This window comes from Martes martes (genome assembly GCF_963455335.1).
Source record: "Martes martes genome assembly, chromosome: 10".
In the NCBI taxonomy this organism is placed as follows: Eukaryota; Metazoa; Chordata; class Mammalia; order Carnivora; family Mustelidae; genus Martes; species Martes martes.
This window is the reverse complement of record NC_137898.1, coordinates 95,465,178-95,526,649: the sequence shown is the minus strand read 5'-3', so window position 1 is coordinate 95,526,649 and position 61,472 is coordinate 95,465,178. Positions and strand designations below refer to the sequence as shown.

Genomic DNA, 61,472 nt, shown 5'->3' with positions numbered 1-61,472 from the left:
GCTTTTTTGGTAACATGTACATTCATTTTATTCTATTACTAGTATCACAATCAAGAGCTTTATACTCAAGGAAGTGGCCCAATTTTAAGAACTGGAGAGTTTAATGGAGAGGATCTTGCCTGCAACTTGAGTTCCCAGTCTAGTTTACTGTCAAGGGTGGGGGGATACCTAGCTTTTCCACATTGCTTTGTTCTTAGCCAAGTCCCTTTCCCCAGAATTTTCTTTCCCATTTAAACTGGTTACTCTGCGTTTAAAATCTGCATCGTAAAATGAGGCAGCCAGTCCTCTGCCTCCACCTGTCCTTATACTAAGAATGAGGAAAGCAGGTCTGGAGATGCTGTTCCCACAAAAAGCTTGGGATAAGTTATGGTCTTGGAGCCCGGAAACAAGGCAAAACTAGTTATCCTGACACGCCCTCACACTACAAAAAGAGTAGCTTGCTTCAGCTGGATGTCTTCCACCCACACCAGCGCAGCCAGTCTTTTTTGGGTGCTTCTCGCTCCCGCCATAAAGTTATTAACATTTTTCACAGGATCGGTCCGCAACAGCTGGTCTACTTTTCAGCTCTAGCCTGAGCCGTACCGCATTTTAAAGTTTCAGAAGCAGCACGTCTGAGTACGATTCGCACAATGGCGCCGGCCGCTAGGCAAGGGGCTCAGAGGGCTGGGCAAGGGGGTGTGCAGATCCAGAGCGGCGGGGAGGGCACACGAGGACCCCGCAGCCCAGTTTGCCGTTGTCCGAGGGGGCTTCCACTCCGCCCAGGAGCGCAAGGGGCCCTCCCGGCAGCGGCCCACGCACCAGATACCTGCTCGCGTTTGGGCCCGGAGATCCTTCACGCTGATGCGCTCGACGGTTCTTAAACCTCTCTAGCCTGGATCTCCCCTCGATTCCAAACTAAGCCCGGGGTGCCCGGTTCACGCATCGCTGGCAACCTCCCAACGCCGGAAGCCCATTATGGCCACCCTTTAAAGCAGCGGGACGAAGGGACGCGCGTTCTCCTCCTTTACGGCAGGGGTGCGCGCGTTTGCGACAGCGTGACGCCGGCAGAGTTTTGGCGGGAAAAGCGCAGCATTTGGATTCCTGTGGTGGCGGCCAAAGGACGGCCTGGTGAGAAGGGGCGGCCAGTAGGGTGGGAAAGGTGCCTGTAGAAGGAGTTCGGTATCTACATTAGTTGGGAGGGGCATGGCGAGAGAAAGTTATCGGTGACTAGCGAAGGGGATCGGAGAGACTCGCGCTGAGGGGCGGTTTCGGAGGGTGGAAAGGTGTGGGACCAGGGGGGTCCCGTTGTGTGGGGATTGGAGAGACTACCCCTCTGTGGGCTTGAGACCCCGGAGGTTTGGGCGCCGGCAGCCTCGAGTGCCTGCCAGCCCTTCCTTCCGCTTCTTGGGGCAGTTTGGCCCCGCCCCAGGCTCCTCCCGACCTTTGGGACGGCGTGGGGGGTGGGAATTGTAGCTGAGCACGGGGGGAGGAGGGGCTGCAGGCGTCGGAGTTAAACCCTGTCGGTCTCCGCTAACTCGCGGCCCCTCACCCGTCTCACCCCCTGTCCGTCCCCAGTCATTCCCCTCAAAGCATTTGTGTCCCCGGCTCCTCAACAGAGCCGCTGCTTTTTCTCAGAGGTCTGAGGAAGGCAGTTTCTGCTTCGTTCTGCGTGGGAATGGAGATGGTGATTTCCACCACAGAATGCCAGAATTTAGAATACTTGCTCGCGGTTTAAAGCCTTGGATAAAATACGGGCGAGGTGTAAGGGGAAACCAAACTGTTATATTGAGGAGTCATGGCGGGTGGTTGAAGCTTATCCTCATCCCTGTCTTTTCTGGGTTCCTGCCTTTGACAGCCGTGGTCCGTGGTGGAGTCATGGCAGTGCCCTTTGTGGAAGACTGGGACTTGGTGCAAACCCTGGGAGAAGGTGCCTATGGAGAGTGAGTTCGAGTCCTTTCTCCCTGCCTTCACACTTGCTTTAGTTTTCTCCTTGTTGTCTTGAGAACATACTCGTTGTCCTGGAATTGTTTATTCTAACACAGTGGCATCTTAGAGAACAGATCTTGGCGTTTGAAGTCTTAGAGCCGCACAATCTTGTAAGAATTAATCCCCCACACCTTTTTAAAAAACATTTTCTCTGTAAAGAGCTGGAAGAGACCGATGAAGTCACTTTCTCCCCCCACATATTCCTTCCTGGGGTTTAAGCATAGTGGTTAAATGAGCAAATGAACAGACTCTGGAGTCAGACTGCCCAGTTTCAAATCTTCATTCATCATATACTAACGCACAGGTTTGTGTTCTTAGGCAAACTTCTTAAAGGTGTGTCTCTGTTTTCCTCAGCTCTAAGATGAAAATAATAGTACCTACCCCTTAGAACAGTTACCACAGACATATATAGTATGAGGTTAATAAGTATTAGGTAGTGTTATTAAAATTAAATGAATAGAGCATGTGTATATGTGATGTGGCATGGAATTACTGTTACTCCATTTTATTTTATTTTTTCTTTTTAAAAATTATTTATTCTACAGAGAGAGAGAGCGAGCACGCGCACAAGCAGGGGGAGCTGCAGGCAGACAGGCAGGCAGAGGGAGAGGGAGAGGGAGAAGCAGGCTCCCTGCCAAGCAAGGAGCCTGATGTGGGGCTTGATCCCAGGACTCTGGGATCATGACCTGAGTTAAAGGCAGCCACCTAACTGACTGAGCCACCCAGGTGCCCTGTTTTTCAAGTATGTATTAAATAACCTTTGGATGTACAACATAATGACTTCTTTAGAGCATTAGTCATCATACTTCACATTTCAGAAAGCAGTAGTTTCTGTTGAGAACATGGCAGAAACCATTTTCTTGGTTTCTACTGAGTAGAGAAAGTAATGAAGATAAAATTGTTGATTCGTATTTAATCTTTTGAAGTTTTCAAAGAAATAGAATTCAAATGTCTTCCTTTTCCTTTTGAGGGTTCAACTTGCTGTGAATAGAAGAACTGAAGAAGCAGTTGCTGTCAAGATTGTAGACATGAAGCGTGCTGTAGACTGTCCAGAAAATATTAAGAAAGAGATCTGTATCAATAAAATGCTAAATCATGAGAATGTGGTAAAATTCTATGGTCACAGGAGAGAAGGCAATATCCAGTATCTATTTCTGGAGTACTGTAGTGGAGGAGAACTTTTTGACAGAATAGGTAGGGAAATAAGCTTTATAATAACTATTTTACTAAATAAGTTTCTAAGTTTGTTTTTTCATCTTGAGTGCTATTTGGTCATTGTCCATTCAGAACTGCTTATGCAACAACGAAATTGGAGTGTTTTCTTGTTTTTGCAAGTTACATTAACACATTAAAGCATATATGGAATCATCAAGGAAAACTTTTTCTCCAAATTGTGTATGTGATTTTGATTAGAATTGCCATTTTGTAGAGTTTAAGAATGATAAACTAATCTCACGGTGAAGTATCATTAGTGCAACGTATTACTTACCTATACAGCGATTCTTCTTTGTAGACATTCCAGTTACATGAAGTCATATACAGTTACAGAGCCAAAATAATAGCATGTTGTTGTATTCATTTATTTAAGTGAAATTAACTTGAGAATTTTCTAGGATTGCTTTACCTATGTTTAGTAAATTCTGTACTTGCTACTTCAGTGTTCTATGTAAATTTGAAGGCTTGATATTGCAGAACACTGAGAAGTACATAAGATTAATATTATGTGGATCTAAATTTATTATTTAAAGCTATTGTGTTAATATTTAAAAACTGATTATTAGACTCTCCAGTATGTATCTCAGGAGAGAGTTCAGTGTAAAAGAAATCAAGAGGTAAAGAGGGAGATCAAAATATAAAAAGATAACTGACAGTAGAACATTTCTTAATCAAACTGTATTTCCTGAAGGAACTTAGCAGGCATTCGTGGCTTTGTAGTATAAGCGAGTGTATGAAATTTCATTTTGTTGTTAAATATTTGGTGAAATTAGTTTATATTTGCCCAGGCTAACACTTTGGCAATTACATTTCAGGGGTGGGGAAAATGTTTTTATAGCATTTAGAAGAAATTAGGGGAGAATTTGAAAGATACCAAATAAATGATGGTTAGTGTAAGATAAGCAGAGGCTTTCAAGGTATGGCTTCCATTCTTAATTTGGGTAGCAGTTTGTTGTTTTCTTTGTAACTTTCCTGTGATGTTAATTTATTTTTGCCACATAACAGATGGGGAAATGTGAATTACTAAGTATTGTATGAGTCAGTGGACACCAGAATCTTTTAATTGTTACTGTAAGATTCTGTTTGCCAGAGTACCATCACAAAAGTCTAACCTTAGTATTAGGAGACTCTGTGGTTGATGCCTGATTATGTTTACCTTACAAACTAACTTTCATAATTAATTCTGATAGAGCCAGACATAGGCATGCCTGAACAAGATGCTCAGAGGTTCTTCCATCAACTCATGGCGGGGGTGGTAGGTACAGTTGTTTTTTTTCCTTTTACTTAAAATTATTATGAACAAAGTAAGTTACCAAATTTTGGTGTGCTTCTTTCTGTTTCTCTTTTAGGTTTATCTGCATGGTATTGGGATAACTCACAGGGATATTAAGCCAGAAAATCTCCTATTGGATGAAAGGGGTAAGTTCAGCTTTTTGTCACTGCTGCCTAAATTGTTTTATTTTATTTTAAATTTTTTAAAAAAGATTTATTTATCTGCTAGAGAGAGAGAGAGAGAGAATACAAGCAGGGAAAGCAGCAGGCAAAGAGAGAACCAGGCTCCCTGCTGAGCAAGGAGCCCCATGTGGGACTCGATTCCAGGAGCTTGGGATCATGATCTGAGCCGAAGGCAGCTGCTTAACTGACTGAGCCATCCAGACGTCCCTGCCTAAATTATTTTAATCCACATAAGGCAGGTTTGAAGCTTTTGCATTTTTGAAATTTTAGGGCAGAAAATCTGAAAAGTTGAGGAAGTTTGAGAGACTCAGTATATTTCGATTTCACAAGTACATCCTAATATAGTTGTGGATGAGATAGAGAAATCTAACCTAGATGCAAGGGAAGCTCATTAAGTGAATAGCTGTGCAAATAGTCTTAAACAACTTTTCAATGAATTAATAAAGGAAAGTTTCCATTGGAATACCCTGGACTTTTAGCCTTATCCTGTTTGTTCTTTTTATTTATTTAGTTTGTTCGTTTCAAGTTTTTCTTTAAATTCCAGTTAGTTAACATATAGAGTAATAATAGTTTCAGGAATAGAATTTAGTGATTCATCACTTACATATGACACCCAGTGCTCATCACAGGTGCCGTCCTTAATACCCATCCGCCTGCCCACCTCCCCTCCAGCAAATCTCAGTTTGTTCTCTATAGTTAAGATTCTGTTTTAAGTTTTGCCTCTCTCCCCACCCCCATGTTCATCTGTTTCATTTCTTAAATTCCACATATGAGTGAAATCATATGGTATTTGTCTCTGACTGACTTATTTCACTTAGCTAAGTCACTAAGTCACTAAGCAGAGCTAAGTCATTAGCTCTATCCATGTCATTGCAAATGGCAAGATTTCATTCTTTTTTATGGCTGGTAATATTCATATATATATGAATATTTATATATATTTATATTTATGTACAGCTTCTTTATCCATTCATCAGTTGGTGGACACTTGGGCTCTTTACGTGATTTGGCTCTTGCTGATAATGCTGCTGTCAACATCAGGGTGCATGTGTCCTTTCAAATCGGTATTTTTGTATCCTTTGGGTAAATACCTAGTAGTGTAGTTGCTGGGTCGTAGGGTAGTTCTGTTTTTGTTCTTTCTTTAAATTTTTAAATTAAAAAAAAATTTTTTTTTAAGATTTTTTATTCATTTATTTGACAGAGATCACAAGTAGGCAGAGAGGCAGGCAGAGAGAGGAGGAAGCAGGCTCCCTGCTGAGCAGAAAGCCTGATGCAGGACTTGATCCCAGGACCCTGAGATCATGACCTGAGTCGAAGGCAGCAGCTTAACCCACTGAGCTGCCCAGGCGCCCCTGTTCTTTTTTTAAAAGATTTTATTTATTTATGTATTTATTAGAGAGAGAGCGAGAGTGTGTGGGTGTGCGATGGGAGAGAGGCAAGCCAACTCCATGCTGAGTGCAGCGCCCGAGTTGGGGCTTGATCTCACACCCTGAGATCATGACCTGAATGGGCTCTTGATTGAGAGTGGGAGGCTTAAACAACTGTACCACTGAGGCACTGCAGGGCAGTTCTATTTTTAACTTTTTAGGGAACCTTCATATTGTTCTCCAGAGTGGCTGCAATCAGTTTGCATTCCCCTTTCTCTGCATCCTCACCAACATCTGTTGTTTCCTTTGTTGTTGACAGGTGTGAAGTGATATCTCATTGTACTTTTGATTTGCATTTCCCTGATGATGACTGATGTTGAGCATCTTTTTGTATGTCTGTTAGCCATCTGTATGTCTTTGAAAAATGTCTATTCACATCTTCTGCCCATTTCTTAATTGGATTATTTGTTTATTGGGGGATGAGTTTGATAAGTTCTTTATAGATCTTGGATACTAACCCTTTATCAGATATGTCATTTCCAGATATCTTCTCCCATTCCAAAGATGCTATTTGTTTAGTTTTGTTGATCGTTTCCTTTGCTGTAAAGAAGCTTTTTGTCTTGATGAAATCCCAATAGTTCATTTTTGCTTTTGTTTTCCTTGCTTCCAGAGATGTATCTAGTAAGAAGTTGCTACTGCAAATGTCAGAGAGGTTGCTGCACGTGTTCCTCTCTAGGATTTTGATGGTTTCCTGTCTCATGTTTAAATCTTTAATCAAATTTTTTTTTAAGATTTTATTTATTTATTTGACAGAGAGAGAGAGAGAGTGCACGTGAGCACAAGCAGGTGGAGCATCAGGCAGAGGGAGAGGCAGGCTCCCCGTCGAGCAGAGAGCCTGACGTGGGGCCCGATTCCAGGACCCTGGGATCATGACCTAAGCCGAAGGTGGACGCTTAACCGACTGAGCCATCAGGCGTCCCTGTTCTTTCAGCTATTTTGAATTTATTTTTGTGTATAGTGTAAGAGAGTAGTCTATTTTCGTGGTTTGTTTTTTTTTTTAAATTTAAGAGAGGGAGAGAGTGTGAGGTGGGGAGAGGCAGACAGAGAGGAAGAGAGAAACTCATGCAGACTCCATGCTGAGTGCAGTGATCTCATGACCTGAGCCAAAACCAAGAGTTCGATGTTCAATGGACAATGCTACCCAGGCACCCCTAGAGTCATTCTTTTGTATGTTGCTGTCCAGTTTTTGTTGAAGAGACTGTCTTTTTTCCATTGGATTTTATTTCCTGCTTGTTGAAGATTAGTTGACCCAATAGTAGTGGATCCATTTCTAAATTTTCTATTCTGTTCCATTGGTTTTTATGTATCTGATTTTGTGCCGTACCATACTGCCTTAATGATTACAGCTTTGTAATACAGCTTGAAGTCCAGAATTGTGATGCCTCCAGCTTTGCTTTTCTTTTTCAAGATAGCTTTGGCTATTCAGGGGCTTTTGTGGTTCCATACAAATTTTAGGATTATTTATTCTAGCTTTGTGTAAAATTCTAGTGGTATTTTGATAGGGATTGCATTAAATGTGTAGATTGCTTTGGAGAGTGTAGACATTTTAATAATGTTCTTCCAATCCATGAACATGGAATGTTTTTCCATTTCTTCATGTCCTCTTCAATTTCTTTCATAAGTGTTCTGTAATTTTCAGAGTACAGATCTTTTGCCTCTTTGGTTAGTTTTCTTCCTAGGTATCTTAACGGTTTTGGTACAATTGATTCCTTGATTTCTCTTTCTGTTGCTGCTTTATTGGTGTATAGAAATCCAACAGATTTCCATGCATTGATTTTGTATCCTGCAACTTTACTGAATTTGTGTATCAGTTCTAGCAATTTTTTGGTGGAATCTTTTGGGTTTTCTACAGAGTATTATGTCATGTGCAAATAGTGAAAGTTTGACTTCTTCCTTACTAATTTGTATGCCTTTATTTCTTTTTGTTGTCTGATTGCTGAGGCTAGGATTTCCAGTATTATGTTAAATAACAGTGGGAGTGGCCATCCCTGACTGTAGATCTTCATCCGTAGATGTAGATGTAGTTCCTGACTGTAGATGAAAAGCTCTCAGTTTTTCCCCACTGAGGATAATATTAGCTTTTTGAATATGGCCTTTCAAATATGGCTTTAATGATGTTGCAGTATGTTCCCTCTATCCCTACTTTGTTGGGGATTTTTATCAAGAATGGATGCTGAATTTTGTCACATGCTTTTTCTGCGTCTTTTGTGAGGATCATGTGCTGGTTATCCTTTCTTTTATTAGTGTGGTATATTATGTTGATTGATTTGTGAATACTGAACCTTGCAACCCAGGAACAAATTCCACTTCACTGAGGTGAATGATTCTTTTAATATACTGTTGGATTCGATTTGCTAGTATTTTGTTGAGAATTTTTGCATCCATGTTCATCAGGGATATTGACCTGTAGTTCTCTTTTTTAGTGGGTCTTTGTCTGGTTTTAGAATGAAAATAAGGTGGTCTCATAGAATGAGTTTGGGAGTTTTCCTTCCATTTCTATTTTTTGGAACAGTTTGAGCGGAATAAGTATTAACTCTCCTTTAAATATTTGGTAGAATTCCCCTGGGAAGCCATCTGGTCCCAGACTTTTGTTTTTTGGGAGAGTTTTGGTTATTGAGTCAATTTCTTTGCTGGTTATTGGTGTAAGTTTTCTATTTCTTCCAGTTTAGGTTTGGTAGCTTATATGTTTCTAGGAATTTATCAATTTTTTCCAGATTTCCCAATTTGTTGTCATATAATTTTTCATAGTATTCTAATTATTGATATTTCTGTGGTGTTGGTTGTAATCTCTCTTATTCTCATTATTTATTTAGATCCTTTCTCTTTTCTTTTTGGTAAGTCTGGCTAGGGGTTTATTAATTTTATTCTTTCGAAGAACCAGCTTCTGTTTTCATTGATCTGTTCTGCTGGGGTGTTTTTGTTTGTTTCTGTATCATTTATTTCTTCTCTAATCTTTTTTATTTCCTTTCTTTTGCTGCCTTTAGGCTTCATTTGTTCTTTTTCCAGCTCCTTTAGGTGTAAGGTTAGGTTGCTTATTTGAGATTTTTCTTGCTTGTTGAGGTAGGCCTGTATTGCTATGTACTTCCCTCTTAAGTCTGCTCTTGCTGCATCCCAAAGGCTTATTTGTGTTTTCATTATCATTTGTTTCCATGTGTTTTTTTATTCTTTAATCTCCTGGTTGACCCATTCATTCTTTAGTAGGGTGTTTTTTAATCTCCATATATTTGTGGTCTTTCCAAGTTCTTTCTGTGGTTGACTTCAGGTTTCAAAGTGTTGTGGTCAGAAAATACACACGGTGTGATCTCAGTCTCTTTGTATTTGTTGGGCCTGGTTTGTGACTCAGTGTGTGGTATGTTCTGGAGAATGTCCCATGACCTTGAAAGGAATATGTATTCTGCTGTTTTAAGATGAAATGTTCTGAATATATCTGTTAAGTCCATTTGGGCCAGTGTGTCATTCAGAGTCATTGTTTCCTTGTTGATTTTCTGCTTAGATGATCTGACCATTGCGGTAAGTGGAGTGTTAAAGTCCCTTGCTATATTACTGTATTATTATCAATGAGTTCCTTTATGTTTGTTTTTGTTTTACATATTGAGTGCTCTCAAGTTGGGGGCATAAATGTTTATACTTGTTAAGTCCTCTTGTTGGGTAGACCCATTTATAGTGCCCTCTTAACTCTTGTTACAGTCTTTGGCTTAAAATCTCATTTGGCTCAGGGCACCTGGGTGGCTCATTGGTTAAGCATCTGACTCTTGATCTCAGCTCAGGTTTTGATCTCAGGGCTGTGAGTTCAAGCCCCATTTTGGTCTTCAGACTGGGTGTGGAGCCTATTTTCAAAAATGAATAAAACAAAATCTCATTTGTCTGACATGAGTATTGCTATTCCACCTTTCTTTTGACTTCCATTAACATGATAAATGATTTTCTATCCCTTCAATTTTTTTTTTTAATTTCTAAGATTTTATTTATTTATTTGACAGGGAGAGACACAGCCAGAGAGGGAACACAAGCAGGGGGAAAGGGAAAGGGAGAAGCAGGCTTCCGGCTGAACAGGGAACTGATACGGGGCTCAATCCCAGGACTCTGGGATCATAACCTGAGCAGAAGGCAGATGCTTAACCTCTGAGCCATCCAGGTGCCCCTGTCCCTTCAGTTTCAATCTGCAGGTGTCTGTAGGTCTGAAATGAGTCTCTTGTAGGCAGTATATCCATTCTTTCTTTTTTATTCTGACACCCTGTGTTTTTTGATTGGAGCATTTAGTCCATTTATATTCAGGGTAATTATTGATAGATACGAATGTAGTTCCATTGTATTACCTATAAAGTGTTGTTTCTGGAGATTTTCTCTGTTCCTTTCTAGTGTTTATTGTTTTTGGTCTTTCCCACTCAAAGAGTTTCCTTCACTATTTATTGCAGGCCTCATTTATGTGGTCATAAACTTCTTTAGTGGTCATAAACTCCTTTAGTTTTTGTTTTTTGGGAAACTGTATCTCTCCTATTCTGAATGACGGCCTTGCTGGCTAAAGTATTCTTGGCTACATATTTTTCCTATTCAGTATGTTGAATATATCATGTCACTTTCTTCTGGCCTCCTAAGTTTCTGTGGGAGAGTTCTGCTGCTAACCTTATTTGTCTTCCCTTATAAGTTAGGGATTTCTTTTGTCTTTCTGCTTTTAGGATTTATTCCCCTTTCTCTATATTTTGCATTTAACTGTGTTATGTCTTGGTATTGACCTGCTTTTGTTGATTTTGATGAGAGTTCTCTCTGCCTCCTGGATCTGGATGTGTGTTTCCTTCCCCAGATTAGGGAAATTTTTATTTCCCTATTTCCCTATTATTACCTCAAATAAATGTTCTGTCCCCTTTTCACTCTCTTCTTCTGGGACTCTTATGATACAAATGTTATTATGTTTGATGGAGTCACTGAGTTCCCTCCTTCTACTTTGTGATCTAATATTTTTCTTTCCCTCTTCTTTTCAGCTTCATTGTTTTTCATAATTTTATTTTTTGTATCACTTATTCATTCCTCTAATTTTTCCATTCTTGTGGTCATTACATCCAGTTGGTTTCAAATCTCAGTTACTACATTTTTCATGTTGGCCCTGACTAGTTTTTAGATGTTTTATCTCTGAGGTAAGAGACTCCCTTGTGTCTTCTGTGCCTTTCTCAAGTCCAGCTGGTATTCTTATGATTGTTGCTTTAAGTTCTGGATCAGGCATATTATTTATACCTGTTTCAATTAGTTCCGTGCCTGTGACCTTTTCTTATTCTTTCTTTCTGGATGAATTCCTCCATCTTGACATTTTGTCTAGATCTCTCTTTTCTTCTCTATGTTAGGAAAGCCCATTATGTTTCCTGCTCCTGAGATTAATGGCTTTATAAAGAAGAGGTCCTGTACTTTCCAGGGCCTGGTGCTTCAGGAAATATCTCTTGAGGTATGTTGTGTGCACTCTGTGGCTGTATTTTGGCTGCTCTTTCCCTTGGGTCAGTCCTCTGTAGTTTCTCTTGCCTGCGGTGGGGAGTGTTTGGACCTTGGCCGGAGTGTGCTGAGTTTGACCTAGGTGTGTTCTGGTCTGCTTGCTAAAAGGGACCAAATGCTGTTTCCACTAGTGCTGAAGCTCTGCAGAACACTCTAGTCAGTAGACTTGGTGCATGTGGGGGGTTTGTGCTGGTCTTCTGAGGGAGGGGCTTGCTGCACCGTTCTCAGGCACACTTGTCTGAGAAAAGCAGCACCTTCAGGTGGGTGAGGCTTGTTATAAGCAGTTCAGGCCGCCAGTGTTGGTGCTGTGCTGCTTATCAAAGTTAGTTTATGCCGAGGGGCAGGGGAGAGAAATGGCACCAGCCCCCTCCCTCGTTTCTGGAGGGGGGAGGTCGTACCCACCACTGTCCAGGAAGCCCTCCCAGAAGAGCATGTGTCCCAGGCATCCCTCAGATCCATTCCTTCACCTTTTCTATGTCCGGGCTGTCTGCCCGCTGGCATTGCAGTGCACCTGTGTTCTATCCCAGGTAGCCTGGCTGAGTTTTAAAATTCCAAACTTTAGGGACCTGGCATGGCATGGATCTATGCTCGTCCTCTGGGGGAGGGTCTCACTGTGCTGGATTTGATGCAGGTTTGTCCCAGAAGGGCAGTCACACAAAAGCACAGGGCATGGAGTTTGGAATAAAGTGCTGCAAAGAGCCAGTGTCCATGTTAGCTGTCCTCAGCAGGTGTCTCAGCACCTACACTGAGGGGCAGAGGAGGGAAATGATGCCCGCTGGCTCTTTTGTTCCTAGAGAGGCAATGCCAGCTCTCCCTGATGGCGCCAAGAAGGGAACTGTCTCCCAGTGTGTACCAGGAATTCTCAGATCGCAACATCTGCTCCCAGGTTATCTGCCCTCCTTCTCCCTGGGAGCACTGCAGCACCTTCAGGGCTCCACACCAGCCATGCTGCATACCTCTCATACTCCAGTCTTTTGGCCTCACTGGTCATAAAAACTCACAAAAATCAACCCTTCTCATTTTTCCCAGTCATTGGCTTTGGGAAGTGTTTTCCTTGTCTGATCTCCCATGTGCTCTTCTCTCTCTGTCATCTCTCTCTTTGACCAGGGCTGCCTCCTCTCTGCAGCACCTGTAGTCCTCTTCTCCCCCAGATCACATCTCTGTACCTCCTACCCTCCAGAATGTGGCCTCTCTCCTTCTAATTTTTCAGTTTGTTCTGTCAGTCCTCAGATTGATTTCTGGGTATTCAGAATGAATTGATATTTATCTTGCTGTGTTCGAAGGATAAAGCAAGCCTAGGGTCATCTTACTCTGTTGTTCAGCTCCACCCTGTTTGTTCTTTTTAACCTGTGACTTGGATGGAGATGCAGAGAGTTTAGGTATATTACATGGATGTCATAAAAACTGAGAGGGATGGATGGTGAAAGTACTAGCTTATTGAGTCAGGGTCAGAAAAGATGACAGAGGGGTGGTTGTGTGGCTCATTTGGTTGAATATCCCATTCCTGTTTTTGGCTTAGGTCATGATCTCAGGGTCGTGGGATTGAGCCCCACAGAAGGCTCTGTGCTCAGTGGGGAGTCTGCTTGAGATTCTTTTCCTCTCCCTCTCTCCCTCCCCTTCTTGTGCTCTCTCTCTCTCTCTTTAAAAAAAAAAAAAAGATGACAAACAGCAGCATGAGGCAGTGATTTTTGTGTTTTTTTTGTTTAATGCTCCTTTAATGCATTAGAATAGTGACTCGCAAATAGTAGATTTTCAAAAATATTTATGGAATGAATGAATACAGCAGGCCAGAGTGGTGAGTTGGGTTTAACAGGTTGTTTTCCAGTACAGAAATATTTGAAGTCCAGGATAAGTACCTTTGAATGGCATTATCTTTGGTAGCAAAACAGTTTAAAAAAAACTTTTACTAGATAGCAGACATCATATTAGTTACCTTTGCGATGCAGTCATGAGAAAAGTAAGATGGTATTATTGAGAATGAGGAAGATAGCAGTCCAGCACTGCTTTGGTGAGGCCATACTGGAAATAATGGGTGCCCTGGTACACTACCATAAAAGGCATACGGATTTATGAAGTGCTTTTACAGGAGAGTGACCGGACTAGTTGGAAGGGTCACAAACTGTAAAAACAAGGAATAAGTGAAGGAACCCAGGGGAAACTTAATAGCGGTTAAATGCATTTCTTCAGACCATGTGAGTGAAGACTACATGGAAGCACTGGGTTTGTGCAAGTATGGACTCCATTGTTGGATCTATCCAAAAATTGAATAGGTTGCTTTGGAATGTAGGAAGTTTGTAATGTGAAAATCAAATGCTGGATTATTAACTATCAGGGATATTATAAAGGGAACTTAAACATTTTTTTGGTAGTTGGACCAAAGGTTTTTTTGTTTTTTTTTTTTTTTTAGATTTTATTTATTTATTTGGCAGAGAGATCACAAGTAGGCAGAGAGGCAGGCAGAGAGAGAGAGAGGAGGAAGCAGGCTCCCCGCCGAGCAGAGAGCCCGATGTCGGACTCGATCCCAGGACCCTGAGATCATGACCTGAGCCGAAGGCAGAGGCTTAACCCATTGAGCCACCTAGGCGCTCTTGACCAAAGTATTTTTTTTTTTTTTTAAAGATTTATTTATTTATTTATTTGTCAGAGAGAGAGAGAGAGAGAGGAGCGAGAGTGAGCACAAGCAGACAGAGTGGCAGGCAGAAGGAGAAGCAGGCTCCCTGCCGAGCAAGGAGCCCGATGTGGGACTCGATCCCAGGACGCTGGGATCATGACCTGAGCCGAAGGCAGCTGCTTAACCAACTGAGCCACCCAGGCGTCCCTTGACCAAAGTATTTTTAAGATCTTGTCCAACCCTAAGGTTTAGTGTTTCTGGCAATATTTTTCACCACATGTCACTGTACTTTCTTATCAGCCTCCTAGCCTTTTCCTGAACTCTAATTGGCCTTCATACTAGGAGAGGAGTTAAGGAAAGCCAGTTTATTTAATAAGTAATGGAGATGTGAATATGTAATAATACTTGGAATACGAAAACTTTGTTTTCATACTAAAAAATCTGGGTTTTTTTTCTTTATTAAATTCTAGTTAATGAAGTAAGATGGGAAATATAAAGAAGAAAGTAAAAAAAAAAATCACCAGAGACCCATCAGTCATTTATAACCACTATTAATTTTTTTAAAATATTTTTAAAAAATTTTATTTATAAAAAAAAATAAAATTTTATTTATTTATTTGACAGAGAGAGAGATCACAAGTGGGCAGAGAGGCAGGCAGAGAGAGCAGGGAAAGCAGGCTCCCGGCTGAGCAGAGAGCACAAGGCGGGGCTTGATCCCAGGACCCTGAGATCATGACCTGAGCCGAAGGCAGAGGTTTAACCCACTGAGCCACCAAGGTGCCCCAACCACTGTTAATTTTTGATGAATATCTTTTAGGTAAACATTTATTAAGCTGTCGGCCTAGCTGCCTAAGATCCTCCTTTGGTTGTTTAGGCTTCTGCAAGTTGCTTTATAAGGCACATAGCAAAATTTTAGATATTTAGAAAAATCAGTGTATGAGGAAAAGGAACTGAGTAATTGATTGATGAGTCCCAAGAAATGAGAGCACAGTTGGAGAATTCCTTTATTTTCCACTTTTCATTCTATTTCTATTAACTTTTTGAATGCTAATAGACTTTTTAAAAAAAAATTTTTCCTCCTCTGCGTTATTTACAGTTAATCCATTTTTCTGTTCCCTGGGTTGTTTCTGTGTTGTTTTTTTTTTTTATAAAAGATTTTATTTATTTATTTGATGAAGAGCACCAGTTGGGGGAGCAGCAGGCAGAGGGATAGGGAGAAGCAGACTCCCTACTGAGCAGGGAACCCCACATGGGGCTCGATCCCAGGACCCTGGGATCATGACCTGAGCCCAAGGCAGATGCTTAACTGACTGAGCAACCCAGGTGCCCCTGAATGCTAATAGCTATCCCTGATGGTATATTACAGTCAATTCATCCCCTTCTTCATCTACAAATTAAGCCTTTTTTTTTGAGTAAATGTGGGTTTTGGGAAAAAAGGATTGCTTTTTTCTAACTGTGAGAGGCAGTACAGCATAGTGTTAAGAGCTTGGGATTTAGTCATTTGAACCTAGGTTTAATCTAGGCCACCTCATAGTAGGTGTATAGCCATGGGCAAGCTGTCATTACTTATCTTCTCTCTCCTTACTGTCCTTCTTTATAAATGGTGATAGTAAGAGAATCTGTTTGGGTTGAGGATGAGGGAGATATACATATCTTTACCCAAATATGTATAAACATACGTTAGATCATAGAATGTATGGTTTTTTAATATGCATGTGGGTTTTATTTTTCAGGACTTTGTTTTATTTTGTATTTATGTGATATAAAAGCCTTTACAGTTACTTAAAACTTAAACAAAAATTTAGGCATGGGGCTCCTGGCTGGCTCAGTCGGTAGAGCATGCTACTCTTGATCTTGGGGTTGTGAGTTTGAGCTCTATGTTGGGTATAGAGCTTCCTTTTTTTTTTCAATGATTTTATTTATTTATCTGAGAGAGAGCATACATAAGCAGGTGGAGGGGCAGAGGGAGAGGCAAACTCCCTGCTAGGCAGGGAGCCTGATGTGGGCTTCCATCCCAGAACGCTGAGATCATGACCTGAGCTGAGGGTAGACGCTTAACTGACTGAGCCACCTAGGTACCCAGGCTGTAGAGCTTAATTTAAAAAGTTCAGGCATATACAAATTTATATAAAACGTATATGATATAGTAAAATAAAAATAAAATAACTACTTGTTTACCAATCTGGCTTAAAAAATAAAACATTAGCATGCCTGGGTGGCTCAGTGGGTTAAAGCCTCTGCCTTTGGTTCAGGTCATGATCCCATAGTCCTGGGAGCAAGCCCAGCATCAGGCTCCCTGCTCCTCAGGGAGTCTGTTTCTCCCTCTGCCGCAGACCCCCCTGCCTCCGCCCTCCCACTCTCTCTCATGCAAAAATAAATAAATAAAATCTTTAAAAAAATTATACATATGTACATTGCTTAAAGCAGTGGTGTAAATAGCAAAACGCTGGAAACAACGTATATGTCTATCAACAATGGAATAGATAAATTATGAAATGGATGATTTATAGGTACAAGTAATGACATGGGTATGTTTCATAGAAGTATTCATACAAGTATGCTTCTATTTATATGAAGTTCAAAAATATGTAAAATCAAATATATTGTTTAGAAATACAAATATGGGAAAAATCACACAAAAAAAGAGCATATTAAAAATCAGAATGGTAGTCACTTCTGAGAAGGTAGGGAAGGGAATATATTGAGGGAAGTAATTACAGGGGATTTCAAAGGAAATATATATGTGTATTTGTTCTTGCTCAATATTTAACAATAGTCTTTTTAAAAAAGAAAACATTACGAATATAGTCCAAGTCCTCTGTATTCCTCCACAAATGTATTCCCTTTTTCTCAGAGATAACCACACTCCTCAATTTAGAATTTATTATATGCAGGTCTTTAAACTGAGTATTATGTTGCAGACATATGGAAACAACAAAATTCAAGAAATGTTACAGTTATCTATTAGCATTTTCACTGATAATTTGCCACTCTTAATCTCAGTGATTTGTCAAGATTGTGTCATGTATAGCTATTAAAAGGATAATTAGAGTAGCTGCCTCCTAATTCAAATGCAGGTAAACATCATCAATGTCTTACATATTATATTGTGTGGATATACTTGATTTTCAAAGAATCAAATCCCTATTTTAGGACATTAAAATTGTTTCTAGATTTAAAGAGATAGAACAGCAATATCTGTTCTATAGATTTGTGCACAGGTCCAATATAAAAATTGGGTTATGTTACAATGGACATTTGCTATGGCACTTGTCTTTTTTTTTCACTTATACCCTGTTCCATGTCAATACTACAGATAGTTTTGTTTTGTTTTGTTTTTAATGATTGTATTTATTCCAGAGAGAGAAAGCAGGGGGAGGAGCAGAGGGGGAAGGACAAGCAGATTCTGCACTGAGTGGGGAGCTGGGCACAGGGCTTGATCCCAGGACCTCAAGATCATGACCTGAGACACAACCAAGAATTGGACACTCAGCTGACTGAGCTACCCAGGCGCCTTTTTTTAAAAAAGCAACTTATCAATGTAGTTTTCATTGTATACATGTGCAATAAAATTTTACCATTTCTTTATTGATGGATATTTAAGCTATTTACAGATAATATTGCTAGGAATATCCTTATGTTTGTGAATTTTAGGGAATATTTCTGTGTTTGTGGTCCTGGAAATGGGAATTGCTAGTTCAAAGAGTGACGATTTCAAAATTTTATATTGCCACATTGCCAGATTGCCCTCTAAAAAGGCTGTACCATTTGACACCTTGGTAATAGGGGGACTTCCCTCCCTCCTAAGATTAGATTAGAGTCCCTTACTATAAGATCTTATAATGCTTTGTATTTTTATAACTTTTTCAATGGCTGTTTATTTTTAACCTTCAGTAATTTATTTACCTGCATTGGCTAGCACAGTGTCGCTCAGTTATGGCGAATATTCACTAAGAACAGAATGAGTTGAAAGTCCTGCCTGCAGTTTTGCGTGTGTTAAAGATGGGAAGTTAGAAGAAATTTTGCTTTTCTGGTTTATTTTTTTTTGTGCAGTGTTCCTTTTTTTCTAAACTTTGACAGGAAGTTCTAGTGGTTTGTGGATATTAAGCTTTGGTATATCTTTACATATTTTCTTCCTGCCAGCTGGGTTTGTTTGCTGCTGAGAAAGTTGTGCCTGTCATGTTATTGGTGTCTCCTTCCTGCCCTCTGTACAAGTTGATGAAGGTCTTGGCTCTGCTTTCAACCACAACTAGAGTGCCCTTTTTCCAGAAGGGCAATCCCTTTTGACTCGTTTCTTTCTTTAACCTGGTCCAAACTGTTTTGTGTATTGATGACTTTTCTCTTAAGTTAATAGAAGCAATGAGGCCTTATTCTAGTTTTAGTTATGTGATGATATCTTTTATTTTTTCTTTTTTAAAATTTCTTTTTTGGGGTGCCTGAGTGGCTTAGTCAGTTCAGTGTCTGCCTTTCTTCAGGTCATGATCCCTGGGTCCTGGGATAGAGCCCTACATCGGGCTCCCTGCTCAGTGGGGAGCCTGCTTCTTCCTTTCCCTCTACCCCTACCCCTGCTTGTTCTCTCTCGCTTGTGCTCTCTCTAATAACTAAAATCTTTTAAAAAATTTATTTTTTGTCATTTTAAGGTAGAAGAGTGCTATACACTTTGTAAGTAATACCAGTGATTTTCCAATAAAATGTTAATTCCTTTAAGTATATCTATTTATAAAACTTTATCCAGGGGCACCTGTGGGGCTCAGTGGGTTAAAGCCTCTGCCTTCGGCTCAGGTCATGATCCCAGGGTCCTGGGATCGAGCCCCACATTGGGCTCTCTGCTCAGCAGGGAGCCTGCTTCCTCCTCTCTCTCCCTGCCTGCCTCTCTGACTACTTGTAATCTCTATCAAATAAATAAAATCTTTAAAAAAAAAAAACAAACACATTTTTATCCAGTGCCATTCATTTTTCTTTTGGTTTAGATAACCTCAAAATCTCTGACTTTGGCTTGGCAACGGTGTTTCGGCATAATAATCGTGAACGTTTATTGAACAAGATGTGCGGTACTTTACCTTATGTTGCTCCAGAACTTCTAAAGAGAAAAGAATTTCATGCAGAACCAGTTGATGTTTGGTCCTGTGGAATAGTACTTACAGCAATGTTGGCTGGAGGTAAGAACTCTTTAATCGTGATGAAACTCCTGTCCTATGGAAAGCCAGATTTGTTATACCAAAATAAATGAAACAAACCAAGGGAATCCATATTTATATGATAGTATTTTATTTTGTTATTTATTTATTTGACAGAGATCACAAATAGGCAGAGAGGCAGGCAGAGAGAGCGTGGGGGAAGCAGGCTCCCCGCTGAGCAGAGAGCCTGATGTGGGGCTCTGTCTCAGGACCCTGGGATCATGACCTGAGCCGAAGGCAGAGGCTTTAACCCACTGAGCCACCCAGGCGCCCCTTTATTTTATTTTTTAAAAGATTTTCTTTATTTGTCAAAGAGAGCACAAGCAGGGGAGTGGGAGAGGGAGAAGGAGACACCCCGCTGAGCAAGGAGCCCCATGCAGGACTCAATCCTAGGACTCTGGGGTCATGACCTGAGCTGAAGGCAGATGCTTACCCAACTGAGCCATCCAGGCATCCCCTATGTGATAGTATTTTAATAGTGAATTTATTTATAACTAAGTTGGAACTTTGAATCCCAAAGCTTTTTAAAAATGAGGTATATATAGCTATTCAATGAAGTATCACAATAGCAGTCTCTCTAAGATTCATGTGAATAATCTTGTAAACGGTAGAGCAGAATTGGTTTATCTTTGAAGTACCTCTAAAATTTCCATGAGTTGACATTCTTAGTTTGAAAACCATATTGAATTAATTTGGTGGAAACTTTTAATGGGTTTGTATTGTTGACTATTTTCCTTTAAAATCTTTACTATGTAATAATGTGAACACTCAGAAAACTGAGACTTGTTTCTTTTTTAGAATTGCCATGGGACCAGCCCAGTGACAGTTGTCAGGAATATTCTGATTGGAAAGAAAAAAAAACATACCTCAACCCTTGGAAAAAAATTGATTCAGCTCCTCTAGGTAACTGGGTTGTGTTGATTGAAAGTACTGATTTCTCAGATAATGAAGCCTGGTGATTGAATTTTTTCTTTATATTTTTTTCTTTCTAACTTTTAAATAATCATATAAGTAATCTATGATCCTTGCAAGCAGATTAGAAAATAATATTTAAAAAAACAACAACTGTATAATCCCAGCACTCAGAAATAGCTTCTTTTAATATTTTGATATGCAGTTCTACACTTTGTTGTAAAGATGTATAACATATATACATTTGTTATATATGTATATTACTTATAAGTATGCATGTTTTTATAGAAAATGAGATCACAGTATGTATGCTGTCTTATAACCTGTTTTTTTGCCGTAATGCTATAGTATAGTCATGGACATTTTTCCAGTGACTATAATTGTAGGTCTGCATCATTGTTTTTAAAGGCTGTGATGGAATATTACTGTGTGGGTATGTTTACTATATTCAACCAATTCACTTTTTTTTAAAAAGATTTGTAAATTTTTTTAATTTTTCACTTATGAAAGACATAATGATCATCCACATAATGCACATACCTTTAAATTATTTAATTAAAAAACAAATCCAGAAGTGTTAGGGATGTAGGCAGTTTTTAATTACTATGGCTTACATGGCCAAATTGCCTTTTAGAAACTTTGTACCATTTCATCCTAATCTCATTAGTTAATATTTTTAAATTTTTAAAAAGATTTCATTTATTTATTTATTTTGAAAGACTTTATTTTGAAAAACTTTATTTATTTATTTGACAGAAAGATAGAGCACGCATGTACAAGTAGGGAGAGCAGCAGGCAGAGGGAGAAGCAGGGTCACCACTGAGCAGGGAGACTGACTTGGGGCTCATCATGACCTGAGCTGAAGGCAGACACTTAACTGACTAAGCCACCCAGGTGCCCCAAAGATTTATTTATTTTTTTAAGATTTATTTATTTTCAAGAGGGAGAGTGCACATGGTGTATGCGTGCAGTGGGGAAGGGTAGAGAGTGTTTTCCGCAGACTGCACTGAGCGTGGAGCCCAGCATTGGGCGCAATCTCAGGACTTGGAAATCACAAACTTAGTGGAAGCTAGGAGTCTGTTGCTTAACAGATTGAGCCACGTAGGTACCCCTATAGTCACTGATTTTTATCTTTATTTTAAATTCAATATCAGTGAGGTGGTATAGCCATTGCTAGCTTTTTGTCCATTTTTGTGGATGATCTGTTTTACTCACTTCTACCAGGGAGATTTTCTTAATATTTTATATGAGGTTTGTTTTTTTTTTAAACATTAATATCATTAGATCTTTGCATTTGTTACAGATAGTTTTCACAATTTGCCATGCATTTTTATTTTGTTTATGCTATTTTCACATGCAGAAATTCTATATTTTTATTCAAATCTATTATTTTTGTGCTTTGTGGTTTTCTGACTATATTGTTATGTTTGGAAAGGTCTTCCCTACCTCTAACTTAGAAAAAAATTCCCTGTGTTTTTGTGTGTGTGTTTTTTTTTAAAGATTTTATTTATTTATTTGACAGACAGAGATCACAAGTAGGCAGAGAGGCAGGCAGAGAGAGAGGAGGAAGCAGGCTCCCTGCCGAGCAGAGAGCCCAACGCGACGCTGGGCTCCATCGCAGGACCCTGGGACCATGACCTGAGCCGAAGGCAGAGGCTTTAACCCACTGAGCCACCCAGGCGCCCCTGTTTTTGTGTTTTTATAGTTTCAGTTTTTCATTTAAACCTTGCTCCATTAGAAAATAATTTTATGTTTTCGGGACACCTGGGTGGCTCAGTTGGTTAAGCCGCTGCCTTCGGCTCAGGTCATGATCCCAGGGTCCTGGGATCGAGTCCCGCATCGGGTTCCTTGTTCAGCAGGGAGCCTGCTTCTCTTGCTGCCTCTGCCTGCCTCTCTGCCTGCTTGTGTGTACTCTCTCTCTGGCAAATAAATTAAAAAATAATAATAATAATTTTATGTTTTGGAAACGTATGAATTTTTTTATGAAGGTTAGATACTTTAGGATGATAATTGCTTATGTTATTTTCTCTTAAAAAGTTATTGGAAAGTAGATTTTCCTCATAAAACTGGGTGAATGAGAACATAATATGACATATTAGAACAATAATGCTTGGTATTGAAAATTGATGAGGGTTTTTGTATCTTTTTGTTAATGTCGTACACAGGGAGAAACATTTGCACCTGGCTCATGTTCTCCTTGTTTGCAGACAACCAAAAATCAGATCTGAGAATGTAGCGAAGAGCAACTACTTGAAATTAAAGCAATAATGTAGTAGGTTTATTCCTTCTCTTGCCCAGAAATATTTGGATATAAGGAGACTACTAGAGAAAATGTTCCACAGCACAAGTTTCTAATCTGCATGACTCTTTTGTAAATGTTGATTAATATTTTATTTTCAGCTTTGCTGCATAAAATCCTAGTTGAGAATCCATCAGTAAGGATTACCATCCCAGACATCAAAAAAGATAGATGGTACAATAAACCACTCAAGAAAGGTAATATCCTGAAAAATACGAGTATTTTTTTCTGTGAAAGAAAAGACACTTGCAGTCAGTATTACAAGTCAGTAACACAAGATGTCTGTGGTTTCTGTCTTCATGTAGGTTGGTTATAATGTCTAGTGGGGAAAACAGAAATACAAAAAATAATTTTGAACTTTATTAATAGAAGGTCAGAGTACTATAGCTAAGTGTTTGACTAAGTCTTAAGTAACAGAGAAAACTTGTCTTCCAGAGGAAATCACATTAAATCTAAGGTCTAAAGATTAAAGGAGAGCTAGCCTGATGGGTACTAGCAAGATGAGTGGCAGATTCTGAACAGAGGAAGCAACATCTGGAGAGTCTTAGAATTTGGAAGGTGGTACATTTGAGGAACTTAAAAGAAGGCCAGTATGGCATGGACCATGTCTGGCTTGTTCATCATGGTGTCACCAGTGGTTAGCACAGTGTGTTGTACATTGTAGGCTCTAAGTAAATGTTTAATGAGTAAATGAGCAAATAAAAAAGGGAGAGAGGTTTGAGATGAAGCTAGAAAGCTAGGTAGTGACCAAATTGTGGAGGGGGACCTTTTAAGCCACATTAAGGATTTTGAGCTTTAAACTTAAGGCCATTGAGGAAGATTTTGAGAGATTTTTAAGCCAGGAAGTACATGATCATATATTTGGTTTTAAAAGATCTTTCTGGCTACCTTTTTTTTTCATTGTTTTTGACATTTTTTATCCTAGACGTGAGAAGATGGTACCTTGGATAAAATTAGTGGCAATGGGATTGAAAGGAAGAAGTAGATTCCAAAGAAATTTACCAATTAGAATTGATAGGACTAGTGATTGTTTATATGTAGAAAATGAAGGAGGATGAGGAATCCAGGAGGACTCCTTTCTGAGTTGACTAACTCAGAAAATGATGGTACCATTTACTGAGATATAACTCAAGAAAAATAGAATTGGGGGGAAGTTTTATTTAATTTTGGACATGTTGAATTTGAGAAGTAAAACTGTCTAATAAGGGGATGTGTGTATGTGTGTAACTCAGGAGATAGGACCAGACTTGAGATGTTGATATTTGATGTTTTCTGCAAATAGATGGTAATTTAAACTGGTAGATGAAATTGAGTATATGAAACTTTAAGCAATGCCAACATTTAAGTGGTAGGTAGAGGCCAGGGAAACAGAAAAATGGCCAAAGAAATGGGAGGAGCATCAAGAGAACATGGAGGAATTGAAGCTAAGAGAAGAAAATGCATGATAGCAGCAGATACTGTTAAGTGAGTTGATAACATGCAGCCTAAAAGTTTGACCAGTAGTTATTCATGGTTGTGGCAGGAACAGGTTTGGTGGAGAGGTGGGAGTAATTGTCGAGTACAGTGATTATAGTCTAAAAGAGAGGTAATGAAGCAGAGTGTGGACAGCTCATTCAAGCACTCTGGCTGTGAATGGGAGGAGAGAGGACAATGGCTGGAGATGAATGAGTTTTTAACTCTTCTCCGAATGCGTCTTTTACCTTTCATTCTGTTCTAATAATCCAACTCTCCCCTGGGAACACAGGCTTCCTCTCCAGTGGTAGGTGTTTTCTTTCCCACATGCTCCTGCCCTTGAAACATGGGGTGGGACAGACATCCTTGCCACTTTCTCCCTTTTTCCTACATTTCTCTCCAACTTCATTTTGAATCTCTTATTATCAGATTACCACCCACAGTTCCATCCTTGTTACAATCAGCTTTTGAACCCCTAATGAAAATTCTTGCCACATTGTCACTCTCTCCAATAAGACTGTTAATGTACATTTTGTTGTGGTTCTTGGTGATTTAAACATTCATTTGGATGATTCTTCCAGTATCCTGATCTTACATTTCCTTGCTCTTCTCTTCTCTAGTGATCTTCTCTTCAAGTATCCTGCTTTGACTACTGGCAAAATTTTTTCTGGTTTCTTCCTCTAGTACCCTGACTCCAGCAATCCTTTGACCCTATAGTGGAAATGCAATCCACTAATTCTTCTTCCTTTTCACTGTCTCTTATCTGCTCCCTCACTAGGTCCTCAGTTCTATCCTCACTACTTTAAATCCCAAGGTCAGTCATTATAATGACTTCTTTACATTCAGCTTCCGCTTTCTGGTCCTATTCTTCTCTTCATCATGCTTACTGGTCAAAACCCAACCCAAGTTTAATCCAGTCTTCTGCCTATTCTACACTTAAACCTGCACAGCTGATGGTATTTGGACCAAAATACATAACAGTGTTCACTTTAAATTCAGGATCAATAATCTCAAGTGAGCCCTTAGCTCTACTAGACAATTAAAATACATTTCTCCACTTCTTTCACAACCTCATTCTTCTAAATCGCATTTTTATACCTTTTCTTTTTTCTTCAACTTCTAATACCTCCTTCCCCATCCACACTCTCAGCCGGTGACAGTACTTACAGTTTCACTGAAAAGTAGAAACAATCATAAGAGAACTTCCACAAGCTCTCTTCACCATCTATACTCACCTGACCAGGTGCCTCTGTGCTCATATACTCCACTTTCTCCTCAGTTGCTATAAATAAATTGTTCCAGATATAAGTCAACTCCGTCTTGTGTACAAGGCCCAGTTCTCTTTTGCTTACTCAGGGATGTTGTCTAGCAATTCTTCTGCTTTCCTCCTGCATCATTAATTTTTCTTTCTCTCCTTTCTCATCAGCATACCAGCATGCTGTTTCTTTCATCTTACTGCCTGATGCATAGTAGCCTTAATAAAATATTTGGATGAATGAATTAATAAATAAAATGTTTGGCTAAATGTAAGTGTGTTTAAATGGTTTCGGGACAGTTCCAGTTGAGAGGAAAAGGCTGAAGGTCTAAGAGAGAAGGAATGAAGGCGCATCAAGATCCCTGAAGAAAAAGGAGGGTATGGGGCTCACATATAAGTAGAAGGATGGGCATTGGATAGGAGCATGGAAGGGAGGAAAAGATGGGTGGTTGTGGGAATTTAACAAGAGTATAGAAGTTTTGAAGTAATCATTTGGAGAAAGGGAGAGGAAACTGACTAGAAAAACATAGGAACATCTGTCACTGTTGAGGATCCAGCTTAGGGGAGTAACCATGATTTTATAGTGGCATCATAATTCTGTGTAATAATTATTCTTGGTACCTTTTTCAGGGGAGCAAAGAATGTTGGATAGAGTAGATTCATAATGTTTATTGCCATTATCATCAATTATTTATTTTAAAATGTTTTGATTTTTTAACTTGGTCTCTTTGTCTTCATAGAGCATTGTCTGTTACTATAAATGGTACCATTAAGACTATGGCCTTAGTATAAAATCCCACACTTGGAACATACTTACATGTCAGGATTTGTGAAATGTGTAATTTGACAAGTGAATCCTTCTAAGTTTATAATGACCACATTTCTTAAATAAATATAATGACCACATTTCTTACGTAATCATGTACAACATGTACATTTTTTTTTTTTAGGGGCAAAGAGGCCCCGAGTCACTTCAGGTGGTGTATCAGAGTCTCCTACTAGATTTTCTAAGCACATTCAATCCAATTTGGACTTCTCTCCAGTGAATAGTGCCTCTAGGTAAGATTAATTAATAAAGATCGAATAGTTGTTGAATGCAATATTCCCATAAGAAATAATACATTATATATTTTTTCTTAATAATGAATGTAATTTTTATCAGTGTGAGAATGGTAATGTGGTCTAAGAAAGGCCTGATTGATTTTTTTTTTTTTGGCCTGATTGATTTTACCTGAAGATATATATATTTTTTTCCCATATCTTAATGCTCCAGTGAAGAAAATGTGAAGTATTCCAGTTCACAGCCAGAACCACGGACAGGTCTTTCATTATGGGACACCAGTCCTTCATATATAGATAAACTGGTACAAGGGATTAGTTTTTCCCAACCCACGTGTCCTGATCACATGCTCCTGAATAGTCAATTACTTGGCACCCCAGGATCCTCACAGGTAAGGAAATTTAGTTTTTTCAGATAAGTGGTGAAGAACCTCTGGTTTTTGTCATAAAGCCTTTTAAAAAAAAAAAGCATAAATCTTAGAAATACAGTATTAACACTTTAGCATATACATATTTTTTTTTAACAAGGAAGAGAGAATTGAAGGTTGCTTTCCTGTATAAGAATCTTAAGTCACAGAAAAGAATTTTCAGACCAAATAGCTATGATATGACTGCTTTTGGTGATACCAGATTTATTCAGGTTTCCTCTGTTTGACATGTAGAACCCTTGGCAGCGCTTGGTTAAAAGGATGACACGATTTTTTACCAAATTGGATGCAGACAAATCTTATCAATGCCTGAAAGAGACTTGTGAGAAATTGGGCTATCAGTGGAAAAAGAGTTGTATGAATCAGGTATGTTTCATAGATTTTCCTGAAGAAAAATGTAAATATTTCAAGTAAAAAATGATCATTATCAGAATATTTTTGAAAAACAACTGGGGAATGCCTTGGGTGGCTTAGTCGTTTAGTCTACGTTTGGCTCAGAGCATCCCAGGGTGCTGGGATGGAGTCCCACATTAGGCTTCTTGCTCAGCAGGGAGCCTGCTTCTTCCTCTGCCTGCCACTCCCCCTGCTTGTGCTCTCATCCTCTCTCTCCCCTCCTCTCTCTCTTTCTCTCTGACAGAAAAATAAGAAAGAAAGAAAGAGAAACGATTGAAATTGCAAGGACTTAAGTAAAATGTTTTTTTGTTTGTTTGTTTTGTTTTTTAATTTATTTATTTGAGAGAGAGAGATGACAAGTAGGCAGAGAGGCAGGCAGAGAGAGAGGGGGAAGCAGGCTCCCTGCCGAGCAGAGAGCCCGATGCGGGGCTCGATCCCAGGACCCTGAGATCACGACCCGGGCCGAAGGCAGAGGCTTAACCCACTGAGCCACCCAGGTGCCCCTAAAATGTTCTTTACCTTAAGAAATAATATTGAAAGTCTCCTTTATGTTTATTAAAAATATCAAGAGAGGCAAGTCATGTTTTTAAAAACTGTATATACTTAAATTGTGACAGTAGGAAAGATTCCCTTCTGTGAAAGATGAATATATTAACAATCCTATATTTCTTCCATCTCCCCTGCTCCCGCCTACCAATTTTTGTTGTTTATATTATTATAGCATATTTGTAACATTGAAATTCTAATGTGTTTAGGCTTTTCAAAAACCTGATGTTACAGGGGCGCCTGGGTGGCTCAGAGGGTTAAAGCCTCTGCCTTCAGCTTTTTTTTAAAAAAACAAACAAACAAACAAAAAAACCTGATGTTACAAAAAACAATTAGAGGTGAATATTACATATTAAAGAGGCCTGAAAAATAATGTAATGCATGATTTTTCACTAAATCATGGATTTAAAGAAAAGAAAGCTATAAAGGATGTTATTGGGACAGTTGGGGAAATTTGAATATGGTTTTACATTAAATAATATTTTTGTACCAGTGCCAAATTTCTTGGGTGTTATCATAATATTGTGGTTTGTAGGAGAATGTCTTTGTTCATAGGAGAAACATGTTGAAGTGAAGTGTTTGTTTTCAGTAGCTTGGTTGAAAACTTAAAAAAAAAAAAAAAGACAACCACATAAAAAAAGTCAAATAAACATATACTTATCTACTTTGATAAGACCAATGAAGGGTATATAGTTATTTATTGTAGATTCTTTCAGGTTTTTTTGGTAGATTTGTAAGCTTTCAAAATTAAAAGTTAGGGGAAGTTGTTACTATGCAGAAATCTGAGACCAGCCTGATTTTCCTCTCAGTTGTATAGGTAATTTTTTTTTTTTTTAAGATTTTATTTATTTATTTGACACAGGGAGAGAGACCACAAGTAGGCAGAGAGGCAGGCAGAGAGAGGAGGGGATGCAGGCTCCCTGCTCGGCAGGGAGCCTGATGTAGGGCTCCATCCCAGGACCCTGAGATCATGACCTGAGCTGAATGCAGAGGCTTAACCCACTGAGCCACCCAGGTGCCCCCCCCCCCTTTTTTTTAATCAGGTAGGTTTATTGAAGTGAAACTCATGTAACCTAAAAATCATCACCTTAACCATTTTAAAGTGTACAATTTAGTGGTTTTGGTATATTCACAAGATTGTGCTACCATCACCATTTAATTACAGAACATCCCATTGCCCTGAAAATAAACTCTATGGCAATTGGCAGTCATTCCTCATTCTTTCCTCCCTTCATTTCCTGGCAGCCAATGATTTACTTTCTGTTTCTATGCACTGCTTTTTCTGGATGTTTCATATAAATGGAATTACATAATACGATTTATATGGTATTTTATGCCTTTTATATCTGTTTTCTTTTACTTAGCATGTTTTCAAGGTTAATCTGTGTTGTTTACATTTATCAGTACTTCATTCCTTTTTATGGGAGAATAATCTTCCATTATGTGGATAGAAGACTACATTTTATTTAACCATTTACCTGTTGATGGACATTTGGGATGTTTCTACTTTTTGGCTATTATGAATAATGTTGCTATGAACATTTTTGTACAGTTTTTGTATGAACTTTGCCAGGGCTGTCATAACAAAATAATCACAGACTAGGTGCTTAAACAGCAGAAATTTATTTTTTCACAATTTGAGAGATGGAAGTCCAAGATCAAGGTGCTGGGAAGTTTGGTCTCTTTTGAGGCCTCTCTTCTGCCTTTCAGATAGCAGCCCTCTTGCTGCTTCCTCATCTGGCCTTTCCTCCTTGCACATGCATACCTGGTGTCTGTCTCTCTCTGTATCCTAATTTTTTTTTTCTTACAAAGATACCAGTCATATTGGATCAGGGCCCACTTAGTGGTTTCATTTTAACTCAGTTACCTCTTTAAAGGCCCAGTCTCCAAATACAGTCACATTCTGAGGGGTTAGGGCTTGAACATATGAATTTTGAGGGGATACAATTCAACCCATAACAATACATGTCCAATTTCTTAGGTATATACCTGCTAATGGAATTGCTAAGGCATATAGTAACTCTATGTTTAGCTTTTTGAGGAGCTGCCAAGTGATTTTCCAAAGCAGCTGCACTGTTGTACATTCCCACCAGCAGTGCATGTGTGAAGCATCTTGTACTTTCCCAGAACATGAGGTTTCACTGTTGCACAATTGTGGTATACCCGTGTATTTTTTAGTCATTCCTTGAAATGAGAAGTATTACAAATGGTTTTGTAATTTGGGCTATACTTATTTTTATTGCCTTAGGTTACTGTATCAACAACTGATAGGAGAAACAATAAACTGATTTTCAAAGTGAATTTGGTAGAAATGGATGAGAAGATCTTGGTTGACTTTCGGCTTTCTAAGGTACTTTTTTTTTAAAACTGTTTTGCTGTTATTAAAGAAGTATTACATGTTCATTGTAGAAACCTAAAAAATATGAAAATATAAAATGGAGAAAAAAAGAATAAAGTTTGATCTTATCATCCAGAGAGAACAGAGACCTATTTTATACTATTTCATTACGGTAGTCTTCATTATGGTAGAATTTTTAAATGGTATTATATTTATGGCATGGCATTTATAAGTATGTGGTAACTTGTTATTTTTCATTCAGTGTTCTGAACATTTGTTTTGTCATTATCCTTCTAAAACATAGTTTTTCCAAATGACATTTTCCTTATTATAGAAGTTTTTTGTAGAAAATGTAAATAAGTAAAAATAAAAATAATCCTAAATTATACTGTCCAACAGTAATTACCCTGAATATTTTGAACCATTCTAAATTTCTTATTTAATCCATATATATATATCTTTTTAATAACAATTATGTTTGTCAAAATGAACAGTATAACTGATGAACATTTATCTGTTATAAGTAAGTCTATAATTTTTTTACATACATATATACATAAATATATATGTATATATACACATATATGTGTGTGTGTATATATATACTTATACACACACATATATGTGTGTATATATATATATATTTGTAGAGTCTTGTTCACATTTCCGATTATTTCTTTAGGATTTACTGATTCTGAGGTTATAGTTTGGCCTGGTATATAAGACCAAAATAGCATTTTCTCTGTTTCCTGAGAGATTGTACATGACTCCTAAAGGAGGTTGGAGAAATAGGTCACATTCTAAAATTGGAAATTTGCTGCATTACCATTGTCTAGATGCTTAGTATGGAATTAAATTATTAAGATTCTAGTGTAACAAAATTCTTCTCATAACTGAATCACTGGCTTTGTTGCCACAGTATTTTGGCAAGACTTCAGTGTAGATGTGTAGCTTAATTTAAATTTAAATTAAACTCCCAGTGCCAATGGAAAACAGTGACTTAGGTCCATAGATAGCAATGCTTTAAATAACAAGGTGTAATTGTTTCTCTCTCTGAGCGCAGTGTGTTGGGAACGGTGATAGGCCCAAAAGCAAGTTGGAATTACTTGTGTAGCCATTTCGTCTAGGATATTTGGTCTTCATAAGAGGACCTGATGAGGATTGTAGCTGGGCATAACTAAGGATGTTTGTCTCTTCTTAACCACTAAAGAGAGTTTGATTTTATGGATATTATTCCTAATATAGGGCGATGGATTAGAATTCAAGAGACACTTCCTGAAGATTAAAGGGAAGCTGAGTGATGTTGTGAGCAGCCAGAAGGTTTGGCTTCCTGCCACATGAGAGATCCATTGGATTCCTGATGAATATAGTGCTGCTATGTTGACATTATTCTTCCTAGAGAAGATTATCCTATTCTGCAAACTGCAAACAATAGTCTCTGAAGAGTTGACTTCCCTCTAGCCAAACATTTTCCAATTCTTTTTGCATGTTCTTCATACAAACAACATCTATATGTTCACTGTAAGTAAAGCTTTGGGGAACCAATGGATAGAATTCATTAGATATTTCTTCATCCTGTGTTTAGTGTCTAAAGACCCATGTGATGGAAACCAAGCTTTGGGGATACATGAGCTTACCAGCTTTTATACCAATGTAATGAAAGATGATATTGTCGCATTATTTTTTTTTAATATTGTCGCATTATTGACAAAGCATTTGGTTTCATCCAAAAAGTAGGTATTTCCTCTATGTTGATTTAATTATATGGATGGATTAGTAATAAAGCAATCCTGTGACTTTTGGACAGTAAATTTTTCAGTCTATAAAGTGAAGCCAACTTCAAAAAATATATCCTCAAGATTTGTACTTATATTTTCACAAGGGCCTTATCAGATATATAAATCTGTTTTTGAATTATAACTGTTAATTAAAATTGCAAGTAGGTATGTTTTCTCCATTGTAGTTAATAAGATATAAAATACTGGTTGGTCTTTCAAGTAGATGTTGAGCATGGACTCTAGTGCTTAACTACCTTTACTCTAAAATTACTGTTGCACATTTAAAATATTTTTCTATATTATTTTCTACTTTCACAGCCATATTTTAATTCTTTATTACAGAAATAAATTCTATTTTGAAAATGAATAGCTAACTCTGTGGACTTCTTGGTGACCAAGCTTCTAGGTAGTAGGGAATAAAAGAGGAGGGAGAAGTAAGGAAACTGAAAAAAATAGATCTGATTCCTAATTCTTTTACTATTAGATTTACTAAGACTTTGTTCTTCTGATAAAATTTATATTAATTTTTGAATGTATTAGGTTGGGCCCTGTATTCCTTTTTCCTGGTAATTTATAAAATTAATCATCTTAGTCTGAAGCTAAGAACTTGTGAAATTTTATTGTTAGAGTTTATTGCTTATTAGTGTATACTGGTAAATTGCGTTAACTGCAGTATATCCATAGAGGAAGTGATAGGTGACTCCTAAGAATTGAGCCAGTAAATTCTCAAATATGAAAAATTTTGTTCTTGAAAATTGTCTTTAGTAACTCTCAAAAACAGTTATCTCGGACTTTGGCCTCTCCTGTGAGCTTTAGACTTTTTTTAAAGACACAGACAAGCTGACATTTCCATTTGACTCATAGTGAACAGGTGACCAAACCCAGCTTTTGGTCTGTGTCTTCTAACCTGTTCCTCCCTAGTTTCTGTTTATCCCAGTAATGCTACATTCAGCTCTCCAGTTCTCTGGGCCAAAAACCCAGGAATCTTCCTTGACTTGGTTTTCATATTGTACATTTAATTCAGGAAATCCTATTCAATTTAGCAAATTTATTCACTATCTATCCTACTTCACACCTCTACTAGAAGCACTCTAGTTGAAGGCACTGTTAACCTCTCTTTTCATATTACTTATCCTTCAACAGTTCAAAAAGGCAGCCAAAATGATCTTCCTAAAATGTGAATCAGGAATCCTTCCCCTTTTCTCAACTCTAATGGCTTTTCATCACACTTAAAACAAAATTCAAAATTTTCTCTTTTACCTCCTGGCTTTATGGGATCTGCTCTTTTACCAGCATCTGGGCCTGCTCTGCCACTTTCTCACTTACCCTGCCCTAGGTGCATTTGCTTTGCACATATTCTTATTTCAAGATCTTTTCCTTTGCTGTTCCCTCTTCCTGGAGTGCTTTACTCCCAAACGTTTGTGTGGCTTGTGCTTCACTTTAAGTCCTTGCTTAAGTGTCACCCATTATGCAAAGTCTTTCCTTGACTTATCTAAAATGTTACCCCACTTCTATCATTCTTTATTTTTCATCATAACACTTATTTTCTGACGTTATAAGATATTTTTATTTACCTATTAAATGTCTATTTCCCTCATTGCAGTATGTAATATATAAGCTCCTTGAGGTCAGGGATTCTATATGCTGTGTTCAGTTCTGTCCCCCCAGCACCTAGAACAGTGCCTGATGTCTTACAGCATGCAATGAATAGTTGTTAAGTGAAGAAATAGATACTCATTGATCCGGTCTATCCTTAGAATATATCTGGGAGCTGAAGACTACTGTCCATTTTGATTGCTGCCACTCTAGTTCAAGCTCCTTCATCTCCTCCCTGGATTTCTTACCAAAAACTAATGTCTTCCCACTTCCACTCTTGCCATTTCCCAACCCTCTCTCCCTCCAAGTCCTTTCTTGACATAGGTCCTAACTTTATTTATTTTTTTTTTAAAGATATATTGTACTCTGACATTCCCTTGTTTAAAAACCTCTAGTGACTTCCCACTACATCAAAAATGGCATCTAAATTCTTTGCTTGGACTGCAAGATACACCATCTGTCCTCTTTGTTCATCATACTACAGGCATAGTAGCCATCTACTTCTGCTTCTATTCGTGAAGCATGCCCTAGCTCATTCCCCTTTCAGGGCTTTTATGTTTACAGCTGCCACCACCTGGAATCCCTTCCAGTAGTTCACATGGCTTATTTAGCATTCAGATCTCAGCCCAAATGTTTTTACTATTCCCAATCACTGTCCTACTGTTTTGTTTTCTTCATAGAACTGATGACTATCTCAAACTATTTATTGTCTGTCTCCCCCACCAAAATGTAAACTTAGACTTCATTTCCCGTTTGTATATCTCCCCCCACTTCCTGCCCCTTTATATATTTTGTATGTGGAACAGTACCTGGAATATAGTAAGACCTAAATAAATATTTGTTGAATAAATGAATGAATTAAATATCAGATGAAGAAAATGCTACAGAATATTGTAAGGGGAAGGTGAATTGATGGATAGTAAACACACTTTCTCAGCAATTGGAATTTGTGTAAGAATGGGGAGGAAGTTCCGTTCAGACTTGGACAGATTAGCCCTCACATTTATAATTATGTGAGCATTGACAACCACCTCCGTAAAGAGACTGATAATAACTACATTTTAGAGTTGTTTTTAATCTTAAATGAGTTAATATATTTAAAGAGTGTAGTATACCATGTTGCACAAAAGGCATTCAATAAACATAAGCTGCCATAATTTTTCTGCAGTGTTCATTATGTTGTTGGGAGAATGTGTTTACTCCCATTACGAAAAGTAATGTTTGCTTATTGACGAAAATTTGGAAGATGTAAAAATGAGAGGAATAGAATTATTACCCAAAGATAACAGCTAAAATTTTGATAGAAAGGTCAATGTGTGCTGCGTTGCATATATGCATAGTGTGGTGTGTGAAGTGGGTATGATTGTTGAGATAAATATAAATACATAAAGTGTGTATGGTTTAACAAGCACTTGTAAAGTTAATCTGTTTAATCAAACTCAATTGCAGAAAGATCATTTCTGACCCTCACAAGCCTTCCCTTGTACCACTTCCCACTCAGAACCCTCTCGTTTCCCACAGAAGTAATCATAAAATTTATAATAATCCTCTCCTTGGTTTCTTTAGCTTTTTCAGCTATTTATGCATCTTTATTTTATTTTTTTAAAAATATTTTTATTTATTTGAGAGAGTGTAAGAGCGAGCATAAGCAGGGTAGGGGCAGAGGGAGAAGCAGACACCCCGCTGAGCATGGAGTCCAATGCGGGGCTCTATCCCAGGACCATGACCTGAGCCAAAGGCAGATGCTTAACCTACTGAGCCACCCGGGTGCCCCTATTTATAATACAGTTTAGTTTTGCCTGTTTTAGAACTTCATATAAATGAAATTATGCTGTATATAATTTTCATGTGTTGCTTTTTTATTTTCATTAACATGAATAGCTTGCATGTATCAAATTCATTGATTTTAATTACTGTATAGGATGCCATTTATGAACATATCACTACTATGTATTCTCTCTACTGCTAATGGATGTTTGGATTATTTACAGTTTGACACTATTATTAACACTCCTGCTAAGAACATTGTTGTATATGTCTGTGAATTTCTGTAGGTCCTGGAGAATAGTGTGTATACCTATGAGTGGAATGAATAGGTTTTAGGACAATGCATATCTTCAACTTGAGTAGAATAATGGCAAACTGTCTCAAAAGTGATTGAACCAATTTATATGATCATGAAAAGAGGATGCAATTGCTGGAAAACAATTTGGAATGATCTATTAAAGTATCAGAATTTTCATAGCAACAGAGTATGTGTTTCTAGTATTTCAGATTTTCCCCTCCATTTGACGCTGTCAGTCTAATTTTTGCCAAGTTATTGGTGTGTAATATTTGTTTGGTATTAATTTGCTCATTCCTAAGCTTAAATAAGGTTGAGTATCTTATGAAGTGCCTCCCCCACTCTTTTCCTCATTTTTAAAAAAAATTTTTTAAAAGATTTTACTTATTTATTTGACACAGAGAGAGAGAGTTCACAAGTAGGCAGAGAGGCAAGCAGAGAAAGAGTGGGAAACAGGCTCCCTGCCGAGCAGAGAGCCTGATGAGAGGCTCCATCCCAGGACCCTGAGATCATGACCTGAGCAGAAGGCAGAGGCTTTAACCCACTGAGCCATCCCGGTGCCCCTTACAGGACATTTAAAAAAAAAAAAAAGATTTTATTTATTTGAGAAAGTGAGAGAGAGAGAGAGAGAGGTGAGAGAATGAGTGGAGAGAGGTGCAGAGGGAGAAGCAGACTTCCTGCAAAGCAGGGAGCTAGACTCGGGACTTGATCCCAGGACCTTGGGATCATGACCTGAGCCAAAGGCAGACACTTAATGAATAACTGAGCCACCCAGGCATCCTGTCTCATTCATATTTTAATTGAAAGTTTTTATATTGGGTTTTGGAAATTCTTTAATGTCCTAGTTACTAGTTCCTTGTTGGATATGTGGTTTGCAAATATGCTCTCCCATTCTGCCTTTTTATCCTTTTAACAGGTTTGAAAACAGCAAAAGTTTCAAACTTCAATGAATTCCAGTTATTAATTTTTCATTTTATGAATGACATTTTTGGGATCTGTTAGACACAGAGTCTAACAATCCTTTTTCTAGACTTAGGTCTCAAAGATTTTTCCTATATTATTTCTAAAAGTTCTTGTTTTTTCATTTAACATTTAAGGCTGTGATGGATTTTGAGTTAATTATTATATAAGGTATATGCCTTAGGTCAAGTTTAATTTTTTTTTCTTTGCCTCTGAATATCTAGTTCCATTGCCATATGATGAAAAGGTTATCTTTCCTCCACTGAATTGCTTTCACATCTTTGTAAAAACATCAGTTGGGTGTATTTATAGGTCTGTTTCTGAGTTTTCAGTTCTGTTCCATTGTTGTGTATGTCTGTCCAATAATACCGCACAGCCTTGATTACTACACATATATATTGTGAATTTGGTAGATTGATTCCTTCCAGTTTATCCTTTTCAAAATTGTTTTAGATATTCTAGTCCTTTGTCTTTTCACATACATTTCAGAATAATCTTGTCTGAATCTAAAAAAAGAAATTTGCTGGGTTTTAGTTTTAATTGTGGTAAAACGTATACAACATAAAATTTATCATTTTAATTATTTTTAAGTGCCAGTTCAGTAGCATTTAGTACATTCAGACTGTTATGTAATTATCACCATCATCCATTCTCAGAACTTGTTCATCTTCCTGCATTGAAACTCTTATACCTACGAAACACTAACTCCTCATTTACTTTTCCCCACTAGCTCCTGGCACCCACCAATTGTATTGTCTGTTTCTATGAATTTGAAAATTTCTGGTCCTTCATATAAGTACAGTCATACAATATTAGTCCTTTTGTGTCTGGTTCATTTCACTAAACATTTGTTTTCAGTGTTCACCCATGTTTTAGCATGTATCAGATTTCATTCCTTTTAAAGGCTGCATAATACTCCAATGTAGTTAAAATACACATTTTGGGGGCACCTGGGTGGCTCAGTGGGTTAAGCCTCTGCCTTTAGCTCAGGGTCCTGGGATCAAGCCCTGCATCGGGCTCTCTGCTCAGCAGGGAGCCTGGTTTCTCCTTTCTCTCTGCCTGCCTCTCTGCCTACTTGTGATCTCTCTGTCAAATAAATAAAATCTTTTTTTTTTTTTTTTTAAGATTTTATTTATTTGACAGACAGAGAGCACAAGTAGGCAGAGAGGCAGGCAGAGAGAGGAGGAAGCAGGCTCCCCACGGAGCAGAGAGCCTGACGTGGGGTTTGATCCCAGGACCCCGGGATCATGACCCGAGCCGAAGGCAGAGGCTTTAACCCACTGAGCCACCCAGGCGCCCCCAAATAAATAAAATCTTTAAAAAGATAAAATAAAATACACATTTTGTTTATCCATTTATTCTTTGATGGGCTTGTTTGTACTTGTTGAATTGTTTGTACTGTGTACTTTGTGAGTTGTTTGTACTTTGAATTGTTTGTACTTGTTGACTATTGTGAATAATACTGTTGTGAACATGGGTGTACAAATATCTATTCAAGTCTCTGCTTTCAGTTCTTTTGGGTATATACCTAGAAGTGGAATTGCTCTTTATATGGCAAATCTATTTTTAATATTTTAAGATAACCCTATAGCATTTGCTATCGTGGCTATACCATTTTACATTCCCACCATTCTAGAGTTAAAAAACAATTTATTTAAAATTAACACCAACTTTATTTTGTCATGAAAGGACCCTAGTCCTCCACAGCTTTGCTTCTTCCCTTCCCCATTATGTTTTACTGATGTCACAAATTACATCTTTATATATTATATACCCATTAACAGATTTATAATTATTTTTTATGCATTTATCTTTTAAATCCTGAGCAAAAGTGGAGTTCTAATAGTTTTCTCCCTGTACATAAGGCTTCATTTTCTCTGGCTGTTTTAAATTTTTTTTCTTTGAATATGGAGGTTCATCAAAAATTTAAAAATAAGAATACCATACAATCCAGTAATTCCCTCCAGCGTATTTACCAAAAAAACCCAAACTAACCTAAAAACACTAATTCAAAAAGATATATTCATCTTGTTTATTGTAGCATTATTTACGATAGTCAAGAAGATATGGCAACAACTTAATGTCTGTTGATACATGAATGGATAAAGAAGATAAGGGGTATGTGTGTGTTGGAATATTACTCAACCATAAAAAAGAAAATTTTGCTATTTGTGACAATATGGATGGAACTTTTATGGATATTGCGCCAAATGAAATAAGAGGAAGACAAATTTCATATGATTTCACTTATATGTGGAATGTAAAAAAATTTAAAAATCCCAGAAACAGACTAAAAAATATAGAAGAAACTGGTGGTTGCCAGAGAGGAGAAAGGTAGGTGATGGGTGAAATAGGTAAAGGGGGGTTTAGAGTTATAAAACTTCCAGCTATAAATAAATCACAAGGATGAAAGGATAGCATAGGGAATATAGTCAATAATATAATAACTTTTTATGCTGACAGATAGTAGCAGGACTTACTGTGGTAAGCATTTCATAATTATATAATTTTCAAATCACTATGTTTACACCTGAAACTAATATAAGATTGTATATCAATTATAATTCAATTAAAAATTAAAAAATTAAATATTTTTTCTTTGTCTTTAGTTTTTAGACATTTAATTATGATGGCTCTTAATGTAGATTTTTGTCTTGAGTTTTTATGTAAGTTCTAGTTAGTTAGCAATGTTGGTTTCAGGAGTAAATTTAGGGATTCACACTTACATGTTAATACCCAGTACTCATCATAACAAGTGCCCTTCTTAATCCCCATCACCCATTTAGCCCTTCCCCACCCACCTCTGCTCTAGCAACCCTATTCTCTATAGTTGAGTCTCTTATAGTTTGCTTCCCCACTCTCCTTTTTTCCTTCCTTCCTCTATTTTCATGTTTTGTTTCTTGAATTCCACATTTGAGTGAAATCATATAGTATTTGTCTTTCTCTGATTTATTTTGCTTAGCATAATACACTCTAGCTCCATCCACATCATTGCAAATGGCAAGATTTCATTCTTTTTGCTGTCTGAATAAAATAGGGTGTGTATGTATGTGTGTGTGTATATATATACATATGTGTGTGTGTGTGTGTGTATCCACATTCTGTTTATTAGTTGATGGACATTTGGGCTCTGTCCATAATTTTAGCTATTTAGCTATTTGATAATGATGCTATAAACATAGGGGTGCATGTGTCCTTTATGAATAAGTATTTTTGTGTCCTTTGGGTAAATATTTTTGTGTCCTTTGAGTAAATACCTAGTAGTGCAATTGCTGGGTTGTGTTAGGTTAACTCCTGTAGTGAAGGGTGAAGAAGAGAGAGGAGATGGTGGCTCTATGGCAAACGCAATTTTTATTGTGGCAACAGAAGCCAGCAGAGGGCGTCGCTAGCTTAGACTGGAGCCCTTGTCGCTTGCAGACTTAGGGGCAGTTAGAGGTTCTGACTGAGGAGGTGAGTAAAAATTTTTGCACCTAGTCGTTGCTAGAGTTGCTAAGGAAGACTGCTTTTGCAGTTAAACATGTTTTTGTTGAACAGGATGTATACTCTGGGCCCCGGGTTTAGGTGGTAATTTTCCAGTCATCTGAGGTGGTGGCTGGTAGAAAATGGCAGGCCTTTGGCTAACATTTCAGTCTGTTTTCCTTAAAAAAAAAAAAAAGAGACAGAGAACTGGGGACGGGGAGGTGTCTGGGTGGTTCAGTCGCTAAGTGCCTGCCTTTAGTTCAGGTCATGATTCCAGGGTCCTGGGATGGAGTCCCACATGGAGCCCCACATCGGGCTCCCTGCTCTGTGGGAAGCCTGCTTCTCCCTCTCCCACTCCCCCACTTGTGTTCCCTCTCTCCCTGTGTCTCTTTCTCTGTCAGATAAATAAGTAAAATCTTAAAAAAAAAAAAGAAAGAAATGGGGGATTGTGTTATTGAGGGCAATGTGAGTCATCTGGCTGCTTCCTGCTGAGTGGGGATGTTGATGTTATGGTGTTTTCCTGGCTTAGATGATTATCTTATTTGGCACAGGAGGAAGACGATGACTGTGTGTTTTTAGGTAGCTGGTAAAATGAGTTTAGTTCTTGGTAGATAAGCTAGATAGGACATTAAGATTCAACAAAATCGAAACAACAGAATTATGCTGAAAAAGGCAAGAGGGTCCAATAGTGGCCATAGCCAGCATAACTGTTGACCATAAAGTAAGTCCCATCATTCGTGAACCCCTCCCATTGAGGTGAAGGTGTTTTTCGAGTAACTCAGGTGAGTGAGGAGCTGTCCAGTCTTACTGATATAAAAGTGGCACTCCTCCTTTAGGAAAGTGTGTATTCTGGGGCACCTGGGTGGCTCAGTTGTTTAAGTGTCTGCCTTCAGCTCAGGTCATGATCCCAAGGTCCTGGGATTGAGCCCTGCATCAGGCTCCCTCCTCTGCGGGGAACCTGTGTCTCCCTCTCCCTCTGCCTGCTGCTCCCCCTGCTTGTGCTCTCTCTCTCTCTGTCAAATAAATAAATAAAATCTTTTAATTAAAAAAATTAAGTTAAGTGTTTGTTCCCTCAACGTGGGCTATTAGGAGATTTGGTCTTAGGTTTGGTTTGGTTTTGGAGGGTCAATCTGTGTAAAGGAGAAAAGATTCTGGCAGGTGGGGTCTAGGGGAATTATGCATCTTTTAGGTTGAGCACGGAAAAAAACAAGTAGTGGATGGGGGAATGTGGGAAGCAGGGTGTAGGGGTTAGGCACAGTGGGGTAAACAGGAATTATAGCCTGGCTAACAATTTAGAGTCTTGGATAAGGACTTGTTCAATTTTTTGATGGCAGCTAGGATAGAAGTGTTGTGGAGGGATTTGGTGGGTTTCAAGATATGAGCCTGAAAGAGTTTGGAAAAAAGGGGCTTTAATCCCTGAAGGCCTGCAGGGCTTAGTGGATATTGTAGCTGATGAAGAGAGGGGGATTTTGGAGTTTGATTGTGACAGGTGTATGGTGAGTGGCTATAGTGGGTTCCACATTGTATGGTGGGATCCACTTGCAGGAGGAGGGTGGACAGAGGAGATAGAGGGGAGGGAGAAGCATATAGGTGACAAAGTAGGATGAAGGGGGTTGAATTGGAGGGTGCAAATTGGAGGGAGGCCTGGAATTTGCTTAGAATGTCTCTCCCTAAGATTGCAGTGGAGCATTGTGGGGTAACTAAAAAGGAATGAATGAAGGGAGTGTCAGACAGGTTGCAGAGTAAAGGGCCAGTCGTTTATGCATGGAGGGTATCCACCCCAACAGTAGAGATGGAGGAACTGTGGAGAGGGCTGGAAAACTCTGGTAAGAATGCTGCTCCCGTGTCCAGTAAGAAAGAGATGGGCTTACCAGATACTGACAGCATTACCCTGAGTTCTGAGACAGTGATGGTGGTGGGGTCTACAGACCCTGGGCCCCGTCGGTCTTTGGTGGCCAGACCTATTAGGTTCCCCAGGCCTAGACTTGGGTTAGGGGATTGGTTTGAATTGGAAGTGGTTGGACAGGAAACAGTCTCACAGAGCATGGTCCAACTTCCAGTGCCCTTTCTGCCACAGATAGGACAAGGTTTTGGTGGCGGTTTGGGATTGCAGCAAGCTGTTGCCTAGTGGCCCTGTTGGTGGCATTTAAAGCACGGTCCTGGTGGGGTTATGCATGGGGCACTAGGTTTTTGAGGACCCTGAGAGCCTTGCCTGATGGCAGCTGCCAGTATCCGATATTTTGCCTGATCTCCTTTGAGTTTTTTGGGTTTTTGCTCCTCCTCTATATTATCAAAGACCTTAAAGGCCACCTTAATTAAATCCTGTTGTGGGGTTTGTGGGCCATCTTCCAATATTTGGAGTTTTCATGGATATTTGGGGCCAACTGTGAAATGAGGTAGAAGTGAAGATAAATCTTTTCCTTGTCTGTGTTGGTGGTGAGAGTAGTGTATCTTGTTCTGGCTTTTGAAAGGGAGCAGGGTTTTCATCAGGGCCCTGGGTAACTTTTTTATCTTTTTATAATTGATGGCCTTGAGGGTAGTGTTATCTATATCAGCCAGGAGATAGATAATCATGTGGCCCCCTCATCTGTCTATTGGGTATATTGGGCAGATAGTCCCATTTGGAATCAATTTTGGGGAAAGCAATGATGCCAATGGGGTTGTGGGTGGCATCCTGTTGATGGAGGGTGTCTACATGAATTTGAGCTGCTGCCCAGATATGTTCCCAGTCCTTAGGGGAGAGGGTGGACAAGGGGATAACATAGATGTAGTAGTTAAGATTATAGGACTGGTTGATGTATAGGAATTCTTTTCAGAAGGTGGTAGGGTCGGTGGTGAAAGAGCCCAAGCACTTTTTAATTTGGGAAAGGTCAGCAGAGGAGAATGGCACATGAATGCAGACAATGCCTATTGCCCCTGCCACCTCCTTGAGGAGGGGAGTGTGTTGGCAGGGGCATGAGATTTTTTTTGGGGGGGGGTTGGGGGAGGAGGCACTGATGGGCTGGAGAAGGGGGCACAGAAGTGAGAGGTGGTAATGGAGGCAATGCATCTGCCTGAAATTGCAGGCAGGTTTTTTGGGGGAGGAAGGGGGGAGGAATGGGATTTTCTTTTGAAGAGAAGGACTTGGCAAGGCAAATAGCGTTGACAGAGAGAGGGTTTAGATTGGAGGTGGACAAAGGCCTGGATAGAAGGAACCTCAGACCATTTTCTATTGTGTTGGAGGAAGTTTCCGAGGTCATGTTCTATTTGGAATTAAAAGTGCCATTTCCCAGGGTGGTGAATCCAGACTGAAGAGAGTCAACAGAGCTCTCTGCGGACAGACCATGAAGGTAGGTGGGGCCCAAGATGTCACCTGGGTGACCTTTACCTGATCTTGAGGGAGGTAGCTCTCAGGAGCCCTGAGGTCAAAAGCAGAGAGTTCAGGAAGGGTTTTTTTTTTTGGAAAAAGTTTCAAAAGGGGTCATGGACAGAATGCATCATGGATTTCCTCGAGGGTAGTGTTTTTAAGTAATTTTCACCATAGCTCTATAACCGGCTTCCTGGAAATATAATCGGGAAATTCCTTACAGGGTTTTCCTCTTCCTTGCATACTCCATCCTTAAGCACTGGGAAAGCTATCCCAGATCCGGGTTCTGGCACTGTTTGCAAAATTAGTGTTTGCATTGCTGGAGCCGAGGGCTGAAATCAGTGCGGCAATGTTTCAATATTGTCTAAGCTCACATATGATAGTGAATAAAGGTCTGTGAAATCCGTTGGGAAAAGAAAAAACTGCACAAGTGTCCTGGATCGGGTGCTGGCCCTTGCCTGGACCGAAAGAGTTATCAAGAGAAAAAGGGCTTGTTGAGGGGTCCCTGGGTCTTTGGGAAGTCTCCATGCAGACTCGGGGTGGGAGGGACTGGCTGAGAAAATTCCAGTGGTGCTTGTTTGTGGTAGTGCTTTTGGGAAGAGGAGGCCTTGGTGGGGGCAAGGTGAGGGGTTGGGGGAAGATGGCCCACGAGGGGCCCCCTCTGTCAGTGCAGGGTGGCTGATGTCCCTTCTTACCTGGCAATCTGACTCCTCAGACCATGGGGCGTTTCTTCCCACTGACTGAATCACTCATTCTTTCAACAAAAGTATGTTGTTTACCTCAAATGTGGGAAACACTTGATTTTAGAGGCCACAAATCAGAGATTCTCTTTTCTTATCTTCCTCTCTAGATGACAGTCTCCTGTATGGATACTCAGGATGGTGGGGACCTCTCCATGCCCTTCTTAAGACCAAGGGCACGGCTTTTAAAATTAGGAGAAATAGTATACATGTCTTAAATTTACCACATTATATCTGTTCTCCACATGTCTTTCTGCAGATCAGAGTTGCCATCTGGCCAGGTTTTCCCTTGGCTTCCTTATGCTCAAAGAAATTACTTTAGCACTCCACTCCTTCCCCCACAGAGTACAGGTCTGTTGGTTGTGAATTCCCTTCCTGTTTGGTTATATGAAAATGTATTTGTTACCTTCATTTTTGTAGGATAATTATGTTGTTTGTAACATTTTGGGTGACAGGTTTTTTCTTTTATGGTTTTAAACATACAGTTCTCTTGTTTTCTGCTCTCCTGTTTTTGACAAGAAGTCAGCTGGTATTTGTGTCAGTGTTCTCCTATATACATATTACAATGTATCTTTTGTCTGGACCAATTTTGAGTTTATTTTCTTTACCTTTGAATTTTGAATTCTTTACCTTTGGATTTGACTATTATGTGCCTGTGTGGTTTTCTATTGTGTTTATCCTACCCTTGGTTCACTGAACTTCTTAGTTGTGTAAGTTTATGTTTTCACCCAATTTGGGAAAATTTTGACCATTTTTTTTAAAATTTTTTTTAAGATTTTATTTATTTGACAGACAGAGATCACAAGTAGGCAGAGAGGCAGGCAGAGAGAGAGAGGGGGGAAAGCAGGCTTCCTGCCGAGCAGAGAGCCCGATTCGGGGCTCGATCCCAGGACCCTGGGATCATGACCCGAGCTGAAGGCAAGGCTTAACCCACTGAGCCACCCAGGCGCCCCGACCATTATTTTTTTTAATCCTTCTTCTATCTCATTATCCTATTCTTCTGGGACTCCAATTAATTATATGTTCTATTGCTTGTTATTGTCCCACAAGTCACTGAGGATTTGTTCACTTTCTTTGATACTTTTTTTCCCCCTGTTTTTCAAATTGGATAATTTCTATTAAGTGCTCTTCAAAATTGCTGACTCCTTTGTGGTCTCCAATATGCTGTTAAGATTATGTGATTTTTTTCAGTTATTGTACTTTTCAGTTCTAAAATTTCCATTTGGTTCTTTTTTATAGTTTTAGTTTCTATGTTGAGTTTCCTTATCTGTTCATTTATATGACACTATTTTCCTTTAGTTTCTTGAACGTATCTCTACTAGCTGTTTATTGCTTTTGTTCATTAATTCCATCTTGAGGTCAGTAACCTATTTTTCTTTCCTATGGGTCACATTTTTACCTCTATTTCTACTAATTTCTTATTATATAGTGGACATAGTGAATGATGCATTGTAGAGGATTCTGTGTGTTCCTCTGAAGAGTGTTGACTTGTGTTCTCCTAGGTTGAATTGTAATTGAATTGTAGTCCAAACTCTGTCTTCTTTGAGGTAGATAGCAGCACACATCTCTTTCAGCTTCTGGCTGCTATTGTCAGACCTCCAGGAGTCAGTGATCAGCCAAGAATTTGGTCACAGTTTATACTTATTTTGAGGTTTAATTATGACTTCTTTCTTTCTAGGATTTCCTTTTATAGCTGCTCTGCCAGCCCTAATCTTTGTTCTCTGAATCCGCAAATCAGTAAACTGTGGGATTTTGCCTTCCCTTGATATGTGGACAAAGAAGTCCCCTCAGGCATAAAGCCACAGACTTACAAATCTTGCTTGGCCCTGTTCCTGTCTTTTTAGGGGTGACTTCTCTCCAGTACCTTCCAAGGAACTTTCGAGTAGTTCTTTCTTATTTTTCACCCTGTTTGTAATTGTTATCTAAAAGAGGGTTAGTTCAACCAAACTACTCCATTATTAATGGAAGCCAGAACTTCCCTTCCATTTTAACCACATTTTTGAACTTATTTCCTCATATATAGCTATCTTTATAGACTAGATTTAGGTAATATTTATCCCCTTCCCTCAAAAAAATATGTCAATAATGTTAGTAGGATTTCATTTTTCTTCTTGCTCTCAGTAGACCATATTTCTCTTTTTAATTTTTTTAAGATTTTATTTATTTGAGGGAGAGAGCACAAGTAGGTGAAGAGGTCAGGGGAGAGAAGAATATCCAAGCAGACTCCTGAGTGGGGAGCCCCATGCAGGGCTCGATCTCAGGACCCATGCAATCAGGACCTGAGCGGAAACCAAGAGTTGGATGCCTATCAGATTGAGCCACCCAGGCACCCAAGTAAACCATATTTCAAGTTGAGAATTCTTTTGGAATTTTATTTTATTTTGGATTATTTATTTATTTATTTGACAGAGAGGGAAAACAAGCAGGGGGAGTGGGAGAGGGAGAAGTAGACTTCCAGCTGAGCAGGGTGCCCCATGTGGGGCTCGATCCCAGGACCCATGGGATGATGACCCGAGCTGAAGGCAGACACCCAAGGACTGAGCCACCCAGGTGCCCCTTTTTTGGAGTTTAAGTTCCAGGTCGTGGGCCTTCATTTTTGAATGCCAGTTAATCAAGGGATAGTACTGTGTATCCAAAATAATTTTCACTTAGAAATTTGAAAAGGAACCTGAAGGAGTCTCTGAACCACCACCATTTATTTTGGCTTATGACAAAACTCTCCAATTTGTCTTGCTTAGGATCCTATAATCTTAATAATTGCATAAAATTGTTTTCAGGATTAAAACAGAAAGCATAAACAAAACCGCTAAATGCATCACATACCATAGAATATATATTCTGTAAGTGCTAGTTACCACTCTCTTCACAATGGTGATTGTCTTCGTGGAAGTATGTATCCAAAGTCAGTGCCCAGCCCATTTGGTTTTAAGCAAATAGCACATGCTTAAATCCATGTGTGTGTGTGTGTGTGTGTGTATAATTTTTTAAATTTCACAAACAGTAAAATCTTTTTAAAAAAAGATTTTATTTATGAGGGAGAGCAAGAACAGGGGAGAGGGGCAGAGGGAGGAGGAGAAGCAGACTCCCTGCTAAGCAGGGAGTGGGACTGTGGGACCTGAACTGAAGGCAGACGCTTCACTGACTGAGCTACCCAGTTACCCGTAAAATATTTCTTGATGTAGTATTCCAAGAGTTCTTAAGCATGAAATCTAAGGCCTTGTCCGTAAATGAAAAAATTGGATTTTATCAAAATTGAAGTCTTTTGCTCTACGCAAGACACTGTCAAGACCACCCAGCTGATCTCAGGAGGTTTTAAACAGAGGTGTGGGAGAGCAGTGGCTAAAAGGAGATGTGCTTGTGTTGGGAGGGAGGATTGATTTTTGTCTTGGAAGAACCATTCTGCCTAGTATTTATCATGTGGTGGAAACAACTCATATTGAAATCATGCAGATTTGGTTTTGAAATCCGGCCCTGGCTCAATGTAACTCTGTAACCTTGGCCAGTTTGGAACATGGTATACTAATAAATAAATTCTGTGTATTTGTAAACCAAAGATGACGCTGTCTTTCTTGTCTGCCCTACTGGGTGCTTTCCTGAGGATCAGATGAGACCATGTATGTAAAAACATGTTAAAGAATATAACACTAATACAAGGTGAGAGAGGGACTATTACAGTATTTCCACCTGCTTCTCTATACTGAGATGATCCGGTAACATTGTGTGAGAGAAAGATTTAAACAGTATGACCTCCTGCATATTTATATAACAAATAAAAAAGAGACATTTTGTTGTTATAATTATGTGACGAGTAGACTCGAAGACTGAAAACCCAAGAGCCAATGAAGGGGTGAGTTTTGGACACCATCATGGGATAATAGAAGGGGGTGGGGTTTCTAATAGGATGGACACGGAGTGGGGTCAGAGAAGTCCCACAGTATTGTTCAAGCTACTCTGCGTTTCTCTTTGTGTCTGCCCTGGAGGACCTCACTGCTTTGATGAATGTGGAGTGATTTAGAACACGTCCACTTTAGTGTGTGGAGAGGAAACAAGCTCAGGCCAACCCTGCAGCTGGCTGATGGGAAAAGTAGTGCATCTCCAGGCTGTATTCTTGACCATGCAGAATTTATTGAGAAAGAAAAGAGTGTTGAGAGATGGGGTAAGGGAAGACAGATGACAGAGAAGAATGGGTAACGAGGCATGGATAGGAGAGGGAAGGTGAGGTATTTGAACATCCTGACACTCAGGCGGAGGCAGAAATGATTAGTTATTGGCTGGGAAAGAAATGAAATATAAATCGAGCCCTGTACGATGATGGAGAATTTTTGCTGCCTGAGTCAGGGCAGGAAGTGAGGACACAGGCTTCTAGAGCTTGTTGCAAAAAGATTGGTTCCGACAGCATATAATTTGCATCCTGGTTCCGTGGGAGAAGAGGTTCATAGACGGGCACATGTTCTCACACCCCTGAACCATGAATTGGAGTTTTCCACCTGAAAGAAGCAGAGACAGACTGTAGTGAGGAGAAGGCTTCCTCCTCTGACTTTTGCCTTCATCCATGGTCCCCAGTGTCTCCATGAAGGTATGACCAAGACCTCCAGCTTGTGTATTCTTCCTCCCCCCCTCCTTCTGCCTGTCTTTTCTGTGCCCTTCCCCACATCTGCTGCCCCCAGCCTCTACTGAGGGACTAGACAAACCACAAGGGAAGTCAGACAGTGTGGTTCACAGGATGGCAGTAACCAAGATCCTTTATTCGGGGATGAGGAGTGAGTATAATAAGGGCAGAGGGTATGGGAATAAAGCAGAACAGGTCTGGCAACCTATGAACCCTGACTGATAGACAATTGTTTATTCATTTATTCAGTATTTGCTAAATGTCTACCATGTACTAAACATTGTGCTAAGTGCTAGGAACATATAGCCATGAACAAGACAGACACGGTCCTGAGCTTATGGTCGATGTCTCAACATCTCAAGGTGCAACTCCTCCATTTCTTTTGTAGGAAGAGACCGCCAGTCTCCCTGTCTCCTTTTAAGACATCATAGGCCTGTTGGGAAGGGCCCTTCCCTCCCCATCAGCAGCTAGAATTGTGCTCTTAATTCAGGATAAGATTCTCCTGAGTCTTCAAGTTTCTGGGGAAGCACAGCTTGACCCCTCCTCTGGCTCCCGCCACCTCAGCTGCTCTCAAGAGTACTCATTAGTGGATGTGTTTCTCTGGCAGAGACTGTGTTATGAAGTCCCCACGTACCTTCAAAGATCTTCTTTAACATGCACTGCTGGGAATTCTGAGTGGAGCAGACTCCCTCTCCACGAAGACATTTTCCTTGGTCATTCATATATGAACATGTGTGGCAATTTAATATTGGGCCTGCAAATTTAAGATAAGCCTGATGAAATTTCGTGATGGACCAGGCGTAGAGCCATGAGTCCCAGGGAGAGGGATAGTGGGCAGTAAGTAGCCTGGATACCACATATCTTTTTATGGTTCTTGTTGGCATTTGAGGACCTTGCATCTGATAGAGCGTAGTTTCTCCTCTGGACCAGAGGAAATTCCTTCATTCTTACTACCTCGTCTATAAATTTCATTGCGGAAGAATCCCAGATTTCTCTCTACAATACTGATGTTTACTTCAATTCATATCCCCACTGGCTCTGCCATGTATAACTCCATAGGAGCAAAGTAGACCTTTAATCACATGACTGGCTCCCCTTTTTACTCTCCCATCATACTGTCACCCACAAGGCACACTTAGAGTAAGAACTGACTGATTAATAAGCTATGTTAGAGGGCCTGGGTGTTATGAGCCTGGGTGGCTCAGTTGGTTGAGCATCTGCCCTTGGCTCAGGTCATGATCCCAGGGTTCTGGGATCAAGCCCCACATAGGGCTCCCTGCTTAGTGGAGAGCCTGATTCTACCTCTCCCTCTGACTGCCGCTCTGCCTGCTTATGCTCTCTCTGTCAAATAAATGAATAGAATCTTTAAAAAAAAAAAAAGCTATATTAGAATGCTCTAATATTGCAAACTCTGTAAAGAGTGATCATTCTCCATTTTCAAGTTGACCTTCAACAATGTCAATTTGTCGGGGCGCCTGGGTGGCTCAGTAAGTTGAGCATCTACCTTTGGCTCAGGTCATGATCCCAGAGTCCTGGGATCGAGCCCCCCATCGTGCTCTCTGCTCTGTGGGTAGCCTGCTTCTCCCTCTCCCAACCCCCGCTTCTCTTCCCTCTCTGTCACTCTGCCAAATAAATAAATAAAATCTTTATTAAAACAAAACAACAATGTCAATTTGTCACAAACGGCATTCTTTTTGAAATGCTTCCATTTGCCTCTTTTACTATGTTCATTGCCCGTTCCCTAGTTAAGGAAGGATAAAGAAATAGGTAAAATGTGGGCTTTGGAGTCAGACCAACTTAACTTTGAATCCAAGGACTGCTACTTTCTAGCTATGTGATGTTAGCCCCACTTCTCTCATCTGAAGTTGTGCAATGGGAGGAACTATCAAGTGCTTATGTCTGGTAATATCTTGAGGGGTCAAACCCTGGATCTGCTTTCCTTTCTTGAACAACCTCTTTTTAGTAAGAGCCAAAGAATTGCAGTTGTGGTGGGAACTTTTTTATGAATCTAACAGACAAGAGTGTGTTCATGCTTTATTTTCCATGTTCAAATAAAATGGAGCCACCAGCTCCAGGGCTAGTCATCTCTTCCCAGAGTTTGCGAGACATTCTAACATAGTTTGTTAAGCCGGATTTAGCGTGAAGCTCATGAAGGTGAGTGTCCCATGAGCCCCTTCCAAGGGAGCAGTGGGCATTTGTATTCATAATTTGTTATGCAGGGTGAAGTTGGAGGGACTGCTGGCATTTTGTATTTGTGTTATTTTATTTTTTTTAAAGGGCCCTCAAAATTGTTTAGCCTTCAGGGCTCCACAAAACCTATATCTTGCCTTCTGGTATTATTGTAAAGAGATGTAACGAGTGTTTTTGAGAGAGCTGTCTGTGAAGTGTTTGTGAGCTAGTCTTCTATATGCTCTCCTTAAAGTTGGGTGTCTTGATGTGTTGCCTGTTTTTCTCCTGAAGTCAAGGACAAGAACCCATCCAGATATACTTCACCCAAAAATGTGCCTCACCTGAAAATGTGCTTGATGGTGGAATGCCTGAAGGCTGGTCACCCAGTGGCTTTTCACCTGAAACTTGTTCACTTGAAGCCTGCTCACCTGAAGCTTGTTCACTTGAAGCCTGTTCACCAGAAGGCTTCTCACTGGAAGCTTGTTCACCCGAAGGCTTTTCAGTTGACACCTGTTCCCCTGAAGCCTGTTCACCTGAAGGTTTTTCGCCGGAAGGCTGTTCAACTGAAGGCTTTTCACCTGAAGACTGTTCGCCGGAAGGCTGTTCAACTGAAGGCTTTTCACCTGAAGACTGTTCAACTGAAGGTTCACCAGAAGTGTGCTCACCTGAAGCATGTTCACCGGAAGTGTGTTCACCCGTAGCATGCTCACCTGAAGTGTGTTCACCTGAAGCGTGTTCACCTGAAGTGTGTTCACTGGAAGTGTGCTCACTGGAAGCATGTTCAGCTGAAGTGTGCTCACCTGAAGAATGCTCACTTAAAGTGCTCTCGCCTGCAGAAGTCTCATATAAAGCCTCACCATCTGAAGGGTTTCCAAGTGAAACGTATTCACCTGAAAATTGCTGAACTGAAGCTTGATGATCCATAGAGCCAGGAGGCTCATCAGGCTGACCTGATGCTCCTGGGGTGGAGAAGAAACAGAAGAGAGATAGTGAAGGCAAGAGAAAGAATGGGCTAAGGACTGCTTTGCTTATGCAATAAGGCTAACGTGGGATTCCTGGGTTTCCTGTGGGCCTGGTCAGGGATCTGAAGACATTGCAGATGTTGGAGGAAATCAACTAATTACTCGAAAAGACCGTGAAGGACAGAGACGTTAATGAAACACACAGAGACTGCCTCTGGCATTTAAAGGAAGAATTTTAAGATCCATGTTATTTTTTTTTAAGATTTTATTTGTCAGATTGAGAGAGAGAGAGAGAATGAAAGCGCCCAAGCAGGGAGAGCAGCAGGCAGAGGGAGAAGCAGGCTCCCCGCTGAGCAGGGAAGGGACTCAGTCCCAGCACCCCAGGATCATGACATAAGCCAAAGACAGACACTTAACCAACTGAGCCACCCAGGCATCCCTGAGATCCACATTATTAAGAAATGTATAGGGGGGTCCCCTAGCCCATGTACTAAAAACACCCAAAGGGAAAATCGTGTGCCTCCTTGACAAAGACAGCATCAGGAAATCAATGTGCCATCAATCACATTATCAGAAGTCTACCACCAGCCCTCCCTCCAGTTTCTCTCTGGGTGAAAGGCAGGAAGGATGAAAATACAAAAGGGAAAGAGAAAGCAACTCGGTTCAATAGCTAAGTAATTCTAGCTGAAATTGAAGAGAAGATTTTACCCTTTGGACAGGATAAATTTTAAACCAGAGATGACAAATATCTAATGAACTCACAAAAATGACCGGACAGGGTTTAAGACATTTTTATTTGGCAAATTCAATTTCTTTCTTACACTCAGTTCCCCAATCCATGCAGTTTGGAGACTCAAAGATGGGATCAGTTATTAAGATAAAAGACATTATTTGCTTATTTATTTCTGAATTGAGATTCCTTGTGATGTACCATTTATACCCACTTCATGTAGTTACATGGGTTTTCAGTAAGATAAACTGTGAAGTGCCTAGTTCATTGCTTAAGTGTTCAATTAATTTAATTTTTCTCTCCTCTCCACTTTACACTGGGACTTTAAAAAAAAAAAAACCTCTTAGCCGGTCATTCTCTTCTGGCCAGTCCCTTCTACTTTTAATCCGTCTCACCAATGACTATTAGACAAATATTCTTTAGGTAGTACTTTTTATTTTATTGAATGTAGCACCAAACAATTTGATTATTACTATGTGCTTAGACTGAGTAATTCAGAGGAGGGTGGGTAGACTATAAAAGGACTGAGTTATTAATCCTAGCCAAAATCTGAGAGGAATGACAAGATCTCTTGAGGACGAGGTAGCCTGGGGCTCCAAATTACCCTTATCTCTGTAAGAGCTCTACAATAGATTCATGTATTCTGGATGATTCACAGTCCTTATAATCTACGACTTTCTGAAAGACTAGGATTAGAATATGTTGATAAAGGAAAGGTAAGATTTGGAAAGGCTTTGGGGAGGTTTTTATTTTTAAAAGTTGTTATTGAATATTATCTGCTTGACTGTTTAACAGTTAACAGGAGTTTTAATAAAGAAATTTCTGATGTAGAAAGAAGGCTTGAAAAAACACACTCATTTCTTAGTCATTCTTTAAGTTGATGAGTCACTGCTTTGCCATGTGGCTGGTATATACTACCATCTGGCAGCTATGTATCTACATTTCTGAATCAACTTTGAAAGTCTAAGAGAGAAAAAGCCAAAATCTCGGACAACCAACATTACAGAAAACACTTTGTCATTTAGCCAACAGTTCAGATCTCATGGCCTCTCTCTTCTCCTCTAGGAAAAATGAGGGAACACAACCCATGAATGAAGACCCTGAAAGAGGAAATACAGATAACTGGATGAATAGAACATGGCCATGACAGAGAGGCTTGTAAGGTCTCTGGCCCATAGCCCTGCTGTGTTCTGAGATGGCTTTCTGGGTACATTACATTCCCATCTCCTTACATCTTTCCTTGCTACATTAACTACATAAGGATCCCTTGCACTCCATTAATTGGGACAAACATTCATTGTACTTTCATAGAACACTTAGACCTGTTTTCTCATCTCACAGAGCATCAGGTACAAAAGATGAGCGACTGAAAGAAGTAGTAGGAATGAGACTGTGCCCAACCAGTGGGCTTCTCTGATGGCAAAGCCATTACTAGGAGGAATCAACTGGCTTGGGAGCTCTCAGAGTTGAACTGGTTTAGCTATTCTTGATTCTAAGTCAGATTGATTTAGATAACTAATATTCTGGTCTTCCTTCTTCAAGGGCTAAAAGACCTGAAAGAAGTCTCCTAGAGCCAAGATAGGGGACTCACCTCTGGCACATCCAATCAGATAAAGACTCATTAGTAAGAGAAACTTCTTCATCTGGATTTTGGGAAAGAGGAGACTCTGGCGTAGGGCACCCAAGAGTTGTGAAGGAAAACTGTGAGCAGAAGCTCCCAATGCTAAGTTACAGCTCCTGGGAATTCTAGAACCTCAGAGACCACCCATGTGCCTCACAATGGGTTGAGCTCTGAGGTTCTCATGCAGGCTGTTCAGGCAGGATGGCTCTCTAACAACTCAGGGCAAATGATGCCAGTGAAGGCTAATTTGCCATGTATAACATGGTGTATTGGGGCTCTTTGCCCTATCTTAAAAGAAATCCTGTTACCAAAATAACATTCTTTTTGTAATAAATTTTTAAAGCTATTCTCTTTTTGAAAGGTTCTTGACAGTGAGCTGTGATTGCCTGATTATTTTGTGTTCGGCTCTTTGAATCAGCACCGCCCCCCCCCCCCCATTTTGTTTTGTTTGGTTTTGGTTTTGGTTTTGTTGTTTTTTTGGCCCTGTAAGCTAGTCTCTATCGACCTGATCACCTGAAAGCTGGTTGTGTTTGGCTTCAGACTGGATTTAGCCAGTGGAAGATTAGAGGGTGACACACACACACACACACACACACACACACACACACACAGATTGAGATCAAAATATTTATTCTATATTCTTCTTCCTTTCCTCCCGTGGTTTTGACACCGGTTGGGTCTTGACATGACAAAGCTGCTCTTGGGTGTCCTATCTTTTATGGCTCCTGCTCTCAACCGGGCTATGTATGGTAACATGTTGGTTTTGACAGGAAACAAGTGGCAAATACATGGTATGGGCCCAGAAAAGGGATCAACAAGGAATTGTTGAAAGCTGTGCCTTGAGCTATAATTTCTCTCAAGGGGGTAGACTGTGGATGCAGCGAGGCATCCACCTGGTGGAAAGCTAGAACTGTTGGGGGTTGGTTGGCAGAGAGCTCTTGGCCCTCACCTCCTACTTCTTCCCTGCCCACCTCCGCTGGACCACTTTGTTACATGTAGTACTGAATGCTGGATCCAGTACAGATGCATTGATCACTCTTACAATTATGGGTTTAATATTTATCTCTTCCATTTGTCTCTAAGCTCTTTGAAAGCAGGGTCCCTGTCTGTCTCTTTTTCTTTACCCCTGTCTGTCTTGATCACTGAAGTACCCCCACTGCCTAGTAGCAGTTTTGCCACATAATACATACTTAGGAAGTGCTTTGTGAATGGAGGAATGGATGAGTTGCCTTTTTTGGACCCCTCTCTGCCTCACAGAGGAAAGTTTATAGAAAGCTCTAAGACTGGTATGGCCAAAGACTGTGGGTTAGCTGGAAAAAGCGGGATCAGCCGGGGTTAAAAGTGGCAGAGGGAGGCCTACCCTACTTGGCTTGTGTAGGAGGACAAAACTAGGATTTGTGGGTTTAAGGCTGGGTTGCTGGGGAGTGGAGGAATGCATGAAGGAGCAAGTTGTTGATAATTTTTTCTCCATGTGGAGAGTCTGGAAAAACAGCTGGGGATCATACTGAGTCAGACTTTTATTGATAGAAGCAGTGGAAATCCATGGAAAGGGAGAGGCACTATGTATAACACCCACCAGTTGTTTAAAGTTGTTTAAAGCAGTTCTCAGAACTTTCTGGAATATTGCTGCCTCATCCCTACCTAGGAGTCACAGTATTGACAGGTAGGACCTAAAGCCTGAATGGTCTTTGTTGGGGTCCGTTATCAAAGGAACGAGACTGAGACAAAGTGAAAGTTATGCAAAGTCTTATTCTATGCCAAGCATTAGAAGTTAGACTGACTGGCCAGGGGAACGAGACTGAGATAAAGTGAAAGTTATGTGAAGCTTTTTTCTATGCCAAGCATTAGAAGTCAGACTGACCGGCCAGGGCCGCCTCCGAAGAGAGCGACCCTCTCCCGATCTCCAGGCTGGTTTTATAGGGCTTAACCGCAGACCCAAGGTACGTGGCTTCTATTTTTCAGGTGTTTACTCCCGGAATCGATACCCAGAACCATACCAGGAACTACTGGGGCATTTATTCTCGGAATGAAGTCCGTGGATGTAAACAACAATATGGTTACCTAGGCAATATGGAGTTGCTATGGCTAAGCAGGCCCTAATAGTTAAACAGGTTTTAACATTAAATTGGCCCTAACAGTCTTTCCTTAAACTTCAGCCTCTAACTTTGTCCTCCCTCTTTTTCTTAAAGTTAGCATAATGGGACTGTATCCTAATCCCACCCGGGCTGGCTTTCCTTAAGCTCTGTTTTGGAAACTTTCTCCCTGTGTCCCATGGTCTGGCACTTTGGAGTCGAACCTGTGAGAATCTGAGCACACTGTATAAAAAACATGGAGTGATGGAGAATTTGCCATGGGACCAGAAGTGTTCGGGAGCTAAGATGTCCAGAGGCGTTCCAGTCCCTGTGTCCTTCCTCTGCCCACCTCTGCCATCCCAGATGAGGGAAAGCTCCGGTTTCTAATGGCCTGAAGCGAAATGAAGAACCCAATAGAGGGTGGTGGGGATATGGACACTGGGGAGGGTATGTGCTATGATGAGTGCTGTGAAATGTGTAAACCTGACGATTCACAGACCTGTACCCCTGGGGGTAAAAATACATCATATGTTTATTAAAATAAATAAATTAATTAAAAAAAAAAGAACCCAGTAGGTCAGGCCTGGTTAAAAAATAAAAGATGCAGCCTGGTTTAAAAAGATGAGCTGAGCCAAATGGTCTTCTCCCAAGGGCTCACCTGTAGTGGGAACACAGAAAGAGAGGCAAGTAGGCTCCCTAGGAATAGTCTTATGTATGGAGAGCTGAGAACCTCTCACTTGACCTGCTTCTTTGTGTGGTGGTGACTTAACTCGTGATGTGCTGGGAACTGTCTTGAACTGACTGATGAGAGCTGATGGGTCAAGTTTCAGGAATTCCATAAGCTGGTTGTTGAACACAGATATTATTAAAATCAATGTATAAAAGACATTATATTAGAAACAAAAGTAAGAAATACTCATCACTTCTTAATTATTTAATGATATTTTACTATTAGTAAGGTTCATAAGGTTATTTGGCACTATTGTATCTGTAGGCTGGAAATACTCTATAATGGTGGCCATGTCTCTTCTCAATTCCTTATTCGGTGACATCAGGATGGTAGCTGCAAATTGCTGTTTACACTGTGAAAGTCTGCAAACGCTTCCCTTCCAGCCTCGCCCCCACAAGCCAGTTTTAAGTGTTTACCAGCACACCAGGGTGCTAAACCCATGTACTTGTAACCTGGGGAAGGCGGCCAGCTTGTCAGGACACTGAGACCTTGCATGCTTCTTCAGCACTGGATCTCTTATCTGACTGGATGATTGAGCAAACTAAGAGCCAGGAATTATGCTGTGATTGAAGCCAGATAAGGAATGATCGTTTACACTAATGGTTGCATCCAATCTTTAATTTGATGATAGCAAGGCCTCCTGTACCCTGTATTCTTTAGCATGTGAAAATCCTTTTGGAACTTCCCTTATCTTTACTTCCCCCCCACCCCAAAGTCTAGAATCACTAGCCCCTACAATCCTAGGCAGCAGGGAGCAGCAAGGAGCTGAGGACAGCAGCAACTCTTTTCTGCCCACGGGTCCCTGAGTACCCCACAGGCTAACAGGGGTCCCATCCATCTTTTCCACTGTAGGAAGGACCAGGATAGGGCAGGCAGGGGCAGTCCCTGGCCGCAGGGAGCTTGGAAAACTGGAAAGAGGGACAGTGATTAGCTTCAAGGAGTAGAAAGGAAAGAATCCCCTGGGGCTGGCCTAAACAGCAGGGCCCCCATCCCACTCCAGAGGATTCTAGGATTAAGACTAAATGGGAGTCCCAGAAGAACCATTTAGTAAAATCCTTATGAGTAGAGACAGAAAATTATTTTTGCTGATACACATCCATTCTTGCGCATGATGCAGACCAGGGCCCGGGACCTTCAGCGTCTGAAGGTAGGAGCCGTCTCTGGCAGTAGGAATCCTGTCTTCGGTCCTCGGATATTAATGTAGCTGCTCTTGGTGACGAGTTTTTGGAGTCGTGTTTTGGGGTCCAGAGTCGATGGCCAAGAAAGAATTCTTGAGATGTCTTTGGTGCAAAAAGGCGGTTTTATTAAAGCACAGGGGTAGGACCCGTGGGCAGAAAAGAGTTGCTACTGTCCTCAGCTCCTTGCTGCTCCCTGCTGCCCAGGATTGTGAGGGGCTAGTGATTCTAGACTTTGGGGTGGGGGTGGGGAGTAAAGATTAGGGAAGTCCCAAAAGGATTTTCACATGCTAAAGAAGACACAGGATATAGGAGGCCTTGCTATCGTCAAATGAAAGTTGTTTTTCCCTCTAGTGAGGCATTAACTTTAAGATCACTGGGAGCTTCATGCAGGGACATGAGACTGCCTGGGTCAAGTATTTGCCAATGGGCTACAGGTTATATGGACATTTAATTTTTTTTTTTAAAGATTTATTTATTTATTTATTTGACAGAGAGTGACCACAAGTAGGCAGAGAGGCAGGCAAAGACAGAGCAGGAAGCGGGCTCCCCGCCGAGCAGAAAGCCCAATTCGGGGGCTTGATCCCAGGACCCTGAGACCATGACCCAAGCTGAAGGCAGAGGCTTAACCCACTGAGCCACCCAGGCGCCCCTGGACATTTAATTTTATCACCATTTCCTTCTGCCTTGGTTTCCCACATCATACCCCTCTGAACAATTGGACTATTAAGTCTTTAAGGTTGGTGAGGGTGGAAGGTCTTAGCTTCTGGAACTTCTTCCTGCTGAATAGGGGTGTAGAGCTGTCCCCACCTATGGGTCAACGTTGGTCAGTTGGGGAGTTCATATACAGGAATTACCAAAGGCAGATCCAAGGTAGTTAACATAGGGATATTAGCACACAGCATGCAGACTAAATATCTCATTAGGTTACCACAATACACACCCATTCTTGAGTAGAAAGGACCCTCCTTTCTACTTTCCACTGGGTGGCTCAGTGGGTTAAGCTTCTGCCTTCGGCTCAGGTCATGATCCCAGATCTGGGATCGAGCCCCACATCAGGCTCTCTGCTCAGCAGGAAGCCTGCTTCTCCCTCTCTCTCTGCCTGCCTCTCTGCCTACTTCTGCCTACTTGTGATTTCTCTCTCTGTCACATAGATAAATAAAAAATCTTAAAAAAAAAAAAAAAGGACCCTCCATCAGCTGGAGATTATGACAGTGAAGGAGTCTTAGCAGCAGGCAGGGAGACACCAGAAAAGACACCAAAATAATCTCAATATTATGAGAAAGAGAAGCCTCAATAAAGAGACCTTTGATAGTTCGCTGAAATTTTCTTCCAGTCCTTTGTTGTGCTTTGAAGAGAAATCTGAGGTATTCCACTGGTTCACAGGAATAAGTGGGCACGGTAGTTTGCTTCCTGGTCTCCTGTGAGGGAGTTACAGGTTTTATTCTGCATATGTGAGCCCGTGAAGAGTGTCCCTTTAATTCTACTCTAGTGGGAGTATATAATATGACCCAGCAGGGACCCTTCCATTTTGGAGTTAAATCCTCTACTGTGTCAGACTTCCCATCCTTTAAAGAAACCGGGTCTCCAGGGTTTGTATGGGGTGGGCTGCTAGTAACTTTTTATCAGATCAGGTTTAGGGAGGATATGGTTTGCATATTTATTTAGAGATTTACAAATTAACCCAGGCTTCAAGGGAGTAATTAACAGAACGTTAGCGTCTCCATCAATTGCTAGGTCTACAGTGAGAAAAGGTTTTTCATATAGTAACTCAAAAGGATTTAACCCTATTGGCTGTTTTGGGGCAAATCCTCATTCCAGTTTTCTTGAGTCTCAATGCTTAAAATCTGGTAACTACAAATATGTGTTATTGAAATATTTTCTCTCGATAGTAACCCTCATTTTTAATCAGAGATAGCCAAATCAGGACTAATTTATTTATAAAACAAGTCCAATTTTAACAAAGGTGGCCTCATTATTTACATAAACTCAGCAGGAATAGCGCTTGACCATATAGCCGTTTCAGAATCTGCTTTGCTGGAACTATTGACAAGGAACCTTTAGGTTGAACTTTTGGTAGCCTCTCCAGGCCAGAAGCCAAGCCAAGTGCTTGCCAGACATGCCTGAACTACCAGTAAGATTGGGTGGATTTCTTTCTCAAAGTCCCCAAAGTACCCTGAGGTTCCTGCCCCTGCCAGGAAGTGACATTCTTTACTCACCCGGTGAGGCAGCTGGGAACTCTGTAAGCAAGGTATCAGGCCCACAGTTCCAAGGGCCTTTGTGGCTCCGGGTTTCATAAAGTCAACCTTAGTTCCTTTAAGCTGTCTGGTCATATCTGAGTCTAGGCTCGTCTCTCTCAAATAGGACATGCCAGTCAAAGCCTTGGTAAAATAACCAATGTTTCCAATGGCGTCCTGTTAGCAAGGAGAACAGATTCTTATGGAACTTAAGCTAATGACCATAATTGCCGTGGAAGGAAGACCACTCACTGAGACCTCCTGAATTTCAGAGGGTTCAGGTAGAGAGAAGAGTTAAAGGCTTCAGTTTGTTCACAGAGGAATAATTGTCTTATTATTTCTGTATATCACTGATGTTTCAAGAGAAAGTATCCTTAGTCTGGAAAAGCAAATATTAGAGAACCAGCAATGTTTTAGACAAGGGTCTTAAACTATAATCATCCTCAGTTTAGTTAGTTCTGGAAATTCTTACCGGTTTCTGTTTTAGGATCTTAAAGATATTAAATACCTGTATTTGTCCTAAAAGTCTCTTTTATGAATCCCACTGAAACTGTCTTAATAATTACCCACGAAAATTTTGAGACAATTAACAACCATTTAAGTCATCTTTTTGCTAACAAATTGCAACAGACGTAACACGAGCTTATTTGACTTTCAGCAAACCTTGATAGCATAAAAGTTTCACACTTAATTCTGGTAAGTTTAAAGACTTTTTTTTTTTTAATTTATTTATTTGTTAGAGAGAGAGCGAGCGAGCACAAGCAGACAGAGTGGTAGGCAGAGGCAGAGGGAGAAGCAGGCTCCCCGCCAAGCAAGGAACCTGATGTGGGACTTGATTCCAGGACGCTGGGATCATGACCTGAGACAAAGGCAGCTGCTTAACCAACTGAGCCACCCAGGCGTCCCAATTCTGGCAAGTTTAAAGACAACATTTATCAGGGCGCCTCAGTGGCTCAATTGGTTAAGCCACTGCCTTCGGCTCAGGTCATGGTCCTGGAGTCCCAGAATTGTGTCCCGCAAGGGGCTCCCTGCTCAGTGGGGAGTCTGCCTCTCCCTCTGACCTTCCCCGCTCTCATGCGCTCTCTCTCTCTCTCAAATAAATAAATAAATAAAATCTTTTTAAAAATAACAACACATGTGTGTCTTCATTAAAGCCAACAAACTTAAATGAGTTTCAATACAAAACTATGTTTCACCTGGATTTTATTTTATTTTA

At 40.1% G+C, this 61,472-nt stretch overlaps 2 protein-coding genes across 2 annotated transcripts; one reads left to right on the top strand and one right to left on the bottom strand.

Moving 5' to 3' along the window:
• Positions 1-1,051: 1,051 nt before the first annotated feature.
• Positions 1,052-32,147, top strand: CHEK1 (checkpoint kinase 1). The gene is made up of 13 exons (XM_080815856.1): positions 1,052-1,107; positions 1,835-1,919; positions 2,936-3,159; positions 4,371-4,435; positions 4,530-4,599; positions 19,122-19,310; positions 20,127-20,231; positions 22,641-22,736; positions 26,197-26,305; positions 26,520-26,697; positions 26,968-27,099; positions 29,921-30,022; positions 31,256-32,147. Exons 2-13 carry the CDS (start codon positions 1,855-1,857, stop codon positions 31,349-31,351), a joined length of 1,431 nt encoding a protein of 476 aa, XP_080671982.1. The 5' UTR covers positions 1,052-1,107; positions 1,835-1,854; the 3' UTR covers positions 31,352-32,147.
• A 15,914-nt stretch (positions 32,148-48,061) lies between these two features.
• Positions 48,062-54,064, bottom strand: ACRV1 (acrosomal vesicle protein 1; the record flags this gene model as incomplete). Its single annotated transcript, XM_080817573.1, has 5 exons — positions 48,062-48,438; positions 49,195-49,314; positions 51,071-51,292; positions 51,620-51,688; positions 54,013-54,064. 5 exons carry the CDS (start codon positions 54,062-54,064, stop codon positions 48,314-48,316), a joined length of 588 nt encoding a protein of 195 aa, XP_080673699.1. The 3' UTR covers positions 48,062-48,313.
• Between the last annotated feature and the right edge of the window lie 7,408 nt (positions 54,065-61,472).

Coding starts and splice junctions, on each gene's coding strand:
- CHEK1 (XM_080815856.1), top strand. CDS start 1,855: ATGGCAGTGCCCTTTGTGGAAGACTGGGACTTGGTGCAAACCCTGGGA. Junction 1,920..2,935: donor GGAGAAGGTGCCTATGGAGA/GTGAGTTCGAGT, acceptor TTTCCTTTTGAG/GGTTCAACTTGCTGTGAATA. Junction 30,023..31,255: donor TTGACTTTCGGCTTTCTAAG/GTACTTTTTTTT, acceptor TTCCTAATATAG/GGCGATGGATTAGAATTCAA.